The sequence below is a fragment of the Peromyscus eremicus genome, chromosome 23 (genome assembly GCF_949786415.1).
Source record: "Peromyscus eremicus chromosome 23, PerEre_H2_v1, whole genome shotgun sequence".
Taxonomy (NCBI): Eukaryota; Metazoa; Chordata; class Mammalia; order Rodentia; family Cricetidae; genus Peromyscus; species Peromyscus eremicus.
Window position 1 is genome coordinate 3466604 of NC_081438.1, and position 71364 is coordinate 3537967.

Here is a 71364-nt window from a genome sequence, read left to right on the forward strand (position 1 = left end):
GACCTGCCGGTGTCTTTGTTGTCAACTTGGCTGGATGTGGAATCTCCTGAGAGATTCTGGGTATGTCTGTGAAGGAGTTTCCAGGGAAAACTCACCCTGGACATAGAGGTGCATGCCCTTAATCCCAGCACTGAGGAGGCAGAGGCAGGCAGATCTCTGAGTTCCAGCCCAGCCTGGCCTACAGAGCAAGTTCCAGGACAGCCAGGGATACACAGAGAAACCCTGTCTCCAAAGAACAGAAGATCTACTGATAGTCTTCGTCTGCTTCTTAAGTTCACATGAGTGTGTGATGGTTAATCTTTGGTTGTCAGCTTGACAGGGTCTAGAATCAGCTTGCAGACAAAGCCCCAGGCTTCATAAAAAGGAGAGATGGAGCTGGGCTGAGCACCATTGCTTCTTGACTAGAAAGCAGTGTGACTCGATGCTGTGGTGACTCACACTCTGGGCCTCAGAACCTTCCTTCCTTGACAGGGATTTGCTCACACATCTATCGCAGCCAAATACAAGGACAAGGCTGAGACGTTGAAAGAAGATAAGCCGGTGTGGCTCATCTCAGTACTGATGAGTTGTAGGGCCAATTAAGTATAGAGAATGTAGGCAGGGCGGGGCAGGGCTGGACCACACTGACCATAAAAGCTTCCACGTAGTTGACATTGGTTGTAGAACAAACTGTTCGAAGAGATGTTTATACCCAGGAAGAGTCTAGGGAAGTAACGTGAGATTTATAACAAGGTTGCTGGTGGGAAAGAAACCAGTGATGTTTTCCATTCTGTGTGTATGAATGGTTTTGCTCACATGTGCGTCTGTGCACCCCGTGTGCCTGGTGCCTGTGGAAGTCAAAAGAGGGAAGCAGGGCCATTCTTTACCAACAGAGCGGGCCCTAAATGGAGCTAGCCAGGAGATGAGACCATAAAGTTTGGGATCAAGAAGTTTCACAGAAGCTGATGGTTCATGCAAGCAAGTTTATTTAAGAAGTACAGCACCTCATATACTATTTCCAGGGGAGAAAGGGGACAGAGTCATCAGAAACTGTCACACAATGGGACGAAGTCAGCAGGGAGCTAATCCAGCAATATTGCACAAGGAGAACACGATATCTCAAGATCATTATAGACCGAGCACACAGCAGCCTTGGGACTGATACCGTAGCCCCATATGGCAGGAAGAGTTGAATTCTCAGGGTCTGAAGCCACAGCCCCTGCAAGGCTCTAGCCCCAGGCCATTGCCAATTCTGCCAAGCATATTCCTGGTTCCTTCTCCACACATGAGGGCCTTGTGGGAAAGCCTTAGATTTGCCCAACCCTCAACAAGAACTACATGGACAGTTGTGACCCACTACCAAGATGCCTGGAATTGAACCTGGGTCCTCTGCAAGAACAAATGCTCTTAACCACTGAGCCATCTCTCCAGCCCGTAGAAACATTTGATTCCAATGGGCTGGGAAGCTGGTGGTCCCTACGGTGAGAGTGACCAGGGAGTTCACACTTGTTTTCTTTCAGGTTCTGCCTCTATCAGCCATTCACAGGGCTTGAGAAGGGAAGGGCTGATGGGTCAGATCCCTTCCTACTCAGAGGTTCAGGGCTAGAGGGGAGTTGCTGGCAGGTGTGTATTCGATTCCAGAATCAGTCTCCACTCCACTCCCATTTAAGAATTGATTCTCTCCAACTCAACACCAAGCCTTTCTCCCCAGTCGGCCTTAATTCCTTGGGATCTGACTTACTTCACAGGAAGCAGAATGTGTAGCGACAGGGGAAAGTCAGAGCTCCCCGCGAACACCAGCTTGGATTCCAGCTCCGCTACAGCCGGCACCCGGTATGACTGACTCATCAAACTAGGAATGTGCTGAGTCCCCAGAGCCTAGCAAGTACTCAACGCTAACCAACGGATGGGAGTCTGTGTGGATCTGACTGTCACCTCCCTCATCCCTAAAGCAGAGGCTCCTAAAGACGGTGACCTAGGGTGGATGCTGTGCCGTTGTCTCCAGCCTCTTCTCATCCTACCAGAAAGCCCAACTGGAGCCAGTCCTTCCCAGTGAGGCGTCAGGGATGGCCAGAGCCTTATATTGTAAACACCTGCTGCTGACTGAGAGCCATCCATGCTTACATCCAAACACTTAGGCCCTGGGTACCCCTTTCCTGCCTCCTTCAACATCTGGAGTCAAATCAGAAAGTCATTCAGCTATCCAGATGCTTGCCGTAGGATGCCGAACATCTGTGCAGTGGAAACTGGGACACAGAGAAGCCTATGCCTGTCTCTCCCAGTGCATCTGGGCTGCAGAGCCTAGGGCGTCAGGGGACCCCATTCGTGGCCAGCACAGACTCGATGCCCAACATATTCTTTCACGATTTCCAAGCAGAAGGATAAACACAGGAAGTCTGTGGTCACAGCCATGCCTGCCAAGCCTTTAAGAGAATGCTGGTCTGGAGGAGATGGAAAACAATGGAGAGGGTGTGGAGCTGGGGTGGAAGTATCTGTTTTTTTCCCAAGCTGCAATAAATCAGCCAGGAAAGAAGGCCTGGGAGAAGCAGAAACCATTGATGAAAACCTCCTCTGCCCCCGATGGTTCCCGACGGCCTCAGGAAGAGCCACAGCTCCTCCATTTCGTGCAGGGATCTGGTCCATCCTCTCCAGGTGTCACACCTTGGGGGCGTTGTAAGAGTACAACATCAGGGGACCCAGGGGGAGGGACCACATCCTAGGACTATTCAGTGACGGCAACACGCAAACAGGTCTTCCAAACTGAGCTCTGCTGTGGAAGCACAGGGCGAGTGGGACCCACGGGTCCCTGCCCCGATGGAGCTCCTCTCCCAACAGGGAACAGACAGGGGACAACTAAATACCTAAACAAATAAAGTGATTTTGATGACCATGCCACAGAAAAGTGAGATCTCATCTGTGACCCTGAGCAGGGTCAGGTCTCATCAGACCGTCTCAGGGGAGGCGACGTCTCTGCTGTGACTTGATGATTTGGTTTGGGCTTTTCTTTTTTGAGGGTAAGGTCTCACTCTGTAGTTGAGCGCGCTTCAAATTTGCAATCCTCCTGCCTCAGCTTTTGGATATCTGGATTACAAGTGGGCCTGCCATGCCCAGCAGAAGGTGACATTTGAGGGGATGGAGAAGTACATAGGTAAAACCAGCACCAGAGGCAGGGTCACCCCAAAAAGAACAGCCTGGGGATTGGTGATGGCGGCTACCTGTTTGCTGTGGTTTGGTTTTGAGGGCCAGTGAGGCTGTACACAGGGCTGGTGGGATTCCAGCCCACGCAGGCTGAGTAAGGAGCCCCTCTTCCAAGTCAGCGCCACCAGAGGCTTTAAGCCTGGTTGTCTGTGAGGGCTCAGTCCCTGGGTGGAGTCTGCCGGGACCATTCCCCGATGTCTACAAAGCTCCATGCTTGCTTCTCCACCCCCGCCCCCCCCCCCCCCCCCCCGCCATCTGCAGGGGTATGAAGGGAAGGTCACTCCTGAGGACACCCTGGATTACTTCTAAAAGATTTCTCATTTTTTTTCAGAACACATTCACCTCAGATGTACAGACTGGGGTTTTATTATATGGAGGTGCCCCTGCCATTACCTCCCAAGTCCAGAGACACTCTCAGTCACATCCAGGGCAATAGTGAAGATATCTTGTTGTCTTGTTTCTGCTCCAAAGCAGGTTTTGCTGAGACCTGACTCTGCTTCAGGCAGGATTCTGCTCAACCCTGGGCAGATGGTCACCAAAGCTGGTACTCAAAGCTTAGCTATGAAGAGGGCAGCTGGATGAACCCCCAGGTATCCAAGCTGACATTTTAAAAATGACTCTCAGGAGCATGTGCACACCATTCTCATTGAGGTGGGGGTGAGGGAGTGGGGTCCCCAAACTATTTGTATCCTGTTCAGTTTCATGATCTGGGAACCAGGGGGCTGAGAAAGGATGGACTTCAAGTAGTGTCTCTTCCGAACTCCTAAACCCAGAGGCCGAGAGGAACCGACAAAACATCATGGCCTCCCCTCTGAGGGACAAGGCAGTCAGTCCCTCAGACTCACCACCGCCCCACCTCAAAAGTTAATGGGGGCAGGGGCAGAGACTGACCAAGTAACTTCTGGGGATAGCAAGAGCTTTCCAGACAGACAGACGGACGACAGACAGGTCTTGGCTCTCAGCTCTCACTAACTGTGCAGCCTTGCACACTTCACCTCCCCTGTCTGAATCTCTCAACTTCTTCACCCATCTATGGACATGGCACTAGGTCTTAGCACAAGATCTTCACGGTCTTTCCATAAAGATTCAGTGAGATCGTGAGACAGAAGTGTTTGCCCCAAACTGGAACACACCCAAAGTAATCACACCGTCACTACAGCTACTGAGGAGCCTCTCAGCCCAGGTGGGTATGCTCGAGATGGGTGGCATGCCTAGGGTTGTGCCCATCCTCTGGGAGAGACAGATCTGGTTGTCCAAGGCTAACCTCCAGCCCAAGCGCTCAGAGTAATTCCCACAGCGGCGTTAGCTTGCCGCTGTGCACCGGGGCTAATGTATGTATTATTTACAGAGTTTCCCGATGTACTCAAAGAACTCCCCTGAGAAGTATAATTGTGCACTGGGAGGTACATTTGAATAATATTTACAATTAATTTCCATCAACAGACGAATGCAGCAGGACCTCTGTGCTGCACCGATGGGCCCAGGGTTGGCTTCCCGCTAACCACTCCCCAGAGAAAGCTCAGAGCTTTTAAATACCTCCCAAGCCCTCCACTCTCTCCAGCTTCCCCAGTCCAGAGACCTCTGGGGCTCCTGCTGAGACTGAGCTTCCTGGCTTCCTCTCCCCAGTGCTTTCCAGAGCAGGGAAGGGGAGTGATTCCACAGGAGGGTCTGAGCAGGTCAGTCCTCACCTGTGCCTCCCCAGCCCTGGTCCTCTGTCCACCTCCTGCTCACTGTACTGTGGTCTGTCCCTCAGACCCCTGCATTGCTCTCCCTCCTCAGCACTGATGTTCCCACAGTTCCACCTACAGCAATCAGGCACCTCCCACCATCTCAACACCGACCTGCTCTCCCCAGGGCCACACAAGTCTCTTCCCAAGGACGTGTCCCTAGCCCCTCTGTGACAAGCATCATACTTCACAGTGGCTCTCTCCACAAGAATAGACAGCTCCGTCTGAACCCCAGAACCACAGACCTCTCAAGTCCCTCTCTGAACAGGGAACCCCAGGGGATGAGCTAGAGGCGTGTTCCAAGAGAGCCTGCCTAGTGCGAAGGAGGGGGCTCAGCGGAAGTGGAGGTTCTGGGGTTGAGGTAGCATTACTCCATTTTCCTTTCCCCTCCTTTCTCGTTCCTCCTCTTCTCTCTCTCTCTTCCCCTTCCTTCCTTCCCATCTTACTTCCATGGGCTGATAAAGGTGAGGTCTTAGGCAGCAGAGTTGGTTCCAAGCGCCGCCCGCCTCCATGCACGCCCCACATCACTACTACCTAGCTGTGTGGCCCTGACGTCACTTTCTGCATGACCCCAAGGGACACAGTGTCCTCTGTCCCCAGGTCCAGGCACAGATTGGAATGCTCATTGGCATCTGGATGCTCAGAAGCATGGGGCCCTCTCCTCCCCAGCATGCTCTGCTCCCCTCCCCCACACCCCAAAGGTCTTCCCTTCTTGTTCTGCCACATCTTGTCTTGTTCCCATGTTCCCTCAGCCCGTCACCCACCCAGGAGGCATCAATGATGCACTTTGCTGGGTCCCAGCACCAGAGAAGGTGCTGCCCCTGTCCGTCTGGACGCAGGGGGCCATCACAGTTTGCCAGCTACAAGGATTACACACAGGTCCTGGGGGGGGCGGGTGCTGTGAGAAGCCTCAAGGACAAGACTGAAGGTTTCACTTAGTGTTTGCATGAGCAGTGTTTGCATGTTATGACAGCCAGGAGGAAGAGGGTGGACTCTGATGAGTGTCAGCTTTTCCAGTGGCAACAAGATTTCCTGGGCCCTTGCCTGACCTGGCCAACCCTGATGTCCCGGAAGTGTACTGTCCAGGGGGCCATGAGGCCCCAGTCACGGACAAGGGCCTCTGTGACATGATGAATCCCATACCATGGCATCCCATACCAGGGCACATCCGTGGCCCTGGGAGGACAGTGGGAACACAAGTCTATTTTTGAACCTCCCTCTCTGCTCACAATCCCTGTAAGTTCAGTCCCTCTGAAGCAATCTGAGGCTCCAGCTTGGATCAGTTCAGAACTGCCTCATCTCAAGACCCAACCAGGGAGGAACAGCCTGTCCTCTGATGAAGTGTGAGTCCAAGCAGCCTAAAGTTCAGGAACTGGCCAGGGCAGAGGACATGCATCTGTATATTACACCCTGGTGGAGAAGTGGCTTGGAGGAGAACTAGCTGAAGTAGACACTGGGCCCAGAAGGGCTTCCACTGCCAGGCTCCTCCCTACGCTTGCCCAGCAGACTTCAGGGCGTGTGTGACGGGAGCCAGGGGGAGGTGGAGACTGGAAATCAAGCGCATTTTCTTTGCCTGTTGGGTTACTCGGAAACCAACATGCAAAGCTTCAGAAAGACTGTCAAGATGACCACACAGATCCACTGAAGAACCAGGATTTATGGCTAAAACCCCAAACCCACTAACACTACATCCTCTTCTGAGCCAAGGAAACTGAGGTTCAAATCCAGTCTGCCAGCATCTAACTGGATCCCCTTGGGCCGGTTACTCCACCTCTCTAAGCCTCTGATTCCTCATATGTATAAGGACCTAACTCGGGGATTTCTGTGAAGAATACATGAGAAGATGCATGTGAAACACTTCACATGCATGGGAAATGTCCAGTCAAGCAGGCTATCAAATCCTCAGAGAAGAAATGGAGTCAGCCAGGCAGAGCCGGGCTCAGGTCTTTGTCCCTGACTAGGAGTGTGTGGTGTGGGGTGAGAGTCATTTTCCTTCCTCACACCTTGGCTTCCCTGCCAGGAGAAAGTGTCTGATTTGGGGAGGAAAGCCTGCCCATAGGCTGCCCACAGGGCAGAGATGCCTCACCTGGGAAGTGTGATTCAAGGGGGAATCAGATTAGCTCTGAGCCCCCAGAGACAGCCTTCGGGAGATGCTCCGAGGCTGGAGTCTCAAAATTCCGTTCTAGACTAGGAAAACTTAAAGGGGATGGATGGGGAAGACGACCCCTCCACCCTCCACCCTCCACCCTCCACCCTCCACCCTCCACCCTCCATCCTCTACCCTCCATCCAGGATGTGTATTCTAAGACCTTCCAGCCAGAGTTGGGAGGACTAGGGAAGGAGAGAAGAGCCCCCGGGATGGAATGAACAACTTCTGTGAAGAAGTCCCCACCCCAGCCTCAGGTTACAATGCCAGGTGTGTATAGGCGCTAAAGCAAAGGGCTACCACCACCTGAACCCCAGGCATCCACAACCTAGAGCACCATCTTCCTGTGGCACGCTGCTGAGATGTTCTACGCCCATATCCTCTGGGGTTTCTGCTCCCCTCCATTTCTTTACCACCACCACCCACAGCCTGCCCGCCTTGCCCTTGCAGGGTTCCATGCAGCCCCTCAGGTCCTGGTCTTCCAAGCTCATCTAAAATCCAAAGTCAAGGTCTTGGAGGATGCCGGGGTGGGGGTGGGGGGTTGGCTTGCTGGATTGACTGACTGTCATGTGGCTGTAGCAGGTGTGCAATGGGTTTGCTCTGACTTCCTCACCCACCCCAGAGGGAAATCTTGTACCTAAATGTTGATCACAGTTCAGGCCTTGGCTTTGGAGAACCCTGCCCTCTTCTGAGTCAGTCAAGGCCGGTCCCCTACTCTCGCTCCAGAGGTTCGGATTGATCTGCCTTCCACTTCGCTGGAAGAGTGTCCACACTCTGGAATCCCACTCAAAACATGAGTCACCTTGTACAAAATGTACTGGGCATCGGAGCATACCAGAAAGGCTCGCACCACGTCTCCCACTTCAGGAGACAAGTCCCTGGGTGTCCCTGGGCTGCCGCACCCATGGGGGCATTCCCAAGTGAGGCTCAGAGTGCACTGGTCTCCTTCTCATTCACTGAGGGCTTCTCATTCAGTGATGACATCTTGGTGAAGCTCCTGTGACTAGGGTAAGAGGTGGGTCCTGTGTCCTCACTCAGGGCATTGACCAAGCGGGAGAAGAGAGTCACTTTGAATTTCTTGAAGTCATGCCCCATGAAGACATAGAGAATGGGATTCATGCAGCTGTTGGCGATGGCGATGGCAGTGGCCAGGGGCAGTCCCAGGCTGAAGACAGAGACCGGCACCGCTGTGTGGTGGAGCTCCAGCAGGTAGAGGGTGTGGTAGGGGCACCAGCACAGGAAGAAGGTGACGATGATGGTGATGATGATCTTGAAGGGCTTCTTGGTCTTGGCGAGGCGGTTGCGCTGCAGCTTGAAGACGATGGTGAGATAACAAGCCGTGATGATGCAGACGGGGATCAGGAAGCCACAAAGGAAGCGGGTGATGGTGACCACCATGTGTCTACTGTACCCTACAGGATCCATTCGGGAGTGAGTGGAGTGTGGGAACGACTCAGGGGCAGACAAGCTGAAGTTGTTGAAGCAAGTTGTTTTCCCATGCACATGGTTCGTGTCCCGGAAGATAAGAGATGGGGAACTCAAGAAGAAAGCCAGGACCCAGACGGCCACACAGGTCATGTAGGCCAGCCGGACACTTCGGTGGTTCTGGGACCAGACAGGAAGCAGCACAGAGATGCAGCGGTCAAAGCTAATGACCGTGAGCAGGAAGACGCTAGTGTACATGTTGTGGCTGAGCAAAAAGCTGCTGATCTTGCACATGGCCTTCCCGAACACCCAGTGGTAGTCCATGGCAGTGTAGGTGATGTGGATCGGCAGGAAGATGTTGAACAGGAAGTCAGCCACTGCCAGGTTGACGAACCACACGGTGTTCACTGTCTTCTTCATCTTGAGCGTGGCAATGACAATCACCAGGCCGTTGCCTAGGATCCCAAGGAAGCACACCACGCTGTAGATCACCACCAGGAAGACGCGGGCCACCACCTTGGTCTCCAGCGGGTTCACCTCCTCCAAATCCATAATGGTGTCAAAGCCGTCAGAGTACTCATCATCGTAACTGCTGGAATCATTGTAAGCGCCGTAGTACTCCATCTCTGCAAGGGAAGACAGGGTCGCAGCCTAAAGACCTTGATGGACAGGTGCTGAGGCGTTGCCTGGCAACAGCGAGACCCTCCGCTTCCTCCTCAGCCATCTCCTCTTTGTCCTTTCATGCCCTTGTATTCGTTTGCCTGTCACATGTGCATGTACCTGTGTTCGTGTGTGGGTAGGTGCATGTGGAGGGCAGGGGGCAATGTCAGAGGAGACCGTCTCTCACTGAATGTGAAGTTCATTAGTTCATTTAGTACTGACAACCATCTCCCCAGCCTCACTTCTCCTCCTCCTCATCCCTCCTCCCCCTCCTCCTTCCCCTTCCTCCTCCCTCCTTCTCTTCCCCCTCTTCCTCCTCCCCCTTCCTCCTCCCTCCTTCCCATTCTCCTCCCTCCTTCCCATCTTCCTCCTCTTCCTCTTCCCTCCTTCCCCTCCTCCTCCCCCTCCTCCTTCCACTCCTCCCCCACTCCTCCCCCATTCCTCTTCCTCTTCCTCCCCTGTTATGCCCCTTCCTCCCCCTCCTCCTACTTCTCCTCTTCTTCCTCCTCTTCCTGCTCCTCCTCTTTCTCCTCCTACTTCTCCCCCACCTTCTTCTTCTGAGACAGGATCTTACTAGCCCTGATTGACCTGGAACTCACTCTGTAGACCAGGCGGGCCTTGAACTCACAGAGATCCACCTGTCTCTGCCCCCCTAGGTACTGGAATTAAAGGTGTGGGCCACCATGCCTGGCCTACTTCATTTCTTTTACAAATATCTCTAGCCATCCTGCGAGCCCAGCACTATTATAAGGGTTAGCATATAGATAGAGGCAATAACAGCTGGACCCCACATGTCCAAGTGGGAATGAATGTGAGGCCAGATGGAGACCCAGCCCCAAACAAGCTGAAGCTGTAGAGGTGGAGTGGGTTAGGAACCCTGTGGTGTTTTGAATAAGAATGGCCCCCATAGGCTTATACTCTGTCCCCATTTGGTGGAACTGTTTGGGAAGGATTGGGAGGAGGTGTATCACTGGGGTCAGGTTGCTCTCTCTGTCTCCTGCTCGTGAGATGTGAACACTCAGCTACCTTGTAGCCATGCCTTTACCTTTCCATTATAGATCCTCTGAAACAGTGAGCCCAATTAAATGCTTTTTTTTTATAAGTCGCCTTGGTCGTGGTGTTTTATCACAGCAATATAAAAGTAACTAATACAAATCTCAATGAGGACCCCCACCACCAGAAAAGACGGGGTTCCTAAACCAAGTCTCACTGGCCTCCTAAGGACCCTTCCTTCCTCTATAGTCTGAGGCAATTAGTCATTCAATTCATACCCTAGGGTATGGACTATCACACCAGCTCCACGTGCTGTGTGTGAAGAAGGGAGCCTGTTGCAGTGACCATGGTTCCACTCACACATCCAAAACCCTGGGGACAGCCATCCTCGCACCCTCCCCCGATCCCACCCTGCTGATGGCCACTAGTCCCCTTTGGAGACCCGAGTCCCTACCTTTGGAGACCTTCACGGTTCACTGTTGCAGAACAGAACTCCAGTGTGAGTCCCCAGCCAGCTGGTCACTACGCACAGCTGGAAACACCTGCAGGGAGGGAAGAAGAGGCAGCGGGTAGACCCAGAGCCCAATAAGGAGGACATGGCAACTCAGAGAGGTGAGAGCCACTCAGCCAAGGTCTCCCTGCTGGGAAGGGCGGAGCCCTTGAACCTAGAACCAACGGGCTCTGCCCAGAACAACGGTCACACTGTCAGCACCAGCCGAAGGGGCTAGACACAGTGTGTGCAATGAAATGCCACACAGACCATGGGGGTGGCTCCCCGGACACTCAGCAACAGAGAAGAGCCCAGAAAACGTCAACCCACAAGGCAGTGAGTGGGGGCACAGAAGATGGAAGAACTGCTCCAGAACCTTCCGGACACCGAAGACACACCCCTTCCTATGATCTAGTCTTCCCAGCATGCATTGCTGTTGTTGCTTTACAAAGTATGGAAACTAACCCAGTGAGATGGCTCAGCAGGTAAAGACACCTTCTGACCAAGTCTGACAACCTGAGTTCAGTCCTGAGGACCCATATGGTGGAAGTGAGTCCCCACAGTTGTCCTTTGACCTCCATACATGAACATGGATACATTCATGCCCCCCCACGCCAAATAAATAAGTAAATGATTTTTAAAATTAGAAACGTGGAAAACGAAATGGCTCATGTTTATAATGCAGATGCTTGGGGAGGCTGAAGCAGGAGGATCATGGGTTTGAGGCTAGCCTGGGCTACATGGTAAGACTGCCTCCAAGAAGCATGAAAACAGAGGTTCAGAAAGCCTTCTCTGGGCCTGGTGGTCACCATGAATTGGATACAGACCTTCGCGGCCTGGTCACCTTGGGTGGGGATAGTGACCCACGCAGCCTGTGAGCATTGCCAGGGTAGAGGCCGCCAGCTGGTCCTGCATTAGCCCCATAGCGACCCAGTTGGGTTTCTGTGCAGCGTCCTGAGAGTTTGTGAACTCGGAGGTGCCAGAGGCAGTGGTTAGACGCAGAGTTCAAATCTGACTTTTGTTACCTCCCAGCTGTGCACTTCTGGCATATGACTTCTGTCTGAGCTTCAAGGATCCCCATCAACAAAACAGGGACACTCAGATCACAGAACGTGCTAACACGTTAGAGAGCAATGGACATCAGGATACAGGGCAATTAGCTTGGCAAGGGTACACAGAAAGCCCTCAGTACTTAGAGGTGAAACATCACTGCCCCGCGGTGCACAGGATTTGAACTGAAGGCTCTGACCAGCACTGCCAGAGCCCTCTGGTCTTGACAAATAAACTCTAACCCCGGTAAGACTGCCAATCAAAGCCCCCCTTTTTACCAACCAGCCAGCTCCCTTGTGTTCAGGTTCAGGGCCGCTCCTCTGGGGCTTGAGTTCACCTCTCATTACAGAAAAAATGCTTTTGTTAAATAAAAGTCACTTGAAAAATTTTGCTGGGGCTCTGAGCCCAAGGGAGCCAGATATGAGCCAGACGTGAGCTTGGGAGCCACCACGCTTTGTAGACTGGAGCCTATCTATCCAAGGGATGAGGAGGTTAGAATGAACACGGGGCAGGGATGCAATACGGTGGGCGAACACTCACTCACCCAGCACCTGTGGGCTCATCATCCCTAGTGCTGGAGGGGGAGGGGGAGCAGGAGGAAGAGGGAGGGAGGGAGGGAGGGAGGGAAAGAGAGAGGCTATTGTTGGGGAAGACAGTGTCAATGACAAGATGAGGTGCCACTTTCAACTCCTATGTGTTGAGAGACTGAACACTCAGTGGTTCCACTCTGTGTGTGTGTGTGTGTGTGTGTGTGTGTGTGTGTGTGTGTGTAAGCACGCTTGTAGAGGACACAGGTAAATATCAAGTGTCATCCTCAATCACTCTCCACCTTTTTTGGGGGGAGGGGCAGAGTCAGGGTCTCTCACTGAATCTGGAGTTCACAGATTCTACTGATTTGGCCAGCTAGCAAGGCCCTTGCATCCTTTTGTCCCTGCCTCCTCCGTAAAGATATTTCAGATTGGTACCGCTACACCGTTGTAAGTCCCTGTGATGCAAGGCAAGCTCTTCACTGAGTGAGCGGTCTCCCCCAGCGATGGTCCTGCTTTAACCCTGGAGAAGCTACCGTGGGACCTGGGGTGCAGATGGGTGAGAAAGCTGTCTGAAGCCTGCAGAACCCAGGGCTTAACTACCACGCCACATCGACCACTGCTGCCACATGTGTGTCCACTCTCCCTGTGCTGGGCCTCCCAGGCACCGGGGATGGGAAACAACTTCCTTCGAGTCTCTTCCCATGGTGGACTCACAGGTATGACAGAGAGGTAGCACTGAGCCAGGGCAACCCCTAAATGCCCCAAGAAGTAAGAGGGGCTGGCGTTCAGCCTGGGAGCTGTAGGCTTTCTGGGACCAGGGGCCTCTGAGTGGGAGCAAAGAGCGCGCACAAATGAGGATGGGAAGGCTGAGAGAAGGAGGAGAGAGCTCCGCCCAGCAGCCTCGGTCACCCGGCACAAGGGACTCAGAGACGCCGCTGGCCATAGGAAGATGACCCAGATGATGTCATGTCTGGGTCTTAGGCTGGGCTGGGAGCAGCTGGGGTCAAAGGCTGTGTCATTTTATCTCTGAGCCAGGGCGATCAGGGATGGCTCCGGAGGCATATATGTCCCTCTGCCAGGTCTGTCATGGTTCATCCTATTAGATGTCGTCCGTTGGTGTAGCCGTCACCTCCTTGCCCCCAACCCTCCTAAGTGGGAGAGGTGGAGGAAGGCCCTCAGCCTCTGTCCCCCCACCAATATTTCTAGACCCCATAACCTGAGCTGCATGGACTTCTTGGGGACCTGAAGGGAGTCTAGGATCTCAGCACCTCAGATGCCTTGTCTGCAAAGTAGATGTGAAGGAAATAGGGTGACGGGTCCTACGCTATTGGAGGTCCCAAGGACTAACTCCAATGCGAACTAGAGCCGGCTCCCCCAGGCCTCTTGGATACTCAAATCCTCACATCCATTTCTATATTAGCATATTTGTATATAAAACCACATGCATTCTGCCAAATGCCCTGGGGAAATATCTAACGTCACAGACATGCTGTGCAGAGCCTTTGGACCACAGCATTCTCTGACAAGAAATGGGAAGAAAAGGCCACACATGCTCAGAACACACCCAATTTCAACCTAAATGGTTTCCTTTCTGTCTTTCTTTTTTTTCTTTCTTTCTTTTCCTTTTTCTATTTTGCTTCTCTCCCCCCACCCCCTTCTTGGTTTTGCTTATGATATTTTGTTTTTGTTTTTGAGAGAGAGAGAATCTTGTTATGTAGGCTAGTCTTCAAACTGGTAAATCCTCCTGCTCTGAGTCTTGAAATTATGTGTGTATGCTACCACATCCGGCTTTCCAAAATACCTTTCATCTACGGCTGGTCAAATCCAGGGATAGAAAACCCATTAAAAAGGAGGGCTGGCTATGCTGAGAACTGGCCTGGCACACGGTGTTATTGCCCCTTTGTGCCCCTTCTGGTGGCCTTTGTCAAGGCAGATGGGAAAAGGCCAGCCAGAGAGGCCGGAGGAATGGCATGTTCCAGTCCATCTGTCTTTCCTGCTCAGGTTCAGGGCCAGGACATGGGCACAGGGCTGGCCACCCCTGGTTCCTGAGAGCCGCCACAGAGCACCTCCCTCCCACTTCCGGGAACACTGTGTGAAAAGACAATGGGTATTCGGCCTCTGCCAGCTGCAAAGAGAGCTACAGCATCCCTGTCACTCACATTCCTTACGCCGCCCACTACCGGGAAGCTCACAGAATAAAGAGGTGTAATCCCTATATGCATCCCATGTCTATATAAGTAGCTAACACAGACCAGAGCATCGGCGGTGTGCACACACCTCTGCCATGTTCAGATGGCCCCCCAGGGAAAATTTCACTTTGTGAATGAGGAAACAGATTCAGAGAGGTGAAGCCTCTTGCCTGTGGCCACACAGCTGGGAAGTGTGAGCAGAGCCTGACTCCCAGGATTCGAAGGAAAACGCTCCACTCACCTCTACTCCTGGGAAGAGTGGGCAGCCCCCAGTCCCACCTGCTCCTAGCCTCCAAGCTTTAGCCTTGAGTCTTGAGAGCTCAGCTCCTCCCCCTGACCTTTCCGCCTTCTCTAAGCCTCCTCCCCTCCTTCCTTGTCCCCTTAAGGTCCCTGCAAGCAACAATCTTGCAAAAATGATCCCGAAAAGCTGTATGATTCCTGTCCAGTGATACTGCTCTCCTCAGGCGCCCACTGAGAAATACCCTCGAGGAGAATAACATGGCTTTCCTTGAAGAAGTGTTACTTCCTCTGTCTTGATAACCCGTGATCTGTAATGATCCCATCTCCCCTTTTTCATACGGCCACAAGGAAGCTGGAGGTCATGTCCGCAGATTCCCGCAGTAACTCTGTTAACTCTGTGGGTCTGCAGCTGTCCTCATTTGCCTCAGCCGGCCCTCGTGCATCATCTAACCCTACTCTGTACCAGTTCAGTTCCTTGAGATGAACAACAGCTGAGTGGACACAGTCACCCAGACACTGGGCTAAGCACCTACAACTTCATGGCTGGAAGGCCTCCGCCATCCCCAGGGGCACTGCCACTGTCACCCCACTATGAAGGTGAGGGAGTGCAAGCTAACATCGTGCTCAGCCCAGACTGCTTCATGCCCATCACTCAATCTCCACCCTGGCTTCTAGAACACAGGACACATTATTTTGAGTCTGCCCACACCCTTCCTGATGCCCCAGGGTGCCCTCCCCTCTAACAAGACACCCTCCCTCTAGTGGTTTGAATAAAAATGGCCCCCATAGGCTCATGTTTGATTGTTTAGTCACCAAGGAGTGGCACTTCTTGGAAAAATTAAAAGGATTAGGAGGTGTGGTCTTGTTGTTGCCATGGGGGAGGAGGGGCTTTGGGGTTCCAAATGCCCATGCCAAGCCCAGAGTCTCTCTGCCTATGGATCAGGATGGGGCTCTCAGCTACGGCTCCATCGTCTGCCCTCATGCTGCCATGCTCACTGCCGCGATATTAATGGACTAAACCTCTGAAACTGTAAGCAAGTGTCCAATTAAATGTCTATTTTTATAAGAGTTGCCGTGTGGCCGGGCGGTGGTGGCGCACGCCTTTAATCCCAGCACTCGGGAGGCAGAGGCAGGTGGATCTTTGTGAGTTCAAGGCCAGCCTGGACTACCAAGTGAGTTCCAGGAAAGGCGCAAAGCTACACAGAGAAACCCTGCCTCGAAAAACCAAAAAAAAAAAAAAAAAAAAAAAAGAGTTGCCGTGGTCATGGAGTCTCACGGCAGCGATAGAACAGTGACTAAGACATTTCCTCTTGTCCCACTTTTCTAAGCCCTGAACCTCCTAGCCAAGGAGCTCACCCTCCCCGATTTCCAGAACCATCTGGCCGAGGTCAGGAACACACAGGGTCACAGATGAAGCCAGCATGTCGGCCTGCCTCTCCTGTCCTCAGCTCCCCCCAGAGCCCAGGGACAGGAGGATTATCCTGCCTGCTCCAGGCTGCCTGAGACTCTGAGCTCTTACACATTTGACACAGGAGCCTAGAGCAGCCTGGTCCACAAAGCCTGTCTTGTCCCTTCCCTGGGACAATCCTGTGGATCCCTAGGAAGAGACGTAGACACAAGGAGGAGGTGCCAGCAGAGGCCTCTGAAATCAGTTCCCTCCCTGGGCCTTAGGGATACTGTCTGGGAGATGGCAAGATGGCAACACCTACCCCTGCTGGATGGAACTTATCAGGACCTGAACCCTCTAAGGCTAAAGGGCTGCTACAGCGGGGATAGAGCAGCAGTCTGTGGACATCTCTGGGGCCCCAGATGCCCTGCATGCATCTGACCAAGGTCCCCCTAACTCATCCCAGTCCCAGCCAGTTTAACAGAGGAAACCCAGAAAAGCCCAGTCGAGGCCCCAGGAGGCCAGCTCTGGACCAGTGCCAGTGCAGGCAGAAGGCCCCAGGATGCAAAATGACATTTCCCTCTCTAAGTTCAAAGTCATCCTTGAAAACCAGGTGCAAGCGTTCTTACAGGGGGAGCTTCCCTTGGTGGCCTCTACCCCAGCAGGGGCTGGAATGATTCCCACTCTATTGGAGAGGTGTGACCACTGGAGTCTGTGAGTGTGGAGCTACTTGGGGGAGAAAGGTGTTTGTAAAAGTAACTGTAGTAAAGACTGTCCTGCTTTACTGTAGTAAAGACTGTCCTAAATGAAGTGACCGGGGTGGGGGGGTATGGTGGCATAGGCCTGTGATTCTCACACTCAAAAAGGAGGCAGGAGCATTGTGAATTCCAAACCAGCCAGAGCTACAGAGAGAGAGGTTTTCAGAAAGAGAGACAGACAGAGGAAGACAGAGAGAGTGGAAGAGGAAGACAGAGAGAGAAGGAGAGAGAAGAGAGAGAGGAAGACACAGAGAGAGATATGAAGGCAGGGAGAGAGGAAATGACAGAGAAATTTTGACATTAGAAAATGAGGTCACATGACAATGAAGCCAAGATGGCCACCTGGAGCCACCAGAGGAACTGGAGGAACTTCCCTGGGTGAGCCTACCTGACCCCTTGGATCCAGGCTTCTGCCCGCCACCCCCGCACAGCTGCAAAGAAACAATTTTCTACTGTTTTCTCAGCCTTAGGAGATAAGCACCAGGACTCCACGTCAGCTCCCACAGTAGCCGGCTCACACGGGCAGGGCCCGTGGTCCAGTGGAAGAAGACTATGGCTGCCTGACAGAAACGTGCGGGTGGCTGGTTCCCCGGGGACAGTGGGGTCTGGTTCTGCTTTGCCCCCTCAGGTCAGGGAGAGCAAACTGGGACACCAACCGTTGCTCCTTCTGCTCTGTTCTCTTTTGCCTTCCTAACGAGATCAAGCAAAACATGTCGAGGATGCACAGGAGCGTCCGCTCAGAGTAGTGAGCTCGGCGCTGTGGACTCTACACCACAGCCCTGGGTTCTGGGACCGAGCATGTCCTAGCACCACGTCTTCCTTTCCCCCTTTACATATGCCTGTTTAAGACAGTTACAGGCTCACAGTCCAAAGACACCCCATGCAGCTCTCTCGTTTCCCCCAGGGTGCCTCACACACAGCGCTGGTGTAGGAACCACAGCATCATCTCGTGAATGCATGGCCAAGTGGACAGTCTGGTGAATGAACACACGCCTTCGAGGCTCTTGAGGTTGATCTGGACGATGGAAATGTAGTAATAACAGATTGATACCACAGTCTAGCATGATGCTGGCCTCGCAACCACCGGCCACGGAACTCTCATGTCCTACTGCTCAATCCTGTTAATGCCTGCTGCCGATCTGAGGTTCAGCCTGGGGGTGAGGGGGGCTGGTGTGAGGGCTGGTGTGAAGTCCTACTTAGGCTTGGACTGTAACTTTGACACAACCTTGCAACATAGCCACCTGAGAAGGGAGTCTCACGAGGGAGATTGCCCAGGTCAGACAGATCGAGGACACATCTGGAGGGATGGGGGGGGGGGTTGCCTTAATAGTTAATTGATGCAGGAAGGTCCAGCCCACCATGGGTAGCACCATTCCCTTGGCAGGCGGTCCTGGGCCATATAAGAAAGCCAGCCAGCTGAGAACGAGACTGTGAACGAGCAAATGAGTAGTGTCCTCCATGGTTTCTTCTTTTAAGAGCCCACTGGAGTCCCTGCCCTGATGTCTGTCAATGATGGACTGGGGCCTGTTTAATCAAAAAAGCCCTTGTAAATGAAACTACAATGACTAACGAATGGTGTCCATTGGCCCAGGGCCTGCCCAGCTTAAGAAAAGCTCAGAGTAATGCTGCACACAGCACTTTGCAGCCCTCCCAGTCCTGAGGCCCCCAGCACAATTGCACCGTCCCCAGTTTCAGACAGAGGTGCTGGAGGGCTTCATGGACCATTCCAATCACTCTGCAGTGTGAAGCCCTTTGCTCTTGTTGATGGAGGGTTGCTCTTACCACAGTGAGGATCCCCAGGTTTCCTACCTCCTTATCTCTTCCATGTCACTGTCTCCAATCCCCAGGCCTTTCCTATTGCTGACCATCTCCCATTACTGCTCACCCTGGGGCCCCCACTCAACATAAGTCCACTGCCTCTCAGCCCTGTTCTGGCCAGGCACACAGTGGGTACTTAGTAAATGTGCCCCATCCTTTTATGGCACCAGAATCTGTTGCACGCTTTCTACATGCATGTCCAGCCCGTTAGCTGTACCACTCCATCCCCATGCTGCTCTGCAGTGAATATGGTACCCACCGCCCATTTTAAAGACGAGCAAACTGAGGCTTTAGAGATGCCAGCAGCTGGCGCCCATGTGGCTGCCCTCCCGTGGCCTGACGCGTGATGCTTTCGCAACTCTGTACAAGATTGCAGAAGCAGCATGGTCCAGTAGCAACCAGGCTTCCAGTTTTGAGTTTGGGTCCTTTCCCAGGTCACATGTCAAGAACTAAGGTGTTCCATGGGTCCGGGTTCTGCCTCAAGCCTCTACTGCCTCCGACGGAGCCCAGGACGCCATGCCTTCCCTGCCGACAAGGACTATATCCCCTCAAACCATAAACTGAATTGGGCCTTTCATTGCTTAAGTTGCTTCTAGGGATGGGAAATTCCCAGTGATGAGACATGACTACGGAAGGACCCCACACACCCCCCTGCATGATCAGAAAAACCCTACCTCCAAAGAGGAATGGCTATCTAGAATGACCAAGGAATCCCGGGACGGGCAACCCCGACAGGAAAACAGCCAAGGACTGGGAACAGGTGAAATTCAGACAAGGAGGTCCTTAAGTCACACACTGAAGCGCCAGGGAAAGGACATGACATGTTGTGGTAAGCCCTGGAGAGCTGGAGATACCTCAAGCGTCCAGGAGCTGAGGTGGCCAGTGACAGCTTCTGAGTGAACACCCAGCCAGTCCTCCACAGCCTGGCACACAGAGTCCACTGGCTCCGCAAGGAGGTGTGTCTTCCTCCACAAACGCTTGAGTGAGGATTCCTATGCAGAGGGGATGTCTGCCAAGCAGTCCAGGAAAATTGGGATGGAGAGTGGGGCAGAGGGCTGGGAGCCAGAGGAGGCCAGGTATGGCATCGTACAAAGGGTTCCCCGGGCTCATCCACACCCACACAGTGTGAACCACCATATTGTGGGAATGGTGCAGGCCACGCTCCATGCTCCAGAAGGTTGCCTATGTCCACCCTTCCCACCACCGGCATCCCAGGTGCTCCCCACCTGTCAGTCCTCCAAGAAAGCCCCAGGTCCTAGGTGCTGGGAGTAAGAGTCCACCGGAGACCAGTGCTTGAAAACAGTCAAGGCTCTGGGGACGTGGGGGGGGACCCAGGTGCCTCTGCCAAAGGCTGGGTGCTGGAGGTCCTGGATGCCCATCATGGGAGAGGGGGCGGGAGAAAGGGGGGCCTAGTGTCCACCCTGGGATATTGAGCCACTGTACGGAGCTGTGATCCACTGAACCCCACGGAGCAGGGAAGTCCACAGAAAACTCATGCAAAGAAGCAGCACACAGCAGGGACCCTGTGACCCACAGACCCACCCTGGACCAGCTGCATGGGAGGAGCACTCAGGGAGAAGCACTCAGGGAGGAGCACTTAGAAGTGGAGGACTCTGGGAGGAGCACTAGGGGGAACACGTGGGGAGGAGCACTTGGTGGAGGAGCACTCAGGGAGAAGCACTCAGGGAGGAGCACTTGGAAGGGGAGGATTCTGGGAGGAGCACTAGGGGGAACACGTGGGGAGGAGCACTTGGTGGAGGAGCACTCAGGGAGGAGCACTCAGGGAGGAGCACTCAGAGGGGAGCACTTGCGTAGGATCACTCAGGAGGGAGAATTCAGGGAGAGCACTCAGGGGGAGCAGTCATGGGAAGCCAGGCCCAGAGGCCTGAAGGACACTGTGACAGAACAGAGGCCGCAGGCAGTAGGCTTGGGCGTGAAGGCAGAGGATTTCACCTTCCTCATCTTTCTTGAGGGCCGGAAAAACCTCCTAAGAACAAACACCCCAAACCCTTGTCTGGGGTTCTGGGTGACGCCCCCGTCACTGATTCCACAACCAAGCTGTGCTAGCAGGCAGAAAGCTAAACAAGCCTTCCCCAGGGCCAGACCCATCAGCCTTCTCTGCCGGGCTGGGGTGACCCAAGGGAAGTAGCAGGGACAGTTTAGTGGGAGGCAGCTGATGGGTGTCCCCACATCAGAATGTCCTCAGCAAGCCAAGGCTTGCAGGACCAGGAAGGCCCCCAGGCAGATGGCTGTTCCTGCCCACATCCACATCTGGTTTTACCAGCCACAGAGAACAAAGCCCTAGGGCGGATGTCATCGCCTTCTTCCTCGTTACACTAACATATGCACAGTTCTTGCTACATTCTGGCCGCCATCACACACAGGAGCAGGAAAAGGCAACTGAGGCACAAGAAATCTAAGTCATGTGCCCAAACTCAATCAAGAAAGGCGCATCCAATTAACCACTTGGCTTGGGAGGAAATGAAGAGGTGGGTGGGAGCTTCAACCCACGGCCAGCAAAATATCCGTTTCTCCTCCCCAAGATACACCAGGACCCTTTGTCTTTGGCCTTAGAAGAACCTCCTAGAACCCCCACCGGATGGATGCCACGGGTCCTGTGATTCCCTCCGGTGGCTCTGCCTCTAAAGCCGCCATGTGAGGGATGCCTCTGGCCACACATTGCAGACATGCCCTTTAGAGGGGGCTCACTGTCCCCCATCTTTCAAGGATGCACACGGGGTTCAGCTTCCTGGAACCGGGGTAGACGCTGGGACAGGACTAGTCACAGCAGACAGGAACATGTCTCTTCCATCCTCGGCCCACTTAGTGGTCCCCACCTCACCTGAGGCACCTGAGGCTGGGGCCGGGGGCCAGCAGCTTACACACACACACACACACACACACACACACACACACACGCACGCACGCACGCGCACACACACACACACACACACACACACACACACACACACACACCATACCTGGTGAGTGGCAGGTGGCAGTACAGGTCTGTGCTGCCTAGGAAGCCAGAGCTCCACATCTGCTGTCCCTCGCTGGCCTGTGCCCTCCCACCCCCATGAGAGGAGGATGGTAGGGCCAAGAGACATCTGGGCAGCAGATGTCTGTCTGTCTTCCACTCTGCTTCTGTCCCTTCTTGTACCCCTGACCCACATCCGACTCTCTGCCTGTCCCTCCTCTGCTCGCTCTCGCTCTCTCTCTCTCTCTCTCTCTCTCTCTCTCTCTCTCTCTCTCTCTCTCTCTCTCTCTGCCTCTTTTTGTCTCCCCCTCCCTGTCCCAAACACCCTCCCCACTCCCTCCCTGGCCCTTGTCCCAGCCAACCCAAGGCCCTTCACCTACATCTCTCACCTCTGCGTGCACCTGGCCCTTTCTTCAGACAGCTGTTTCTCTCTCTCTTAGTTTCTGTGTTTCTATCCATCTCTCTCCCTCTCTTCTCCTTCCCTCCCTCTCCCCCTCTACCTCTGAGTAGATGCTGACCTCTCTAGCAGCAGCCCTCGGACAAACACAAGGGCCTTATCAGGGCAGTGGGTGTGGGCGTGGGAGCCCAGGAGGAAACTGGACACCCTTCCCCATCTCCAAATGGCCTGTGTGTTTGGTCTGGCTCCTGTCCCCATCTCCCACTGCCCCAGCTGACAGTCCAGCTGGGTGATGGCTCAGCCACATCTCTAGTGCTCTCAGCCTCCAAAGGGCTGTTAGGAACTGAGAAGTCCCTCAGAGGTTGTTCCGGGCTGGGAACTGAGGTCCAGGGAGGGCGACTGACTCTCTCTAAGCCGTGAGAGTTGGGCTATCATGTGCACCATGTACCCAGAGCCTGGGACCTAGAACCTCTTACATCTTATGCTTTAGTGGGAAGCCCTACCCTTATGTCACAGATTTGCCCACACAGGTTCAGAGAGGCCACGTGACCAGCACAGGCTCACACACCATTTCCTTCCCAGGCTCCCCAGCCTGAACAACTCCAGACTGGATTGTCTTTGATGGTTAGTCCCATTTACTCAGAGCAGAGAAGGGGGCCTCTCAGCTCTTGTGCATGATTCTAGAATCACTTAAGGGCTACGGTGCATGGGGCCCCAGGTATCTGGAAATCACACAGATGTTCTAGCCACAGGCCTGGCTCCCAGCCCTGGCCAGAATTAGTTCTGTTAGAGAGAGTTTCCTCTCTGGTCCCACACCCCCGCACTAGGTCTCTCTGAGTCACCACACCAAAGCCTGGAGACAGGCGTCTCTACTTGGGGGGGCGGGGGAGACTATGCCTGAGCTCAGGACTCTGTGAGGATTGGCAGAAGAAGCCCACACGCTCAGAGGGCCAGCAGACCCCAGACCGCCTCTTGTGTCTGGTGGACACAGAAGAAGGGAGATTCCCCCAAACACCACACCACTGCCTGGCTTTCCACCAGATTATCTGTGACTCACTCTACGAGCCCCAGAGCCTGTCTTCAAGCGCTGGGTCTTTGGCCCATTGCCCTCCTGCATTTACCCCCAAGGGTGTCCTGGAGAATCCCCATAGAGGCATGGAAGTGCACAGCTGTAATCCCAGTTCAAGAGGCAGAGAGGTAGGAGGATCACCACATGTTCAAGGCCCAGCCCAGGCTGTATAGTGAGTTCTAGACTAGCCAAGGACCCCCATCTAAACAAAAGCCTCCCTGAGTGGGGCACACAGTGTGACTGCAAAGCATCATGCACAGGGTACTCATGGTGGGGGCTGCTCAGTCTGGGCTGGGGGCAGAATTCCCTGATACCAGCAGGAAGTTCCCACAACCCTCCAGCAGGAGACAGGAGAGTGAGCCCCCCGCCCCCCCCCCCCCCCCCCGCAGACTGGGCCCTTCCAGGGTTCCAAGGTTTAACCCCATGCTTTCCTGTCCTATCTATCATACAAATGAGGACACCTTATCAAGCCCCTTAGCCCTGCTCAGAGCCTACTCCCCCCACCCCTTCCCGCCACCCCAGGCCACTCATTGGAGCCCAGAAAGTCAGGATTCAATATGAATACCAGTCAACCTACTAGGTGCATCTTATTGCATGCCTACTATGTGCTGGAATGCCGAGAGGCACCGTCTAAGAGTCTAGCCCAGGCTGTGGGACAGTGGTCATGTTTGCAGCCACTTTACATTTGCAGTTAATGCTTTCTCTTCTCTATCCTTGGCCTTACTTAGTAAATGTCCTTAGAAATAGCTTAGCTGGGTGTGGTAGAGTATGGGCTGCTTAACAAGACCCTGGCTCAAAAAAAAAAAAAACCCAAAAATAAACAAACCCACAAATATGCCTGACTCCTTGGAGTCACAATGATTTCATAGGCTCTTGTCCAGCTTGATACTATATTTGGGCCAAGTGTCTATCCCCAGTAAATTGCTATAAAGTGCTATGGCTCCTTAAAAGAGCCTATGGCTCCCTCCCGGCTGTGTGGTCCTAGGCAAGTTACTTTGCCTCTCAGAAATGTTAGTCCATCATTCATGAGATAAATAATAATAAAATGTTTGCAAGCAGTGAGGGGGTGCAGAGGAAAGGATTGGGGGGGGGAATCCCCTGAGATGACAATGGTTTTAGGCCAGTGAAGTTCAAAATTAATTTGCCAAGTACAGGACTTGGCTCCAGATAACTAGAATGTGCATTCCTAGCTGCAGGAGTGGCCAGGAGTCTGCGGCTGGGAGCCAGCCACACCAGGTAGGTCAGAGGTCACCTGGAGCTCTCGGTGTGGACCGGCCACCTCTGCTCTCTGAGCTGACTCTATAAACGACCCCCCATCCCTCTGAGGGTGCCCGTGAGTACGGCAGGAAAGAGTGGGCAGTAGATGCTCAGCACACAGAACGCAGACTGGGCTGCCAGTCTGCCCTCCATAGTGATAAGGGGAGGCTGACCAGGCTACCCATCCTGAACCTGTGACTCGGCTTCCCCTTTCGGACATACAGATCAGTTAGGGAAAATAGCCAGGTAGTGGCTCAGCAAAGCAGGCCACCTCTGTGGGTCTCCATCAACATCACTAGCCCTTTATCCCCACTTCACAGTTGAAAAACAAAGATTCACACAGAATGAGCTTCCGTGAGTTGTCCAGCAATGGGTGAACAGGCAGAATGGGGGTTCCCACCCTGTGGTTGACTCCTCCCCCGAGTTTCCTTTTCAGATGGGCTGTGTGACAGTGTGGCAGGTTGCTTCACCTCTCTGGGCCTCGGGCTCTTCATCTCTATTGCTCATCTCAACAGGCCGTGGACAATGAGACAAGGACAGCCGTGTCCCAGCCCCGTGTAGCTTTGACAGCAAAGGGTGGTCACCCATGCGGCCGCTGCCACATACTTCCTACCAGCTCCTTGGGAGCTCACTGCTTTAGGGGCCCCACCCCACCCAGTCCTCTCCAGCTGCCTGAGCAGTCTGAGCTTGGGGCCCTGGTTGGCTGCACAATGGTGGCCACTGTGTTCCAGGGACGCCTGGCTCTTGCATGGCAGGCAGTGGGCTGGGTAGGACCCCAGGTGGTGGCAGTAAAGGACAATGCTCCATTCGGCACCTCCGCCAGGGAGGGGTCAGGAGACAGAGTTCCTCCTGGGGGCCAGAGTGAGCCTCACCCGGACAAGCTCAAGCCTCCAAAACTTCCAAAGCGATGTCATTGACCTTGGGCTGGGCTCTGAGGACCTTCTGCACCTCTTGCTCCCTCCAGAAAACACTCACTTCACCAAGCACCTGTTGTGCACCAGGCTGGACCAGGGTGCTGGGGCACAGCAGAGAACAGAATAGAACATGGCTACCCTTGGGTATGAGTGACAGACACTAGAGGTAATACATGACAGGGCAAACGCCTCAGAGGCACACTGCGTGGGGTTGAGTCCCAGTTCTGCTGTGTCACCTGGGCCAGCCCCACACCTCTCAGAGCCTCAGTTTCTGCACCTGAAGACCAAGAGAGAGGGAAGCTCCTGCCCCGTGGGGCGTCCTGCAAGAGGAAGTTGCACTGACCCCTGGAAGCGTCTCACAGATGCTGCATATTTAAATAAGAATAATCATACTTGAAGTGCTGTGAACAGACTGAGAGAGGAACCCAGGGTCTAATGCTGGCTCAGACAGCGCCTTCAAGGAAGCCTCTCTGAGGAGCTGACATTGAAGTGGAGACATGAGCTCAGGGATGGGGAGCCATGTGGTAGAAGAGCATTCTGGGAAGTGCTAAGGCCCGGAGGCAGGAACGGGTCCAGGAACCCATGGAGAAGCTGCAAGTGAGCACCTGGTCACCACCCTGCTGGATGCTTTGGGGTGGGATGACCAAGTCTCTACCCTCAGAGACAAATGGTCAGGGTCACAAGATGCTGTCCCAAGTCCAGACCTCCAGCCAACTGCCATCTCTGGCCTCTACTGTTGGGGTGGAGCTGGCCGCAGTCTCCATTTCTTCCCATTGTTCCTCAACTCAGGGGCACTAAGAAAGCTTCGATTTATGACGCCATGTGCTCTGCATCTCCACCACGGTGGAAGGAAGAGCAAGGGAGGGTAAGAGAGAAGAACCAAGTCCTGCCCGCCTGCCTCTGTCCTAAGCAGGTGTGGGGCTCCGTAGGAGGGAAAAATGTCTACACACTGGTTCTCCACGACTCCTGTCTGAACCCACTGGCCACCATGTTTGTCAGTCCTGGCTCTGCACAAAGCAAGGAGCAGGAGCCTCTGGAGGGTGTTAATCACTCGCCAGACTGGATGGAGAAGATACCCCAGTGGAGGGTGCGGTATACAGGTCACAGAGGCCTGGTAATGCGGTCAGAGTGAGGGAGATGGCAGAGACTCACATTACAGTGCCCCACAGGACCTCCCACTGTATCACATGGGCAGTAGGGAGCCATGGATACTCGCAAATAGAGGGTGTCTACCTTTCTAAAAATGCATGCCTGGGTGGATGGTGGGATCCGCACTAGAAGAAAGGAGGATGGAGGGGAAACTGAGGCACCAAGCAGAAATGGCTCTGGCCCAAGACCACAGAGCCGGGAAGGGCCAGCAGTGGGATTTGAATGGGGGCAGCCTGACTCTGAAGACCCTACAAAATCAGCGACAACAGTCCATTAGCCCTGCTCTGTGGCTCGTCTGTCGGGTGCTGCCCTGTTCCCAGGCTGGCCTTGCTCTATCTGCCATCTCAGTATGCCTCCAACACCTCAAGAACCTCCAGTGACCCCAGCTTACCCATCTCTTCATAGGGCTGTCTTCAAACAGGCTCCAAGGCCAGTAGAGGGCTGCAGAAGCCTCTACAGCCCAATGGAACACTAGAGAAACCAGGGCTCTGACCTGCCCCAGGCACCTCAGCTACAGTCCAGCTCATGAGAATTCCCTGGCCTTGGCCCAGGCAGTGACAAATGGGCTGTCACTGCTGCCAGGGTGGTGGAGTGTGAGGTCCCACCCTGTTCCCAGGCTCTGGGGAGGAGGGACAGGGGCAGTCTGCCACCCCCCTCCCATCACCACTCCGTTACCTCTTCCAAGGCAAAGCCCACACATTGACCTGGGAAGGCTCTGGCTAGGGAAACGGCCCCCTCACCCTGCCCTGACACCATCAGAGAACAAAATGCTGGCTGTGGACCAAAGGGAATTCAAGACTCCCAAGAGCCATTGTCAAAGAGCGTTGGGGTGAAAGCCTGCCACCTTTATGTTGGAGAAGGGGGTCACCAGGCTCAGTGTCATGAGCTCTAGCCTCATTTGATGGCAGCAAACCTGACCCAGGGTTGGGGGTGTAGTTCAGATGGTAGAGTGCTTGCCAACCATGCATGAATCCCCAGACCTCACCTCTAGCATCTCATAAGCCATGCATGGTCATCCAAGCCTTCTAAAGAGGGATCATATCTCCAAAAAGAGTAATAAAAACAAAACACACACACACACACACACACACACACACACACACACACACACACACACACACAAACCCTTATCTAGAGGCAACCTGGCCTTCAGTCGCCATGATTCTGCGTCATAGAACCAACCCCCACATCTATTTAGGACTTCGTGCATCCTCACATACAGAGAGTATGGTATGACCTGTCCCTTCCTTGCAAGGACTGAAGGGTATCTCAGGACGCCATCTTTGGAATGGGTCAGTTTAATACACAACCTTTGGCTGGTAGCTTGCAGAGAGGTGATTTGGGGGGTCAGTTAGCAGTTTGAGTCCCAACCAGAAGGACCTGTAGTAAGACTCCTGAGTCATTGAAAACTCTTCTCTGTTTACTCTGAACTTGAGTGGCCTGGTTCAAGTCCCTGGAGACACCCAGAACACACCCGTCACCTCCCCATCCTGGCACTGACCACTTCCTCTCTTTGACCTTAGCTAGCACTTCCTCGGCACCCTTCTTAACTCCTACCCCCAGCCCTGGCCAGCGGGCCCACCCCGAGCCCTCCGGAGGCAGGGTGAGGGCGGGGCGCACAGCGGGGTTGGGACGGTAGGCTCCCGTGGGTCAGTTTGCTTGGGTGCTGGCTCAGTTCAGAAGAGGGTGAGCGTTCAAAAGAGAAGTTTGTATGGGAGGAACATAAATTAAAAGTAAGAGTGAAAGAAGGAAGAGGACCTGGATGGAACAGACCATGAGCCAGGTCTGAGAAGGAAACAGACCAGACGGCAATACCGAAACTCACAAGGGCCTTGCCTCCACCTCCGAGGCTCCTAGCCAGGGAAGAAATGCCAGCTTCCAGGTCACATGGTCCTGGCCCTGAACAGTCCAAACCACAGTGAGGCGGATTCCTGCCATTAAGATCAGAACATTTTTGCCCGGGCTGTGGGACAGGGCTCTTGGGGACCTAACCACACCCAGCCTGGGGTATCTCAGGAGAGACTGACCATACGGAGTTAGGTGACAAGGTTCCAAACATCAGTTCAACAAAGCCATTTCTCCTGGATGTACCAGGGAAATGTTCAGTCCAGCCGGGATATGTGTGGCTGGCTTAAAACTGAAACTTCTAGAATATTCCCAAGAGTGTCAGAACAGCATCCCTCTGCTTCTCGGTGCTGATGTCCTGATGATGTCAGCATCCATGAGTGGCACACTATTGACAGCCTGCGCTGGTGGGGGACAGCCTGGGCCAACCCTGTGGTCTCCACTCTCCTTGGTGATTAATATGGTTCACCGTATAAACTTAAGAAGGTTTGTGGCTTCCCTGAAGAACACCCGCTTGCCACGGACAGTCCCAACTTACATCTGTTGTTCCCGCAGCCACACTGTGGTACTTCATTCCCTCTCATGGCACCCAGGCTTGGTCTCTCTAGCCTCATTTTCCAGCCAAGCTCTCATCCTGAGTCATTAATGTTCCAGCAATAATTCAAGAGGCAGGCACTGTGATCCACACCGGACAGATAGGGAAACCGAGACTCGGAGAGCTCCTCACCAAGGCAGCCACGTGCTGGGCACCTGGTGAGGAGACACCCAGGCCCCTCGTGGTAGTTGACTCTGCACAGAAAGAGCTCCCTCCTCCTTGCCTCTGTGTTCTAGTGGTAAAGACCAGACTCTGGCTCACAGGAAGGCAGATGACCTTGCGGGCTCCTATGACCACTCAAGCAGGTGCTGCCGAATCCCCCGCCCTTCAGAATCGGCTTTATTCCACCTGGGTCCACAAGCTGTGGGCCCTTGGGCAAATGACTCGGCCTCTCTGGTCTACACTTATTTCATCTGTGTCACTGGAAGAGTCCAGTTAGCCCCCTGCTGTGAGGTGACCGAGAGGCTGCCCAGTCTGGCTCCTCATCTGTCTCAAGGGGAGTCGACTTCCACGAAGAAAGTCACAACCTCCGCACCGCCCACTGAGTAACTGACGGGCCCACTGCAACATAAAAACGCAGCCCTAAGGCATCACGGTATGCAGGACAGACTGTTGCAGAACCTCAGGTGTGCCCCGACCTGGTGCCCGCACTGGCCACTGTCCTCAAGGTTCTCCTGCCCTTGGCTCCAGGGAAGTGGAGAACCAGTCCTCCCTGCTTCAGACTCGTGCAGGGCAGGGGCCTGGTGGAACTGGAGACCACAGTCAGGAGCAGGCACCAAGGAGCTAAAAGAATTGAGCAAGGGGGTGGCCAGTGACACCGCTATAGGGACAGAAAGACGAAGGGGGAAAGAAGTGATGGAGAAAAATTAGGGGTAAGAGACAAGACACCAAGACAAGAAAAACGAAGGCAGAGAGGCACCAGAGGGAGAGGGACTAAGGGGCAGGCCGTGAGATCAGAGAAGAGAGCCAGGACCCGGGCAGGAGTGGCCTGGGCTCTGGCCTGGGGGGACAGAGCCACTGGTAACAGGGTAGCCCCTGTGCTGGGCAGAGGAGGAGCCCTTGGGAACTCATCTAGGGTTTTGGATGATGTCACAGAAAAGCTGTGGTTTGTTTGTTATTCATTCACTTACGCAACGCTGGAGATGGACCCCGGGGCCCTTTGCACATAAGGCCGTGGCTTTGCCCTGACCTGCAGCCTCTTTCAGAAGAGGTATTACTCAACGCAAGCCGTGTGGTGACAGAGTGGGGGGACAGTGTTTGGGAAAGTCTTGGCAGAGACAAAGAGGGTTAAGACACACCAGGCCTTTCCAGACTGAGCTTGGGGGTCACCGACTTCTCTAGAAGCCTCCACCGCCCGCCCGTTGGAAGTGAGCACTGAGGAGGGCCAGGAGGACACATCGTTCTCCTGAAAGCACTTACCAAGGGCTTGGGTCTCAAGATTGCCGTGGGAAGGAGGCAGCAGATCTGTGCTGAGACGTCAGCTTGGCCCACAGGAGGCCACCAGATGCCCATCGCAGCTACCAGGAGGATGGGGAACTAGACGAAGGAGTGATTCCTACATAAGCCCACAAGGACCCTTCCCCTGTGACACCAAAGAGAGCTGGGACCGAGTAGAGGTACTTCGAAATCCCAGGCTTGTCCCGACAGGTAGCAGAGACCACGGGTCTGGGAGTTTGCTATACACATTCAAAGCGAAACATTTGCTACTGATGTTCCCTGAGAGGGTCTCCATTCACAACTCAAGCTCGACCTCAAACTCGACCCAATTAGAGATGCTCAAACCATGTAAAACTGTAAAGAGTTAGGACAAAAGGTCCTACCTCTTCACAACACCGTCCATCTGATCCCAGAGCACCCAGCTCCCGGACTAGGTTACTGGGTATCGTTCTGAAGCCTCGGAGTAATTACAAAGGTTTTTCCTGATACCACCACCACCACCACCACCACCCACACACTTTGTATAAAAGAGAAGATACACGCACCTTCCTTACCCAACAGTAGATTTGGGAGATAGTAAAACACAGGCCCTCCTTCTAGATAGTGGCATAGCATTTCACTGTTAGCTTTACCGGCTTCTCAATAACCAGTGCCCTGGGGATGGGTTCTTGGGACGTGACCCTGGATGGGCAGTTGATCTAGTCTCTTAGTGTCACTGTGTTGTAAGCAATCTTGTCGTGTGTGTTACAATGTTACAATTGAATCCTTAGCCCTCCACTCCGTCTAACCAGAGTTTGTTTGTTACTTTAAGCTTTCTTTTTATGTTACCCTTTTTTTTCTTTTTCATTTTTGTTGATATATGGTGGCTGAGATGGAACTCAGGGCCTTGGCCCTGCTAGGTAAGCACTCTGACACTGAGCTCTCCTCCCCATCCCTGAGGAACTTTTATCATGAGGAAACAGGGCTGGCCCTCCTTGGTAGAGCCATGTTGTTTTAAACCATGCGAAGAGCATCCTCCAGTGCCAAGTGGTCCTCACCCAGCCCGGCCACACCTAGAGCACCAGTCACGGAAATACCTGTTCTCTCTCTGGTTGTGAGAGCTAGTCCACTCCTGGCCCTCGGTCTCCACAGTTTTCCACTGCGTCTTGAGCTGCCACAGAGAACAAGAGAGCTGCAGTGCCCGGATGGATGGATCCCTGGGCCCTAGGCAACCCTAGGGAGACAGCTGGATGGTGGGGGTTCACAGAGTATCGTGGGGGCTAGAGAGGCAGCCTCTGCAGAGGGCAGGTGACCAGTGCCGTTCCTGAGCCTGAGGCTGGAGCCTGAGTACACAGAGAGGGATGGTGGTCCAGAGGTGACCTGCTGTACCAAGGACTCCCTGGCAGCTGCCAACTTCAAGTTGCATTCCACTTTTATTTGGTTCTAAAGCAAAACAGTGATAGCCCTGGGTGTGGGGTGGAGGGAGGAAGGAGCCACTTCCCAAGCCCTTCAAGAAGAGTCCAGAGGAATCTTCCAGCCTGGCCCAGGAGCGGTCCCTGGCAGGCCACACTGCCAGCCCGCCTCTGGGCAGGAGTCTTGTTCTTTGGAACACTCACAGTTCTTCCATCAGGCCTCCCCACAGGCCCCGAGTGGCTGACAGAGAAACCTTTGTCCCTCTCTCTGCTCCCTTGTCCCCCTGCCAAAAGTCCTGGCTGTGACTTCTCTGTTGGTTCAGGTTTCCAAGGCCTCTCGGGTCTGGAGCCAGACATGAAAACCCTTGAAACATTGGGACCCTCACTGCTGGACCCTCACGCTCCTCCCCACCCCTCACTCGTCCTCAGCCTCCCAAAAGCCCTAATGACCCCCTCAGGAGAGAAAACTGAAGCCCAGGAGGGCCAAACAAGCTGCCCAACAGCACACAGCTAAAAGATGGAGAAGGCAGGAATGGAGTCGCAAAGCCAGACTCAGAGCATGGTGATACCAGATGGCATCAGGGCCCGTTCTGCCGCATAGCCCCCGGGAGAGCTTGGATTCTGTGCCAGTGTCCCCAAGTGAAGCAGTGACAGCACATCCTTCACAGGGTGGGTGTTAGGAGCTCTCGCACTGTGTGGTGTGCAACCCTGCACATGCGTGTGAGAAAGCCTGAGCGGGACCCCAAGTTTCTTCTTCTATCACCTTCCACTTTATTTCCTTGCGAGAAGGGTCTCTCACCAAATTAGAGGGTTACTGGTTTGTACAGGCAGGGCCAGCCGGTGCACTCTCGGGACCCACCTGTCTCTGCCCCCCAGTGTTGGAGTTACAGGCACAGCAACCATGCCCAGCTTCCTACATGGGTGCTGGGTATATGAACTCAGATTCTCATGTTTGCAGAGGAAGCATTCTTACCCACCCAGCCACCTCCCAGACCTATCACTGTTACTGTTGAACAGGGTTAGGGATCTCACTGTTCTCTGCCTTGGCTGAGGGTGAGCCCCTAAAATCTCCTCTCCTGCCACTCACCAGACCTCAGTAAGGAGTAATCAGCAACAGAAAATGCCCTAAGACATCCACTCACACACCAAGCTGGGTGAGTGAGATGCTAGCCTGGAGTGCAAATTTAGGAGAGAGGGGTGGCCCCCAAACTCAGGAGTGCCCCCAAACTCCCTAATCAAACAATGATTTCCCACGACGGCTTTAAATTTAAAAGAAAAAATTCACAATGGAAAAGGGGTCCACTTTTAAATAAAAATTAGCTCATCCTGACCAGGACCTTGACTGAGACACCCCCTCAACACATAGAGGCCACCCAAATCCCATCTCAGTCTTTACCTCTGGGAACATCCAAGATGGGTGTCTTAGCCACGGTCCTCAGTAGAACTTCTAAGAATGTTCTTTTACTTGTTTCTGTCCCTTATCAGGCTCCCAGCTCTTGAAGGAAGAATTCTTCGCTGTCCAGGAAACTGATCTCATCTGCCTTGCCACAGATGTGAGGTGACAGATACAAGTAGAACCTGCCAAAGTGACACCTTTGTGAGCCCTGTGGTTAAGGCTGCTTTGAACCCTGACTCAGGCCATTCACTCCCTGTGTGTCTTGAGCAAATCACCTAGCCTCTCTCTGTCCCTATTTCCGCAGGGGAGGCAAGAGGAAGAAGGCTTATTACCTGCCGGGGACTCCTTCAGACCACAGGGTAACTCTCCTTCAAGTTTCCCATCAATCACGTGACAGGAGGCCAGCCTGAGTCTCCACCCCCACCCCCACCCCCACCCCCCAGAGCTGGCCCAAAGGCTTATGGAGGCCTCAAGATATTTTCCTTTTTTTCTGTACCTTTTTTGGAGGTAGACTTTTACCGTGGAGCTCAGGTGACCTCAAATAAACTCCCCATCCTCCTGCCTCAGCCTCCTAAGTGCTGGGATGACATGAATGTACCATATCATGTGCAGCCTAAAAGCCACACTGATGTTTAAAACACATGGACTTGTTCTGAAGAATGCAGAATTCTCAAGTTGTTCAATGCATGCCTGCACAAACACATACACACACACACACACACACACACACACACACACACACACACACACCCTTAAAATAATGTTATGTGTTTTCAAAATAAAACACCACATGCCCTCACAATAATTGTGGCTAAGGTTTGTTCTTCCCTGAGGGAGAGGGAAGGCTTCAGTGATGCCCCAGATCCTATTCCCCAAGTGTACCTCTACTGTCAGGCTTGCTGGCTCGCTCAGCCACCCAGTGTCTACTGAGCACCAGGATGTGGTGGATACAAGGTGGGGCTGCTGGGCCTGTGCACTAGGCAGGAGACACACTCCCTCCCACAGCCTGGTAGTGGGGTCTCACCACAGCCAGCTGCTAAGGGGAGGGACCACCCAGACCCCTTCCTCTGAGGGCAGACATGTGCCTGAGGGGAGGAAGTGGGGCAGAGGGAGAGTAAAAAGGGATAGGTAGCTGTGGAGTCGCCAAGATGGGCGATGCACACACTCCATGCCTCTGCATCCTGCTCTGGAGAAGTCGCCCAGAACCCTAGCCTTAAGGAGTCCAAGATCTAGAGGGGCCCCCGGTTTTTTCACACCAGGGAGAACAAGCAGGCCCTCCCCTCCCCAGGGGCAAGCCAGATGCCCATACAGGTGCTTCCAGAAGCATCTTAGAGGGCCAGCCACCTGCTGCCTTACCGGGGCCCTCCAAACACCTAAGAACACAGAGCCACTGCCTCAGCTTCTAGAGAATTCTCCTTTTGAAAGGGGGTTCAGTTTGCCTACCGCATCCTGCCTACCCAAACCCATGTGGCTAAGGACCAGCCAGTAACAAAGATACCAACAGCGAGGCTGAGCCAACGAATAACCAAAGCAAAGACCTCAGGGGACAGCAGCCTGCTTCCCTACTGATGTGATTGGCTGAATTCCACCTGCCCAGTTCCAACCTCTTTGAATGGACTATAGAAAATAAAATTAATTAATTCGTTATTTTTAAAAGATGATTTTTTTTCTCCACAAATCTTCCCAAGCCATTGTCACAACTGTCTCTCAGATGGGGAAACAGAGGCACCCTCAACGGATGCTGACGATCTCATCCATCTTGTCACACACTCCAGGATAGGGTAAAGTTCACATCTCCCATGCCAGCCCAGCTAACACCTTCCCCTCCCAGCACCCACTGTCACTCCTGCTGAAGAAGAGAGGGTGCTGAGGAAGAACCACCACAATCCCCAGGCTCTGTCTGAGAGGCCAGTGGTGGCTTGCGGTGTAGACATGAGGATGCCCTGTGTTTCAATCATCAAGATGTTGTAAGTTAGGGGGCAGAGGAAAGAATAAGCACACATCTTACGTGGGCCTCAGTTTCCCTGGCTGTAAAGCAGGACCATGTGCTGCTTCCTCCCTCTCTCATGAGTGTGTCTTAAAGACACTGTAGGAACAGTCCCAAGGCATGACCTTGGTGGAAGGAAGTGGGATTGGGTAGGGATTGGGCCATGAGGCAGCTGTCCCTTCAGACAATCCTGGAAAGACTGACTCCCTTTTCTCCATGACCCAGATCCTGGGAGTCTGGGGATGTCATGAAAGAGACTGAATGTACCCATGTTCCCTAGAGAGTGGCTCCTCTTTCCCTTCCACAGGACCCTGTGATGCCAGCCAGGCCTGTGTGGCCACAGCATGTGTGGCAGAGCATGTGTCTGCCAGGTGGGAATCACCGAACATGACAGGCAGATCAGGGCTCATACCCTAACCTCCTCTCTAACACCATCCCAGCACCTCCCTCCTCTGTGCCTGTGTCCCCACACATACATCCTGCAGCTCTACCCCCTACCCACCCCCAGTAAGAGTTGGCCACCCAGTTTATGGCAGAACAACCCAGGACATAAAGCCCCAGACTTCAAATTTTAAACTCAATTAGTTCTGGTTGTCTGGAATCTTCCATTTTCACAACTTCAAATTTAAGCACCGAGTTTGAAAAGGGTGGGTACACTATGCTGGTAAAATGGAGCATGTCAGGCTACCCAGGAAAGTGAGTGGGGCCCTCAAGGCCCCGCAGAGCCTGCAGACTCCCCCTGCTCCCTGACCACTTTACCACACGCCTTCCACTCCTCATCTGTGCTCTCTGCTCTGCTTCGAGTCTCCCGTTCCTGCCAACTTTCCTTCGGGCAACTTGAGGCCAGCTCATGCTTTGAACCCAGCTCAAAGGCAGGCTTCCTGTCTAGGGACTTATTTCCTGCTGTTCCCATAAAAGCTATCTCCTCTTTGCTCCTACAGCCCTTGGCCACCAAGTGTCTCTGGCAGACATCAGTGTGAATGCAGTTAACAATTTGTTCTTGGTCAAAAAAGCACACACTTGCTTTGCCAAACGGGTGGATGGTGCATCCTCAGAGCCAATCATAAGGAAGAGAAATGGCCCAGACCTCTCAACGTTTGGGTTGCCCTCAGGGTGGCCTGCAATGATAGATAGTCCCTCAAAGAGGTCCACATCCTGGCCCCCAGAATCGACACACCTGTTCTCATAGCAAAAAGTCAATTGACAATTGTGATTAATGGGGAAATTACAAGAATATGGGGGGAGGGTGTTATGGAACAATCTTTTTGTAGACTGTGAAGATGTGTCTTTGCCAAGTTGCCTTCTGATTGGTTTAATAAAAGAACTGACTGGCCAGTAGCTAGGCAGGAGGTATAGGTGAGACAACAAGACACAGAGGATGCTGGGAGGAAGAAGGGTAAAGTCTCAGGAGTCTCCAGAGATGCAGAAAGAAGAAGGTGAATATGCCATGTTGAGAGAAGATACCGCTACATGGCAGAGGGTAGATGAGTAATGAGGGTTAATTTAAAATGTAGGAGTTAGCTAGTAATAAGCCTGAGCTATTGGCCGAGCACTTACAATTAATAGTAAGTCTCTGAATGGTTACTTGGGAGCGGCTGACACAGAGAAACTCCACCTACAGGGTGGGGATGTGATCCCGAAGCTGATCCACTTGCTACCAGCTGGTTAGTGTAACTGTTAACTTGACACAACCTAGACTCACTTAGGAAGAAAGTTTGGGGTATTTTGTTTGTTTTAAAATTTTAATTACATGTGCATGTGCAGCACCTCCCAAGGCCAGAGGTACTGGATGCCAAAGGGGCTGGAGTTACAGGTGGTTGAGAGCCATCTGGTGTGAGGGCTGGGAACCACATGAGGTCCTCTGAGAAAGTGGGATGCGCTCTGAACTGCTGAGCCATCTCTTCAGCCCTGAGAAGAAAATCTTCATGAGGAATTACCTAGGCCAGGCTAGCCTGTGAGCGCCTCTGTGGGCCGTTGTCCTGATAGTTAATTGACCCCTGACTGTTAATTAACCCAGCCCATTGTGAGAGAATGCAGGCAGCAAGGACGGCTTTAGTCTTTGCTCCTGACTATGGCTGTGATGTGACTGGCTGCTTGAGTTCCTGCCTTGACTTCCCCTCCGTGATGGACTGTGACCTGGAATTGGGAGCTGAATAAACCCTTTCTTCTCCTTACGTTGCTTTTGGTCAGGGTGTTTGTCACAGTAACGGAAAGGCAACCAGGACTCATCCCTCTCTCACAAAGGGCCTCAGACTCTGTAAACTGTTCAGACAAGTTCACGCAACAGGGATGAGCATCTGTCTTTCACTGCGACCCTGGGCCACTCACTGAGAGCAGGGCAGCCTAAACAACTCTGACAGGAAGAGACGGAGCCAGCATACAGGCCTGCAGCTTCAGAGCCTGCTCCCACCAGTGCTCAGCAGCCTCTCCCCACGCACTCACTACCCCCTGTCATCCTTGAGCCCCAGGGGGACGCTAGGTGTGTCCGCCGTTCTCTGCATCCGTCTCCCTGACCACCCACCACCTTGCACAAGAACTGTCCCATCACCAGCCGGGGCTGAGATCTCAGAACCTGTACCCCGAGAAAGCAGAAGTGATCCTGAGCCCTGCTGACTCAGCTATGGGTACTTCCAGCATTTCCACAGCATGAGTACAGAGGACATCCAGGCACCCCCACCAGAGCCCAGACACAGGGCCCAGACTGGAGCCAAAGGCTGCTCAGATCTGCCCAAGAGCATTTCAAAGCCCATGCTTCCTCAGAGAGGCACATGCTGTGCTCTGCCCTCCGTGCGTATTAGGTCCCACAGCCGGAATGAGGAGGCCAAGGGGTAAGGCTGGGAGCTGACTTCTGAAGCAGGTGACACTGGGGTTACTGGCCACTGCCAACTGCTGACTTCTTTCTTTGACAGCACCATAGAAACCCATGGCATCTCAGTCCCATCGAGTAGCACCACCCTTTTCCAGTCTCACTTGTGACCCTTGTTGCAAAAACGCTGAGACTCTAAGAGAAATAAATCGTCTGGTGTCCCACTGTTGCCTGAAACCAGAAATAACAAGCAGCACCAAGTGGCTGTCACAAACAGGCCCTTTCCCTGCATCCCAGGGCTGGCTTAGTGCCTCCCTCTTAGAGGTAGCATAGAAAGATCCTCCTGTGGGAAACAAGAACCCAAATCCTAACCCCATCAGGAGCCCCTGGAATGCCAATCAGCACCACACTTTAATGGGAGCAATGTAACTACCTCATAGAGGTTCCTAGGAGGAAGACTTGCCTTGTTCATTTCAATGGGAACAATGTAACTACCTTTGCTCACTTCAATGGGAACAATGTAACTACCTTTGTTTACCTCAATGAGAACAATGTAACTACCTTTGCTCACTTCAATGGGAACAATGTAACTACCTCACGACGGTTCCTACTTCAATGGGAACAATGTAACTACCTTTGCTCACTTCAATGGGAACAATGTAACTACCTTTGCTTACCTCAATGGGAACCATGTAACTACCTTTGCTCACTTCAATGGGAACAATGTAACTAACTCACGAAAGTTCCTACTTCAATAGGAACAATGTAACTACCTTTGTTCACTTCAATGGTAACAATGTAACTACCTCACGCAGGTTCCTAGGAGGAAAGAGTCTTGCTTTGCTCCATCTGACACAGAGTTGGTACTAGTAAACGTTTGTTGAGTGAATGAACAAAAGTCTGTTTCAAGTTGCCCCGCTCCAGGGACCGAAGGACAGGAACTCACACCTGACTCACTCTGGCTTCTCACTCTGCCAGGGTTTCCTCACTTCACCCACAGCAGCACCATGAGCCCAGTCCAGTTACAGCCTCAGCCATGACACTTCCATGCACTGTCCCTTCTCTGCGTGGCCTGTGTCTGGGACAGTTGTTCTGGGATTTGCCATCCGGGGCACTCGGACAATGATCCTGAACTAACACTTCTTTATGCTGAGCCCCAAGGAAGCCCAGCCAAGAAAATTCCCACCCTAACCACACTCACACAGTTACAGGCATGTATGCACTCGCACCTATGACTGCTCCGACGTGCAATGGGATCCTCAGGCACGATCAAGGCTTTCTGAGTTCCAACTGCAGTTCTTATGAGCTGTGTGGCCTTGAGTGAGTCCCTTCCCCTCTCTGAACTTCTCTTCCCCATCTACAAGGTGTCGTCCGAACCTGAGGCCTTTTGTCACAGGGTGTGGGAGGAAGCAATGAGAGAATGGGTGTGAAAATGGTCCACTCTTAAATGCAGTACAGAGTCAGTTTACGTTCCAAAGGGGAGCGAGAACGGCCATTGCCTACATTCCAGAGGGATCCATGTTTAGAAGTTGAGAACCTGGGAGTTGCTGTGAGCGTAGTGGTCTGACATCCCTGTGAGAACAAATAAAGATGGGAAGAGAGCCGAGGGGGCCACCATGTTCATGTCAAGGACAGTAAGCTGTCCATAAAGGCCCCTTCTCCTGACCCGGACATAGCAGTGGCTGGGCAAGAACAGCCCTTACCAAAATGCCAAATCCCAGCATCCTTTGCAACACGCCAGACTACAAATCTCAGCATCCTTTGCAACGCACCTGGCTGGAAACAATGTGCCAGAAGCAATGCACAGTGCTTCCCAGCCAAGACCATCAAACACCTTCACACTTTCCCATCTTCCACTGGGCCCACAGAAATGCCACCAGAGTGGACAGTGGAGCTGCAAGCTGGGTCACTGATTCACTAGGGCAGGGGGCCCTCCACTCAGAAATACCTTCTTTAAGCCAGGCATTGTGCTGTTCACCTGCCATCTCAAGCACTTGGGTGGCCGAGACAGGAGAATTACTTGAGCCCAGGAGTTTAGAGCCAGCCTGGGAAATATGATAAGACTTATGGAAAAAAAAAAAAAGGTGTGTATGTGTGTGTGTGTGTGTGTGTGTGTGTGTGTGTGAGAGAGAGAGAGAGAGAGAGAGAGAGAGAGAGAGAGAGAGAGAGAACCAGAAGATAAAAAGAACTGCCTGCTTGTGTTGTCTTTTTGGATTTGGGACAGTAAGTGTGTTTGGGTCTATTTGTTCCTGAAGCTCACACAAACTTACACAGTGCGTGTCTCCTCCTGCAGGGAAAACAGTGATAACTGGACAATGGGAATGCCTCTCCTGTGACCACACCAGTCCAGCAAACATCTACAACATGTATCTCTTGATCCTTGGGAATAGGTCTGCCATTTGCAGACCACCCTGCAGAGCCACGGGGCTTCTCTGGTAGGCCGTCCTTCTGTTTGAGGGAGGAATGGTGTTTTTTTTTATTGGTTTTTAGGTTGCATCTTTCTGTCTACTTGTTAAAGGGACTCTCTATAGCTTAAAGTAACTGCGAAGCCCCCACCCTGGGGGAACCGGTGTGATCAGACATGCTGTGTCCCATAAGACAGAGTTTCACTTCTCCACGCAGCCTCCTGGCCTCAGCTGCTGACACAGACCATGTGGCTTCACAGAGGTCTGTGGATATTTGCTTAGGAAGGAAAAGGAAACTCAAACACACAGCAAAGCATCAGAAACCTGGGCAGAGGGTGAAACAGAAAAACACTGGAGTGCTCCGGTCAGCCATTCTGAAGTATGAAGAGCACCGAAGCCTCTGAGGCATCCGTTTGGCACACAGATGCCCTGGGCTCCCCCTCAGACAGCCTGATTCATAGACAAAGACGCTCTAAGAAATAACCATGAGGGCTGGGGAGGTGGCTAGGAGGGTGAGAAAGCTTGCTCTACAAGCTTAGGGACCCAAGTTCAAATCCCAGGAACCCACCTTAAAAGCTAGGCATGACTGTGTGTGCCTGTAACCCCAGAATTGGGGGGCAAAGATGAGTATTCTGGGAGCTTGACAGCCAGCCTGTCTAGCCAAAACAGTGAGCTGCTAGTTCAGTCAGAAACCCTGTCTCACAGTGATACAGTGGACAGTGGCAGAGGAAGGTATCCAGTATCCTGCTCTGGTCTCTCTCTCTCTCTCTCTCTCTCTCTCTCTCTCTCTCTCTCTCTCTTTCTCTCTCTCTCTCACACACACACACACACACACACACACACACACGAAGAGAGAGAGAGAGAGAGAGAGAGAGAGAGAGAGAGAGAGAAGAGGAGGGGAGGGGAGGAGGAGGAGGAGGAGGAAGAAGAAGAAGAAGAAGAAGAAGAAGAAGAAGAAGAAGAAGTCTCCACCATTATTCCAATCCAAGCTCAGGACCTACCCAGAACCTTGTAGTCACAATGGTCACAATGGCACGGGTATCTGAGACTCAGGGAAGAGGACCTAGATGTTATTTGCCTTCACACTAATGTGACCTGGGCATTAATAATCTGTGAGGAAATCCATGTTAGAGTCTAGGAAGATGGCTCAGTAGGCAAAGCACTTGCCAACTCAGCATAAGGACCTGAGTTTGAACCCCAGCAGCACCCATGTGAAAGCCAGATGTGGCAGTGTGCACTTGTAACCCCAGTGCTGGCGAGGCGGAGACAGAAGGGTCCCTGGGGCTCGGTGGCCACTGGTCTAGTCTACTCACCAAGCTCCAGGTTGCAATAAGAGTAAGGTGGATGATTCCTGGAGAATGACACATGAGGTCAATCCCTGGCTTCCACATACACACACACACACACACACACACACACACACACACACACACACACCATATTGGCCTCTATGCGGCTCAGATGGATGGATGACACAGGCAGAGGCTGAGTGCCGTGGACATATAAAGTGGCATTCAGAGCCTAGAGGATCATCGTCTGCTAAACATTTCGGGTCTTATGACATTTCACCTTTGTGAAAATCCTACAGGGTAGCTCCTATTCAGAACCCCATCTTACAGATGTGGAAACTGAAGCATAAACCCACCTCTGTGGTTGTGGAAACCTATGGAATCTATGGCAGTCTATCCTTGGAATCCTTGGACCTCAGATTTCTAATCGGCAAACTGGGGGTGTGACTAGAACCCTCATCACGTGGCCATGGTAGAGTCCAAAAAACCATCTCAAGCCATCGTTCATAATCAAACATCTAAGAGACAGGACGACAGTTCATTCTCCCAGCCCATTCTGCAGATGGTAAAACTGTGGCCCAGCTTCTCTGTGGACACAGTGGACACTATCTTGCACATAAGCTCTTATGCAGGGCATGGAGGACCCAGGGGATATAACACTGAGCTGTGGCCTAGGGAGTCCCAGGTTGCTAGGAGACAGACAAAATGATTGATAGTTACAAGACAGTATGGGAGGAGTTGTGAAGGGGCGGGGTGCAGAGACTTCTCCACCAGAAGGGTTGAGCTAGAAAGGGGCCAGTGTGGGGTTCATCTACTCCTCAAAGAGTTGGGGGAGTCCAGAGTCACCACCCCTGGCTCTCGGAGATAACGCCTCGACCTCCCACATGATTGACACTTCAGAAGTTTAAGCCAAACCTTTCAGAAGAGAATGCTGAGTCAGCCTTTTCCACAGCCTGAACCCTGCAGGCCACAGCAGCGAGGCACAGGGACGATCAAGCCTTTCTCTTGACAGAAGCAAGAACCACAGATCCCCTTGGAAAGGGGAAGGAGGGGGAGGCAAAGGGGAATCGGGGCTTTCTTAAGACACAGGGCAAACACAAGAGATCCTCCACCACTTCCTCACTGTGTGGCCTCAGACCCGAGACCTGCCCTTTCTCAGCCACTTGCGCAGGACATCAAACTCTCACGTGCCTCCCCTGTGTCTGCACCAGGGCCCCCGTGCTGTAAGTGCCCTAGGTTGGAAACAGAAGGATGTGATGCTTTCAAGGCAGAGCTTGGCCCAAGGGCTCCTGTCTTCCACACGCAAAGAACTTTTAGCTATCAATAGGAAAACATGAACATGGGGGTGGGTCGGGGGAGAGCAGATTTACACAAGAGAGTCTGAGAGATAACAAGTGAGTCACAGACCCACTCACTCTACAAAACCAGAGGCCAGGGGATGGCTCCGTGGCTGAGAGACAGACGGCCTGCTCTGTCAGCATGAGAACTTTGAGTTCAAATACCCAGAATTCACATAGTTAAACGTGGTGATACATATGTGTAATCCCAGTGCTGAGGAGACAGAGGCAGGAGGATCCACAGGGCTCCCTGGCCAGTCAGTCTAGCCTAATCAGTGAGCCCAGGGTTCCAGCGAGAGACCCTGCATCAAAAAATAAAGAGGTGTAAGTGGAAGTGTCTCAGGTAGGGGCAGATAGCCATGGGGAGGGGGGGGCTTCGTGGTACGGCACCCCTATGTCATGCCGTAGGGGGTGTCAGCAGGCAGAAACTGCCACAGCAGACAGCTCATACCTCTTAAAATGGTTAGTGAGGGGCTAGAGAGATGGCTTGGATGGTACCAGCTGTTCTTCCAGAAAACCCAAGTTCAATTCCCCATACCCACATGGCAGTTCACAACCATCTGCGACTCCAGCTCCAGGGGAAGTTGACGCCCCTTGTCTCCTCAGGCACCTGCACTCCTATGCACAAGCCCACATAGAGATTGACACATGTATACATAATGAAAAATAAAATAAACCTTTTTTTTTTTGAGACAGTGTCTCACTATGTAGCCCTGGCTATCCTATAATTCACTATGTAAACCAGGCTGGCCTTTAACTCGCAGAGATCTGCCTGCCTCTGCCTCCTGAATGCTGGGTGTAAGTGTGTACGCCACCACTACCCAGTGTAAACCTATTATTTTAAAGTAGCTAGTGAAGGCATAGGGAGATGGCTCCTTGGGTAAGAGCATTTGCTGTGCAAGCATGAGACCTGAGTTCGAATCCCCACCACCCACGTAAAAAGCTGGAAATGGCCACAGGTGCCTGTAACCCCAGCACTGGGGGACAGAGACAAGTAGATGCCTGGAGCTCCCTAGTGACCAGGCTGCCTAAAATGGCCAGTTTCTGGGTCTATAAGGGACCTTGTCTCAAGGACCCCACATTCTACTCCCTCTGTATTCACATCTGGACAATACACACACACACACACACACACACACACACACACACACACACTCACGAGGCCTCTCCACCTATGGAAATATATCCACAGGACCAATACACAGAGCACAACTATTCCAATAAAGCGTCCACGGCAGAACCGCTTGCTCACAATAATAAAAACAAAATCAGAAGTAGACCCGACAGCAGTTACATCTGTCCCAGGACAACCTTTGCCGGCAGCCACCAAACTGTCCATGCTGGAGAGAACCCGGAGACCCTGAAGTAGATAGCCTGTGGCACAAGTTGCCTTCAAGCTGGTTTCGGGGAAGGATGGACCTGCGACAGCCACGCTGGTTTTCACAAGCACCAGGATCGCTCTTCGGGTCTGATTCAACCCTAGAAACTTGGATACACACCACCTTAGGAGAAGAGCTGCGGTCCCCGCCGGTGCGCCCCTTCCCGGCCCCTGCAGGACTCCAAGCCAAGCGCAGTACCTTCTCCTGGGTCTCCCCCTCGGGGGGTCCTGTTGCTTCAGGCCGCTCGCGCACTGGCCTCTTTCTCCGGGTCACACAGCTGTGCTGGTAGGGGCTGTTTGCTTGGAAGCATTTCATCCATTCATGCAAGATTTCCTCTGAGCCCCGCGGAGCACAGCACCCCCAGCAACCTCCTAACAGCCTCACTCTGTCCAGAGTTCTGTGTGGGACAGGGACAGAACTCAGACAGAGAAACAGCTGGAGCTAGGAGAGGAAGGAGGAGCAGGAAACCGCGTGCGGAGGGCGGGGGCGCCAGCTGTGTGGAGTGGGGGCGCTAGAGGAGGCTGCGCCTGCCAGCCAGGCTGCGCTCCCGGTGGTAGCAGCCTACTAGGGATGACCCGCCCCTTGGCCAGGAGCACAGTGAGAACCGCAAATGGAACCTTGAAACCAGGCTGCTGAGGGGTAAGTGCTGACCAACCTGAAGACCTGCAGCTGGTTATCTCTGCCCCCTCTAGGGGCTGTCTCAAACTCCACGCCCTCGCGTCTGCTGTTCCTTATCACTGAATGCTATTCCTGCCCCTCTTGTGTCCAGATGACTTCCAGCTCCTTCTTCGTGGCTGATTCCTCACCCAAGGAAGCCTCCCCAGGCTAGAAACAGACTGTTCCCACATCACAGCAGGCTCTGACTGGTATCATGCCGTTCCGCCTGCTGAGTGTCTCTCCTTTAGACCGGGAACTCCCAGAGCAGCTTTCTTTTCTAGTCTGTCCCCAGCACCTCATACAGTGCCTAGTTTGTTGGCTACATCATCACCAACAGCAGCTGAATTATTGAAGTAGCCAAGGACCAGGCAGGGTACTGGGCACTCCATGCATAATCTCCACAGTGCTAGGCACTCTGTACTTCACAGCAGACAGGTATTGTATTATCTTTGTTTATTGGTAAGGAAATTGGGGCACAGAAAGGTGGAGTCTCTTGCCCGACACCACCCAGCTGGTGGATGGCAGAGCTGGAGTCCAACCAAGGCTGGCCCCCAGTCCTTGGTCTCCAGATAACATAGCAGTCCTTGGTGGGTGTGTGTGTGTGTGTGTGTGTGTGTGTGTGTGTGTGTGTGTGTCCCAGTCAGTGCTTCCATTGAGAATGTGGTGGCTGGAAGAACAGCTCACCCGTGGTGACAGATGAGGATGCTAAGGCCATCGGCAGGAAGTTGTGCCCAGGCAGCCAGCGTGCGGCGGACAGCTGAGACAGAGCTGAAGTTTGTCGGGGTCTGAAGTCATGCTGCCTAAAACTACGGAGAGATGAGGAGAGAGGAGAGGAAGGAAAGGGGAAGAAAACAGGGAAAGGTAATGGAGAGGAGGAGGGGAGGAGAGAGAACAATGGAGGGGAGGAGGAGGAAGGAGGGGCGGGGAACCCAGCCTCACAGTCTTGGACAATTGGATGTATCTCTCATCACCTGTCTGTCGGCACAGCTATAGCGGGACACTCATAAGCAGGAGAAGCTCATGTGTCTCTGGGTTCTGGAGGCGGGAAGAGGACCGGAAGCTGGTGTCTGGCGGGCTTCCTGCTGCCCATGGTGGGAAACAGGAGGTGAGGCCACAGGAGCTGAGAGGGGGCTGAGCTCGGCCTGTCAGCGGCAATGGATGGCGGCGTTAGTTTGCAGGAACACTTCAGGCAGAATTATTTCTTAAAGGCCCCACCCTTCCTCACTCTAACAGTGGGACCCAGCGCCTCCACAACTCCACAACGGGGACACGGGCAAACCACAACCACGGCACAGCCTGACACCTCAGAAGACCACTTGCCATTCTCAATTGCCAAGCCAGTGACATTCGTATGCCAAAGGCAGCTGTCCTAACCTTCCCGTTTCACAGATAACTTCCTGAACCAGAGTGGTCAAGTTATTTCCCCAAGGTCACACAGTACAGGACCAGCCTGTCTGACGGCACACCTCTCTCCTCCCCTCTGCTAGGCCTCAGTCCAAACCCTTCCTCTACAGAGAGTAACTGGACCCAGAGACGGCAAAGGACTGGCCATTCTCATTCAAACAGCACACCCCACTCCCTGGTCCCACAGGCTTGTAGCCATACCTTTATGCAAAACACATTCATTCCAACCTCAAAAGTCCCCATAGTCTTTCAGTCTTTTTGTTGTTGTTGTTTTGTTTTCTGTTTGTTTGTTTTTGTTTTTTTCAAGATAGGGTTTCTCTGTATAGTTTTGGTGCCTGTCCTGAATCTCGCTCTGTAGACCAGGCTGGCCTCAAATTCACAGAGATCTGCCTGGCTCTGCCTCCTGAGTGCTGGGATTAAAGGCGTGCACCACCACTGCCCTGCCTTTCAGTCTTAATATTGTCTAAAAGTCCAGCACTCAGGAGGCAAAGCCAGACAGATCTCTGTGAGTTCGAGGTCAGCTGATCTACAAAGCAAGTTCCAGGACAGCTAGGGCTACACAGAGAAACCCTGTCTCAAAAAAAAGTCCAAAGTGTCTTCGGGAACTCAAGGCAATCTCTTAACTATAAATTCAAAAAGCAGACTACATACTGCCAATGTATACAATTGTATACAATGGCACAGAATATGATATGTCCATTCCAAAAGAGAGGAAAGAGGGCACAGTGAGGAAATACTGAACCAAAGCGAGACCGAAACCCAAACTCCAAATGTCAAAGAGCTTAGATGGCTCCACCCTTCGTGCTTTGTTGACTACAACCCACTTCTTTCCCTTACGTTGGCCCGACTCCCTGCTAGCAGCTCTCCTCAGCAGGTGTCCTATGGCTCTGGCATCTCCAGCATCTTGGGGGTCTTCAAGGCTTCACCTTCACAGCTTCAAACAATGGTCCCTCTGAGCCTCCACGCAGGAACAGCCCTGACACATGCCCTTTACACAAGGCCTTCTTTACGCCTATATTCTCACGACTCTAACGTCAGAACCGTGTGCCTGACGCTGCTGAGTTCTGAGGCACGCTTGGGGTGGAGCCTGGGCCCCTCCTGGAATTACATTTCATAAACTTTGATTTGTGATACTTTCCTTTGTTGAATCCGTGTCCCTTGGCTTTAGGAGCCTAAGATTCCTTGGGAATTACCGGTTTACACGTTGGAAGCTTGGCTGGGCGGGGTCTTGCCCTGAGGTCACCTCTCCCTTTATACCATTTAGCACCCGGCCTGTCTTTAAACCTTGAGCACAGGACGTCGCTCCAATATTACACTCTCCGCTGTTGTTGTTGGTTTTGTTTTTCTCATCAAACTGCACATTTTGTATTTCTTTTTGCCCTGCTTGATCCTTTTCATTGTATGTAGCTCTGCCTAAGAGTGACCCCTAAAAATCACATAACACAGTCAAAACACTAGGCTGTTTTAAAAACCTCCTCTGCCAAGAAAATTACTCCAGAACTCTTCAGTTTAGCCTCAGACAGATTCTTAGGATAAGAGAAAAACAAACAAACAAAAAAAACCAGCCACATGTTCACTGCCAAAATATCACAAGGACGACCTCTAAGCCAGTGGCTGATGTTGCTTTCCCTCTGAAACCTCCGGGGCTGTGAGCTTCCACATCACTCTCAACGCTGTGATCGTCCGTGTTCTGACAGGATGATCTGCTGAGCTCCGCTGCCAGCTCCCGACCGCTTTCTGAGTCCACAGTCTCAGTTGTGTCCACATTCCTCCGTGAACGCACATCGTCGGGCAATAGTTCATCCCCTGGTATCACCTTGTGTCTCAGCTACTTTTCTATCGCCGTGAAGTGACACCGTGACCAAGGCAAGTTACAAAAGAAAGCATTTAATTTGGGACTCGTGGTTCCAAAGGGTCAGAGTCCATGACCATCAGGGTGGGGAACATGGCAGAAGGCTCTGGCGAGGCGCTGAGCAGTAGCTGGGAGCTCGCATTTTGGGACAATAACCATGAGGAGAGAGAGAGAGAGAGAGAGAGAGAGAGAGAGAGAGAGAGAGAGAGAGAAGAAGGAAGGGTGAGTGACCAGGAATAGTGTGGACTTTTGAGACCTCAAAGCCTACCCCCAATGATACCTCCTCCAACAAGGCCACACCTCCTAATCCTTCCCAAGCAGTTCCACCAACTGGGGAACAAGTATTCAAACATGTGAGTCTAGGGGGACATTCTCATTAAAATCACCATGGATGTTTTTGGAGTTTGGTTTTTGCTCTCATTTTAAGTGGGATTTTGGAGTCTAAGGCCTGTTAGATGGGAAAAGCCAGCAACCCGCTGAGGCCAGCAGGGCAGAGACAGGGCCTGGACACAGTCTGGGAGTGGAATTTGGGACCTAGGACGGAGTCTGGAATGATCTGGGTGTGGCCTCAGGTGCTTTCTAGGCCTTCAGTTTTCCCACATGCAAAACAGGAATTGGTTTGGGAAAAATCTGCAGAGGTGGGTGGAGGAGGTGAGCGCAGTCGGGATGGCCCAGTGAGGACCAATGGGGAGGTGAAAGTCCCCTGAAGCTATAGGGAGGTGTGTCCTACCATGCCCAAGGGGGCAGTGGCACTTGTAAGTGACAACAGGGCCCTTTGGGCTGTGTTCCAAGGAGCCCAAGAGGGTACCAGAGGGGCGGCCCCATTCCGTGTCCTTTATCACGCCAGTCTGCCCTCATGGCCCCTATGCCCAGGTATTCATTTACTGTCTTTATTCTTCAAATAAAGACAAGAGCACAATATGGAGAGCCTGAGGCTAATGAGTGGTCTGAGACCTTTGCAGAGTCCTCACCCTGAGAGCCTGGGAGCCTGGCTGTAGCTGGTAGAGGTTGTGAGGAGTTGGAGCCACTGAGACAGGCGGAGTTGTACCTGGTGTTGCTATTTGGCGTCCATTTGGCCATTTCTAGAAGCTCAGAGAGGTGGAGTCAGTTCCCTAGTGGCACACAGCCGAGCTGCCTCTGCTTTTCCTGCATGAATGATCCCGCAAAGGCCGAGACCACCCTAAGCCCCGCTCCGGGGAGCCCAGAATACAGTCCACAGGCTAGATCCGGACCCTACAAAGCTACTTAAAAACAGAAATCATGATCGAACTGAGGTCAGAATGCAAGAGGAAATGGCAAGACCAGGTTAATCGAGGTCCGATTGGGTGTCGACTTATGAGTCAACATCGATCGACTCATGTCCTCAGAAACAGAATGGCGTGAAATCACAGGGACGCGCGGATAATTCAGGTCTCATCAGAGCACAGGGCCACGGATGCTTTTAAAGCCCTTTCCCATACTTGCCTAGGAACGCATCTTTGCAGCAGACGTATGAGACGTTTGGAGGTTTTGCAACCACATTTGTGCCGTGACGTGCTGTGTGGTTCCCGAGCGCCAGGCACTCCAGAGTCTTCAAAAGCTACAGACCAGTTAGTTGTCCTAGCCCCTAGCCCTCTGGTCCAGGATTTTCCATGTGTTTTTACAAGGAGACTGTGTGTGCCTTTTATGTGAGTCATTAAAAACATTTTTTTTTTAAACTTTGAAAACACCAAGTGTCTTCATAGCAACAGGCTGCTGTTCCTGTTTTTGAATCCTGAGTAGCCTACTCCTTCCCTTGGTTCAGAGCTTATTTTCTTACCTTGGGCAGACGCAGAGCTCAGGAGAGATGGGGCTGTCAGCACACTGGCCCCAGCCCGGGAGAGCATGCCCCGGGACCCTGACCGTCATCACTCCCACAAACCTGAGGCCCTAGCATTGCTGGTCACCCCCAAACTTCTGATGTTCATCCTCACCCACCCCACCCAGGTGGCCTCAGCATAAAGTCCTGCCTAAGGGCTGCTGGGAGAAATGAGAAGATGGTCTAGCCATTGAGAAAACTCACTCCCTGCACCCCTTCCCTTTGGTGGAAACCTGGGAACCATAGGGGCAAAGCTGGGAGCCGGAAATACAGGATCCTAACTCAGAGCTGTATTCTAATCTGTCAAGGCCCAGGGCTGTCTCTGCAGCCTCAAGATGGCAGTTGGGGGCAGTTTGGGGAGGTACTGGGTACAGCATGGGTTCAAATCCTGCCCCACCACTTTGCTAGCTGTGTGACTTAGGCAAATGACTTTACGTCTCTGGGCTTGAGTGCCTTTGTGAAGGGAATAACAGAAGCAAGTGAGCTGTGGGCTGTATTGACCAATATGATGTTGAGTCATGAGCTGAAGGATTTACACACTGTATACTTCTCTTGTCACAGCCCTGGAGGCCAAGAGGCCCCAGACCAAGTGCTGGCACATGCTGCGTCCTTTGAGGACCGTCTTCCCATTGATATCTAGTTTCTCTCTGTGGCTTCATGTGACTTAGTGTTAAAGGAACTCTGGTGAGGAGGGGGGGGTGCTCTTTTAAACATCACTAATCCCAGTTTTCAGGACTCCAGCCTTATGACCTACTCGTCCCCAAAAATTCCCCTTATGTGCACCACTAATTTAGACTTGCCTCATAAGGAGCCCACCCAGCCATGGTTGGGCTGTGTGGCCTTCTCCAAATTGCTTATAGAGGAGCCATAGGGAGCTCCCATTGGCTTCCCTGGGACCAGGGGGAGAGCCAGAACACTAAGAACTCGGACAGGTGAGGAGCCAGCTCCTGTCTAAATTAACACATTCACTGGGGGATGGTGGCACGTGCCTGTAACCCCAGCACTCTGGAAGCCAAGTCAGAAGGATCAGGAGTTCATGGGTTAGCCTGGGCTACCTGGTGAGGCTCTGTCTTAGTGCGATCAACCGTACCCTCGAATTTCCCAGGCACACTTGTTTCCAGACAGACCCACTCAAAGAATCTAGGTTCCTAGCTAAGACTGCCCTTCTTCTGTCTCTGCCTCTCAGCTCTGGGGTCCCACATGCCTGCTGCTGTGTCCAGCCTTTTACATAGGTCCTGGAGATCTGAACCCAGGCCACCAAGCGCTTCACCCGCTGAACCATCTCCCCAGCCCTACACCTTTTCCACTTACTGGAATAACAATGATTCCGAACATGCTAATCTATTAATGACCCACTGGAAAAGCTATGGCTGGTCTTAAAGGGAGTCATAAACACACAAAATTGTGTGTGTGCTTGTGGGGACACAAGACTTTCTAGAAAGGAGATCCTACAGTTCCAGCAGATTTCCAAAGGGCTCCAGAGTTTCAAATGACTTCAAGTATGAAACCATGAATCTGATTCATATCCGAGCCCCTGATCCGTAGTAGTACAGCTGGCACATGATATATGCTTGTGGGATCTTTGCTGTATGTAGGCATAGTTGGTTGATTGGTTGGTTTTTGTTGTTGCTGTTGTTGATTGGTTTGATGGTTGGATGTTTGGGTAGATGGGTGGATGGAAGGGTGGGTGGGTAGATGAATGGATGAGTGGCTCCATGGGTAGGTGGGTGGATGGATGAATGGATGGTTGGATGGATAGATAGGTGGGAGGGTGGACGAATGGGTAGATGAATGAATGGGTAAGTGTGCTGGCTAGTTTTATGTCAGCTTGATGTAAGTTGGAGTCATCTGAGAGGAGAGAATCTCAATAGAGAAAATGCCTCCATAAGATTGGGCTGTAGACAAACCTGCAGGGCATTTTCTTAATTAATGATCAATATATGAGGGCTCAGCCCATTGTGGGTAGGGCCATCCCTGGGCTGGTGACAGGGGTTCTATAAGAAAGCAGGTTGAGCAAGGCATGAGGAGCAAGCAAGTAAGCAACACCCCTCCAGTGCCTCTGCAGGCCATTCCTCCAGGATCCTGCTCTATTTGAGTTCCTGACCCATCTTTGATGAACTATGATAAGTGAAATAAACCCTTTTCTCCATAGGTTGATTTTGGCCATGGTCTTTATTGCAGTAATAGAAACCCTATGACAGCGGATGTATACAGATAGATGGGTGGGTGAGTAGATGAAAGATGGGTGGGTAGATGGGTGAGTGTATGTATGTAAGGGTAGATAGGTAGATGGATAGAGAGATGGGTGCGTGGATAGATAGGTGGATAAATGAGTGGGTGCTGGGATGGTTGGTTGGGTAGAGGGTGAGTAGATGATGGATGGATGGATGGATGGATGGATGGATGGATGGATGGATGGATGGATGGGTGGATGGAGTGAATGAAAAGGTAATGGATGGGTAGATGAACGAGTAAATCAGAAAGTGGCTGCATCAATGACAGCATGAGACATAGCCTGTGTGGTGATCAGGACATTTCCTGTATAGTCAGCCCTCACTGATCTAGCGTTTGGGGGTAAGCTTTTGTCAAAGCACTTCTTGTGGATGTGAATGGAAAAAATAGACAACTGCTGCAAACCAGAATGAGTGACACCCCGTTCTGAAGGGGGCCACTGTCAGCAGGAGCAAGCATGCAGCATCGGCGCCGTGACCCAGGGGATGAGCAGGCTCCCTGCGCATGCGCAACGTGACACTGCTCACGCCCAGGGATTGCTATCTGAACAGAAAAGGATAAAACTGTTCTCTCTCAAAACCAATTCTGGACTTTAACTTGGCCAGCTCCTCTGCCTTGATTAGCCTACTTTTTCTCCTCCGCTCCATACTGTAGCACAGCTGAGCCTAACCCAGGCAGAAAATATAAAAATCCAAGCTCTGAAGGAAGAATCATCGAAGGTGAAGTTTTCTTCTGTAAACAGTAGTACCAAAGGTGGCAGCCACGGGTCCCTACTGCAGTCGAGGTGGGCGATGGAGGAGGCTCTGAGGCTGGGAGTCTTCCAAGCACTAGCACTTCCAGGACTTTATTCTGAGGAACCCACCAGATTTGTTTGCAGAGGGCTGGAGTGTTGTTTATTAACCGAGTGCTCGCCCAGCGTGCGCAGACCCTGGGCTTGATCCCCACTGTGTCCTCCACCCAACCCTAAAAGGTTGGTTCATGGAGATGTATTTATAATGGAATTCTGTTATCATAGTAGAAAAGGTTACTGCTCTATTATCCAATATACTAATAATAGCAAAGATGCCAGAAACAATTTGGTAAATGACAGATGTTAGGGCAGATGTTAGTAAAACCACCGCTGCGTCCTTATCTGTGTCCCAACTGCATTCCTATGGGAAATGTAAAATCAGATCTCAAAACCATGGCCTGAAAATACTCTGTAGAATTCACAAAAAAAAAAAAAACAGAAAGGACAACCCATAGACTTGAAGGACGTATTTGCAGTTTGTGTGTCTGTTAAGGGGCTTGTGTGGAGACTATACGAAGGCCTTTTATAGCTCAGCAGGGGGGAAAGCAAGTAAGCCAATAGCTCAGTTTTTGAGTGAGCAAAGAATCTAAACAGAGGCTGCAGGGAACAGTTAGCAAGGATTCACATCTCGTTAGCATATGGCATTGCCATCGCAGATCACCAGGGAAACCCCAATCAGCATCAGAGTGAGGTACCACCTTAACCTCACCAAGATGCTGCAGGAACTCCCACACACTGTCAATGGGACTGGAAAACGGTGTGGCCCCTCCGGCGGGTAAAAATAAAAACAAAACAACAATGACTCTGCAACTGCACTCTTTAATGAAACTGTGTGTTCAGGCAAAAACTTGTACACAAATGTTCCCAGGTGAATTATTTACGGTAGCCCAAAGGGAGGAATGACGCAGATGTCCATCAATAGATGAATAGATGACATATCTATACAGTAGAGTATTATTTGGGCTTAAAAGGAAACAGAGTACAGATGCATTCTGTAACGTGAATAAACCAACGGGCCATGCAGTGTGTAGTTCTATTTATGCAAAGAGTCAAGGGCAGGTGAATTAGATAAAATTATGAGTTTCTAGAGAAAGAAAGTAGGTTAATGGCTGCCTGGGACTGGGGAAGGACTGCTTATCTATATACAAGGTTTCTCTCTGAGACAATGAAAATGTTGTCAAATTGATTGCAGGGTTGGTTGTACAATTTTGAGAACTTGATAAAAACAATTGAATTGTGTACTTTTCCTTGGGCAAATTGTGTGGCACATCAATCATATCACAGTAAAGCTATTACCCGATGTATAAAGTATTTACCCATTAGAAAGCACACAGGCAGGGGCTGAAGAGATGGCTTGGCAGTTAAGAGCACTGGCTGCTCTTCCAAAGGACCTGAGTTCCATTCCCAGCACCCACACGGCAGGTCACAACCAACTGTAACTCCAGGGAATCAGATGCCCTCTTCTGGCCTCCACAGGCACTACACCCATGTGCTTGTACACACAATTCGAAATAAAATAGATCTTTAATAAACATGCAGGTGGACTTTTCTCCTGTGCCCATCACCTAGTGAGCATTATAAAGGGAGACACCCTGTGGTAGAAGGAGATTTTCTCTCAGATTTGGGGTCTGAGGTGCAGCCCACACCACTGGTACATTTTTCTTTGAAGCCTTGTAGCTCATTTACATAATCCAGGTACATTGACCTTCTGTTTCAAAGTGTGGCCATGTTCATCTTAATATAAAAAATGCATCAGGTTAAGGTTGTGACTCAGTAATTAGCATGTTTGCATGACACACAGGGACCATGGGCTCAGTCCCCAGCACCTGAAAATTGATTATTTTTTTTTCCTCCAAACCTATGAATAAAATTGATGCTCTAGCGAAAAAAGAGGAAATATTTAGTGAAGCGAGTAAGTAATCGCCACCATGTGATGACAAATGGAGAAGCCAAGCATAAAGCCTGTGAACAGAATGCAAGTTGACCAGGGGGTGAGAGAGGGAGATAGATGAGCTCTTAATGTAGACATCAGGAGCACATATACTCAGAGAAAAGAGTCTGAAAGGAACTGTGGTAAGAAAAATGCAGTTGCTGACTCGGGTCCCAGGTTTTCTCTAGCTGAGGTTTCCCTCTGCCAAAACCCTCACGAACATTGCGTAACATTTAAAAAAAAAAAAAAATTAAAAAATAAACATGGCTTTCTGCAGCTGGAAACCTAGAGGGAGAATCAGGCCCTCCCTGTCTTTGGGGAGATGGCTTGGCACAGTCCTCTGGTCTCATGCCACCCCCTACTCCACCCCTGGGGAGCCTTCTGGCTCTCCTGCTTCCGGCAGGTGCTCAGGGAGACGAAGCCAGAGCCTTCGCGAAGTTCAGGGAAGGAAACCATACAGATGCTCCGTGACTGAGCACAGCTGTAAGAGGCAAAGAGCCCAGTGTGAGGGAAGAGGTAGAACTGGGGAACAGGGCCCAGAAGTGCTGGTTTGCAAGCCTCTGCTCTGCTTCAAGCTGGTGGGACGGACTCAGTCAGGTCAACTGACTCTCCAGGCCTCAGTTTCCCCTACACAGAGGCCCTGCCATTCCCTTGCTGTAATGTCTGTGATCCTCTGGATTAAACCTGCTGCTTCAGCACGCTCCACAGAGAAGCCTGAAGCCCTTGGTACTGACTGCTGGAACATCCTTCCTACTTTCAGTGGCCATACTGCCCCTAAGGCAATCTCCACAGTGACAAGACGCTAATCCCCTCGAAGGACAGGAGAAGATTTCTCAAGAAGGCAGCATGAGCCAGGCATGGCCATGCACACCTGCGACCCCTACCCTCAGGAGGCTGAAATGGGAGGGTGAAAAGTTCGAAGTCAACCTGGACTGGGCAGTGAGATGGTCTACAAACACAACAGCTAGACCACATACAGCAAGGCAGTATGGGCAGCAGCTCCCCATCCACTCCCACCCCTGAGCACCTTGGCAAGAACCTACTGAGCCTCAGCCAGGCGCCTGGGACTATGGGAAATGGGAATGAAGCAGCTTCCTGTCCTCGGAGGGAGGCCCGACCTGTGTACCCCACCCCCCTAGAAGCAGAGCCGAAACACACACAGCCCTTTCCTAAGCCTCAAGCCCACCCTGCGAGGTGGACACTCGCTCATAGTCTGTCTTAGATGTTGGTTTCGTGGTGAGAACTATAATGCACAGGGACAAAAAATCAAACAAAGGGGTCAAACCAGACTCGCCCAGCTCCGGCCAGGCTCCCCACAGAGACAGCTGGGGTTGTCTCTGGCTCTTTGTGTGGTTTTGTTTCTTGATTTGTTTGTTTTACAGAACAAGACACTGAATCCAAAGCCTCACACAGGCTAGCTCTGCCCCGGACCACATACATCATTCAGTCATTCATTCGCTGTCTTATTTCCAGGCAGGCTCTCGCTGAGCTTCCCAGGCTAGGACTGGGACAGGCCTGAAGTCTTTCCAGGCTCTGCCTCATCCTTACAGGTACCTCTTACGCTCACAATTAGGCCGCAGTAAGACAGCCGAAGACACCCATCTCCGTCCTTTGGATTGGACGGTTAGAAATAAATAATAAACTCTGGAGAGAAAACTGCAGAAAGCCCAGTGCCTGAGCCTCACGCTTGCCGCTGCTCACACTTGGGTCTGTGTGACCAAACAGCACTCTGCCCCAAGGACAAGACGGTAAACAAGTATGACATCACCGCAGGCAGAAGCCATTCTTTCCGACTCTCGTTCAGTCTTCTGACTCCTGATTTGCTGCATCGGGACAGAATGCAACATGCTTTGTACCTACGGTGGATGTGCAACTTGAGTAGGTGAACACACCTGTGGAGGCCAGAGGTGGACATCAGGTGTCCTGCTGTACCACACTCCACCTGATTTCCTTGAGATGAGGTCTGTTGCTGAATCTGGAGCTAGGCTGGCAGCCAGCAAACTCCAGTGACACCCCATGACACCCCGTCTCCACCCCACACAGAGCTAGGGTTCGTGGGATGTGGGCAGCCACACCTGACTTTTTACATGGGTGCTGGGGTCCAAGCTCACACCTGCTGCACCCTAGCCCACTGAGCGTGCCCCAGCCATTTGATAGATTGTTCTAAGCCCATTGTTTGGTGGGTGTTCCATGTCTACTTTTTGTTCAAGGGATACCTGGTTCTTTAAAGACTTGATTTTTTTTTTTAGTCATGTTTATATGTGTGAGCATGTGCATGTGGGTGCAGGGGCCAATGGAGACCAGAGGTGTTGGATCTCCTGGAGCCGGAGTTTCGGGTGGTTGGGAGCCAGGAACCGAGCACAGGTCCTCTGGAAGAACACAGTCATCTTTCCATGTCGATTCTCTGTTTTGTGTAATTGTATACATTGACCTTGGGAGCTACCCTGACTTTTTAAAATGTATTTTTACTATCATTTTAGATGAGTGGGTTTTAAGGGAAATATTAAATTTGTGACATCACAGAAGGGAGATCTTTGCAGGACGAGAATCCCAAGGTGGTACGGGGAATACAGAGGCCTGAACCACGCTGCCCCGTGAAATTAAAAATAACCCAGCCGTGGAATTACATTGTCCTCAATGCAGCTAGTGAGTCAGCTAGAGAGGGAGCTTTCTTGCAGGCCCGCACTATTGAGGAGGATTTCTGAGGGCTTACGTAGGCTGTTAATTTGGCAGCAGGGGTAACACTGAACCACGTGGCAGCCGCCAGATATATGTGCAAGAATGTCTAATTTTTGGAAAAATCATAGACCTGAGAAACACGGCTATGCTTCACTGAAGGTTACCCAAAACCCTCACGATGAGTCAATAAACCACATCTGTGTAGAGGACTCAGGAAAGAGGCATCCACCCTGAGGTGGAGAACCCTCAAGGACCTCCAGGATCCAGCCCTTCAGCTATTCACTGAAATTTTCGACAATTTATATGTTAAACGTTACTTAGTTGTTTGTATATGTGTGTTATATCTACATGAGTGTGTGTGTGTTTGCACTTGTATGTGTGCATGTATGCACATGCCCTTCTCTGTATGAGAGAGAGAGTATTGTGCACTTGTGGGGAGGTATGAGGGTGTGGGCATGCACTTGTGGGGGGGGATGTGAGTGGGTGTGTGCACTTGAGTGTGAAGGTACATGCATGGAGGCCCAAAGAAGGTACTGAGTATCCTTGTCTACCACCCTCCCCCTATTCCTTTGAGTCAGGGTCTCTCTCTGAACCTTGGGCTCACATTTTCTTGGCTAGGCTGGAAGCCAGCTGGCCCCAGCCACCCTCCTGTCTCCACCCACTCCACCCCCACCTCAGAGCACGGAGGTCTGGCTTGTTATGTACTGAGGTCTGAAATCGGAGCTCCAATCCTCATGCCGCAAAGCAAACACTCTTAACCACTCAGCCTCTCCCTGGCCTCACGTTGCAGTTTTTTAAAGATATTATGTTCTGTGTGTGTGTGTGTGTGTGTGTGTGTGTGTGTGTGTTCCTGTGTGTGTGCACGTGTGACACATATGTGCTGATACCCTGGAGCTGGAGTTACAGGCTGTGCAAGTAGCCTGACACGGACGCTGAGAACCAAACTGAGGTCCTCTGGAAGAACAGCAGGTACTCTTGACCACTGAGCCATCCCTCCATCCCTCACTCACTGCACACTTTATTGAGTCCCTGTTACAGATACTGGAACACAATTGAGGGCCACACAGGCCTGACAGCTCTGACTTCCCCGACCACCACCACCATGGAGGTTTCCAGTCTAGGAGTTCCTGGCTTCAAGCATAGCCTCCCATCTATTTATGGAGCCCTGTTCTGTAAACACATGTAACAAAAGAGCCTGGCCACCCTGGGGACAGTCAGAGGTTTTCTGAAGGAAGTGACCATCAAGTTGAGACCTAGACAACGAACAGAAGGGGCTGGGAAGATGGCTCAGTGGGTAGGGACACTTGTGCACACATGAGTTCAAATCCCCAGCATCCATATAAAAAAGCCAGGGGTAGCTGGATGTGCCTCTGTAACCCCAGTATCGGAGCATGGAGACAGGTGGATCCTGGGAGTTTGCTGGCCGGCCAACCTAGCGGAAACAGCAAACTTCCAATTTGGTATGAGACGCTGTCTGGAGGGGGTTAGATGGACAGCCGTAGAGAAAGCACTGGATGTCCTGCTTTAGCCTATACATGTGCCCATGGATGTGGGCACCCACACACACACATATGCACACACACTGATACACCACACACACCACACAAACACAATTAATTAATTAGGATTGATTAATTTAGAAAAACATATGGTTTGCCAGGCATTAGTGGTGCATGCCCTTAGCTAAACCCTATATTTTTTTGTTTTGGTGTCTTCAAAGCAAGGTCTTACCATGTATTTCTGATAGGCAACCAAGGGAAATGACAGGAGTATGTATTGTTTGGGTGGCCTCTGGGGCCTCCTTGGCCAATGAGTCATAAGGGTATATCCCATACTGGCAATGGGAATTTTGCTTAATGACCCACAGCTTCTGGGAGCAGCTTTTCAGGGTATCTCTTGTCATACTCTCTCTTTAGTAGATAGATAGATAGATAGATAGATAGATAGATAGATGATAGATACGTACATACATACATAATAGAGTCATGATAGATGGATGGATGGATGGACAGATAACAGATGGATAGATAGGTAGATAAATGATAAGATAGATAGATAGATAGATAGATAGATAGATAGATAGATAGATGATAGATAGATAGATAGATAGATAGAAAATATATAATAGAGATAGATGATAGAAGATAGATAATAGACAGATGATATATAAATATATGATAGATAGATAGATAGATAGATAGATAGATAGATAGATAGACAAATAATAGATGAACAGATAATAGATGGACAGATAGGTAGATAAATGATAGATGATAGATAGGTAGATAGACAGATAAATGATAGACAGATACATGATAGAGAGATAAATGATAGAGAGATAGAAGATAGATACACAGATGATAGACAGACAGATGATAGACAGACGGGCAGACAGATGTTAGACAGACAGGCAGACAGAGATAGAGCTATGTCTTTAACTCGGTTACAAGGTGGTAGGTTTCCATATGACTTCTTCACATTTCTTTCTCTTTGGCTAACCCTCACTTCCTGCCTCCACCCCGCTCTGCTTCAACCCGTCCACCCCCAACGTTCACCCTCTCTGCTGTCATATTCCCTGCATCCTGGCGTCCTCCCTCCCAGCAGTACCCCCACCCTGTGGCCTCTTTATAGTTTTCTGGCTTCTGTGGTTCTCTAGATTGAGCTCATACAAAGAGACACAACGCCCAGAACCCTCCTGAGAGGGAGAACATGTGGCCTTTATCTCTCTGGGCAACTCAATTTGATTTTTTCCAGTTCTATTTATTTACCTGTGAATTTCGTGATTTTACTTTTCTTTATAACTAAATAAAAACCCATTGCGTAAGTATACCTCATTTCCATCATCCATTCATCAGCTGGTGGTCATCTGGGTGGCTTCCCTTGTCTTGCTACTGTGAATGGAGCAGTAGTCAACGTGGATGAGCAATAGCTGCTGACGTCACATCCTTGGGGTGTGTGCCCAGGAGTGGAATCGCTAGGTCACATAGCAGCACTGTTTGTGGCTTTCTGAGAATTCTCCACACTGATTTCCACAGTGGCTGCACCAGCCTGCAATCCCACCAACAGTGACTGGGTTTCATTTCCCCACATCCTCTCCATCAGTTGTCATTTGATTTCTTGATTGTAGACATTCTTATTGGGGAAATTATTAAGGCCACTCCACATAGTTAAAAGGGAGATTTATTTAGTGGGTAACTTACAAATGAAGGGATAGGTAGGTGGCGGGTTCTGGGAAAGACGCAGCACAGTCCGGTGGTGTTCTTTGGAGAACTCTCCTCCATCTACCTCTAGCGTGCAGGTCCAGGAAAACAAGACCAATCTCGGGTCTTCAGGGTCCTCTCTCCGCCCCGCCTTGTAGGCGTGATAGTTACAGAAGCCTCAGCGGGGGTTGGAACTTCCAGACCAAAGCTGGAATGGCTACCCACTACACATTCTGACTGGGGTGACATGGTAGCTCAATGTAAGTTAAGATTTCCATTTCTCTGATGGCGAATGTTGAACATTTCAAAAAATGTTAATTAGCCATTTGTATTTCTTCTTTTGAGAACTTTTGGTTGAAACCATTTTTTTTTTAATTAGACTGTTTTCTTGCTTTTTTTTTTTTTTTTACTTTGTGTATTCTAGATATTAATCCCTACTTAGAGAAGATTCTCTCCCACTCTCTGGGCTGCCTCTTCACTCTGTTGACTGTTCTCTCTGCTGTACATGAGCTGTTTAGTCTCTTAAGGTCCTGTTTGTAAGTTGTTGACCTTATTTCTTGGACAGGTGGAGTCCTGTTGTAGAATATCTTAACAATGCCTGTGTGGGAGCACTCCCCACATCCTCCAGTGGTTTCAGAGTTTCCAGTTTAATGGTGAGGTCTTCGATGCTTTGTGGTTTGATTTGTGTGTGAGGGTAAAAGATAAAGATCTGGGTTTGTTCTTGCATGTGTAGAAATCTAGTTTTTGATGTCATTGACTGAAGGAGCTATTTCTTCTCTGGCATGTATTTTTGGTGTCTGTAAAAAGTCTAGGTGCCCGGAATGGCATGGAGTTAAAGTTGGATCTTCTATTTTATTCCATGAGCTACATGTCTCCTTGGGTGTCAGTACCATGCTGCTTTGTTACTGTGCTCTGAAGTATGACTTGAGACTGGATATGGTGATACCCCAGGGTTACTCTGTAAGGAGAGCCGCACGGCTGCACGCTGAGCATCCCTACCATTAGGATTTGTTTTAATCCAGTCTGGCCTTCAGTTTGTCAACGGGTAAATCAGGGCTGCCTGATGCCAAAGAATTCATCTTCTAGCCCTCTCCAATCCAACTCTCCTATCCAACCATCATTTCCTAAATGTTTGTTTTACCTACATATGTGTATATGCGCACACACACAAGCATGCCACGGCATGCATGTCGAGGTCCAAGGTCAGCTTTCGAGAAACAGCTCTCTCTTTCTACCCTGTGAAATAGGACGTGGATCTCGGGTGATCAGGTATGGCAGCAAGCACCTTTACCCACTAAGCCATCGCGACAACCCCAATCCCTCGATCTTCCTAGCATGGGGACACTCTTAGCATTCCCCTTCTTGGAGCAGGGTTCCTCTCCAGGTTACTGTAGGAACTCACACAGTAACAGTCACAAGAGCCCAACATGGGGACTTGCTGCCTGCCAGGTGAGTGTGAATGTGTTCTGAGACCTGCTCCCGCCCCCCCCCGCCCCCACCCCGGAAATCCTCTCCCAGGATCTGCTGAAGCACTGAATTTATCTCCCCATCACATTCCTAATCTCTGAAAATGTAATAGCACAACCGTCAGCTGCCTGAAGAACATGGCTGACCCATCGCCAATAAATCAAGAACTCCCAGAGACACTTGGAATAAATGATGGCTGCTCACATCAGTGGGCAGGCTGGCTGTGAGATGTTTAATGTACCCTGGGAGAGAGTGAAACCCACTCCTGCTGGGGGTGGAAACAGGGAACTGAGAGGCAGAGGGAGGCCCAGAGATTGGGACAGAATCAGACCCATGCTCCCTTGGGGCAGGGGTGGGAGCACGTCCATGTCAAGTCCACAGAGCTAGAAAACAAATAAATATTGATTCGAAGACCTCAATTATAAGCCCGACATCTTTAACAGTTCCCCCTTTGGGCCCCTTTTCTCCATTTGTAAAGTGGAGATTCAAAGGGGTTTCCTGCTGGAAGCCTCCCGCGTACCAATAGAGACCACCCCACCGGCAGCTCCACCTCCAAGGGGGAACGGAGGCTCCCAGAGAGGTTAAGACCAGCAGTGCAGGACACCAGCACCGCCTTCCCTCCGCCAAGGTGACCCCTGTGTCCTGTTGGCTACGCAACCACCACGCAGAGGAACTGCGGAGGAAGTCCCGGGTGTGCGCCCGCCCGCCCCGCCCCGCCCCGCCCCGCCCCGCCCAGGCCTTCTGTGGGCTGAGCGGCAGCGAATGTGTGAGTCACACAATCTTCCTGTGTGTGCCCAGGTTCTGTTTCTGTCCTGAGATTCCAGGAACAGGCAGTTAGGCGGGCCCAGCTGGATGATCCCTCACGGGCAGTGCCTGGTGGGTGCCGTGTCCAAGTACGTCCAAAGACCTGCCAAGGGCCGGTTGGAGGCTCCAGCCGGGCCTGCCTCCAAGGAGCAAGCTGGAAGCTCTGCCTGGGAGCCAGCAATGAAATACAACTGAGCTTGCCTTTCTTGAGACATCCCAGACACAGCAGTCCCCAGGGCCTCTGAGAGCAAGTGTTCCCACACCCCACCTCAGGACACGGTCCCCCACCCCCACCCCACCCCGCGTCCCAGCCAGACATAAACATCCCTGCTGAGCGCTGGCTCTCATTACTTTATGCTCCCCAGAAACTCCAGGTCCTACACATGTCCCATCCCCCGCCCCCACCCCCACCCCCACCCCCACCCCCACAGGGAGAGCCGTGGCCACCACAGCCAGGAGGGAAGCTGATCCGTTATCTTCTGGTCACTCTGACCACACGTCTGACAGACACAACTAATAAGAGGGAATGTTCATTTCAGCCAGTCGTGGTGGCAGGTCAGCCGGAAGGACTCAGTCCAAGATGATCTGAGCACCGGGTTGGTTGGTTCATCAGACAAAGAAAGACAAGGACTCAAACAGAAATCCCCTTCAGTGCCCACCCCAAGGACCAACTTCCACCCACCAGGCAGCAGCTCCTAAAAGTCCCACAGCCTCCCAAACAGTGTCACCAGCCAGGGACCAAGTGTCCAAACACATGAACCCACAGACATTTTCCATCCAAACCATCACAGAGGCCTACCTTAATGAGCATCGTTGTGTTTTACTTTTGTGTTTTCATGTAACCCAGACTGGCCCCTCTGTTAGAATCCCTAGCCACTCCCCCACGACCACGCATGTGCTGGCAAGATGCTTAGTTATCCCAGGGCCTTACATCCTACGTAATCCGTGCCCTGTGTGATCACATAATCTATACACATGCGTGGCGTAGCTACGTAAACCCATATGCGCATGTGCGGGGGGGGGGATCTATAAAAGCGGGTCCCACGCATCCCTCCTCCTCTTCCTGCACGATCTTTCCATAGGCCTAAACACATCCCTTCTGTTCCCTTCCCTTAATAAACTCTTATAGTGGGTTTTTTGTTGTACCTCATGGCTTTTCTCGCACAGTAAACAGCACCGCTTAATGAATAACACCTTGAACTTGAACTCCATCCATAGCTGATGGTGACCTTGAACTCCAAATGCTGGGATTCCAGATGTGCACCATCACATCTGGTTATACAGAACCAGAGCTCCATCCATGCTGGGCAAACACTATATTCACTGAGCTGCACCTCCAGCTTAACCTCAATGGTTCTTAAAGGCATCAAAATCATTCCCCAACCAAATCTCTCTCAAAATCCCAACATGCAATACAGAGGAAAGAAACAGAGTGAAAACCCCAGCCTGTGCTCACTGTCCTCACCTCCCAAAGCACCCCCAGAACCGCCAAAGAATCCACTTTATAAACCACTGCCTCAGCCGGGCGGTGGTGGCATACTCCTTTAATCCCAGCACTCGGGAAGCAGAGGCAGGCAGATCTCTGTGAGTTTGAGGCCAGCCTGGTCTACAGAGTGAGTTCCAGGACAGGCTCCAAAGCTACACAGAGAAACCCTGTCTGGAAAAGCCAAAAAAAAAGAAAGAAGGAAGGAAGGAGAGAGAGAGAGAGAGAGAGAGAGAGAGAGAGAGAGAGAGAGAGAGAGAGAAAGGAAGGAAGGAAGGAAGGAAGGAAGGAAGGAAGGAAGGAAGGAAGGAAGGAAGGAAGGAAGGAAGGAAGGAAATAGAGAGTGGGGAGTAAATGGACAGGTGAGCAAGTGGATGAATTAGTGCAGGGGCAGGTGAACGGTCAGAGGTGGGTGAGTAGGGTCATGGGCAGATGGGTGAGTGAGAAGGTGAATCAGTTTTATGAGGGAGTGAATGGGCAGATGGGTGTGAGGTTGCCTGGGTGGGCTCTGGAGAAGACTCTGAGACTTGGACCCACGATGGAAAAGGCACTGAGCAGACAGACAGCATGGATGAGGGTCCGTGGCTGTTACCAGGTCATCAGAGCCTTCCACCAGCTTCCGGAATAGGACTGGCAGGTGAACCAATGACCGGGAGCCTTCTATACACCGCGCCGTCCGGGACCCCACGGGGGTCCTCCCCTCCCCCACCCAGGAGTCCAGCAACTCATTTTTTTCCTCTTCCACCCAAACAGTCCTGCTCTCCCACACTTTGTCACAGAGTGCACCAGGCAGCAACTAGGGGTGTGTGTGTGTACGGGGGGTGCACACGTGTGCCTTGGTGAGCAGACGTGTGTGCCTTAGCATGCACACAACATCCTATAGATAGAACCCAGCTTCTAGGAGAGAGTCCCTGTAGGACCCAGTCTTCACGCTCCCCTGCCCAGCACATCCTGCCCAGCACATCTTAACCACCCCAGGGACCTCAGCTCTGAGCATTGACTCAACCTCCATGTCAAAGGCGAGGACTTCTGATTCAAAGAGGGCAGGCCTCCGTTCTGGTGGGGGGGGGGGGGGCGGGGGACACGACAGTGACTCCAGCCTCCAACCCAAAGCCTGAGCACTGCATCCTTTCTCAGCCTGGACCACTAGGTGTTCAGGCCACTCTAGGGCCTCCCCAGCCTTCCTTCTCCAGCCCCACAGCCTCAGTTCCCTCCCCCTTGGTGTCCCAGATGCCAACAGGGAGCCAGCTGCAGGAGCCTCGTGAGCCCAGACAGAACCTCAGATTCCAGCCCTGTCCCTGGAGCTTTGACCAGTTCTGAGTATTTGTTTGCAAGATTAATGACTGGTACAAAATTGCTTCTTCGCCTTGGGACCAGAAAATCTGGAGGGTCCCATGCAACAGCCCAATAAATATTCCTTAAGGCCACACCAGCCATCCGCCGCACCCTCTGTCAGCGGCTTGTAGGAGCCTCGTGTTTCCCGCATAGCCTTGCAAAGACTGGGAGACAGAGTGGGAGATGGGCCTGGTTTTGAGGTGGAGGGGAACTTGAGTCCCTCCTCCCTGCAGGGCTTCACTATTCACGCTTCTCGGGTCAGGGGGAAAGATGACACTTCAGGGCGCTACAAGCAGCTTCCTTCCTGCTAACTCCTTCAACAGTTAGGGGCTACAGAAAGGGCTGCATAGGTAAAGGCTTGCTGTGGAAGCGTGGGGATTCCCAGATCCCACATAAAAAGACGGGTAGCAGCGGTGTCTGTAACCCCGTACCGGCTAGGGCAGAGACAAGGAAAAACAAACAACCCTGAGGTGGGACACTGAAGAGACGGCCCGGTGGTGAAGACCACTTGCGCCTCTTGCATAGGACCTGCATTCTGTTCCTAGCACCCGCTTGGTGGTTCGCCACTGTATCTTCAGTTACGAAGGATACAGTGCCCTGCTCTGGCCCCTGTGGACACCAGACATATGCATGCGTCACATCATACGAGCACACAGGCAAATGCTCACACATACGAAAATAAATCTTTCAAAATACATTTAATAAAGTGAAGGTGCTTGAGAGAGACTCGGCGGTTAAAAGCGCCAGCTGATCTTCAGAGGACCCAGCCCCCACATGGCAGCTCACAACCACCTAAACTCCAGTTCTGGGGCGGCGAGGGGGGTAGGGGGGCATTGGTGCCCTCTTCAGGCCTCTGTAGATATTGCACATACACATACATATGAAATAAAATTAAATCTTTCAAAAACGTTAAATAAAGTGAGCCAGGTGTGGTAGTGCACACTTTTCACCCCACCAGTCAGGAGGCAGAGGCAGCCTGTGAGCTCAAGGCCAGTCTGGTCTACATAGAGAGTTCCAGCACAGAGAGAGCTACACAGTGAAGCCTTGTCTCAAAAGCGGACGATGGCAGAGGGAGACGCTAATGTCAGCCTCTGGGCTCCACACATGTGGTTAAGTACACACACACACACACACACACACACACACACACACACACACACACACACGCTGCACCGGTTCTCCTGTTCTGACATCAACCCCCAAGCTCAGTTCTCCCTCCACTGTGCAAAAGAGACAATGGGGGGGGCGGGGCCGGAGGGGGCGGAGCCACTCACAACCGACTGGAGGAGTCCGGCTTGGGAAGCTGGAGCACTTTCACACCAGCGCGTGCCATACAGACTACAAATTTTTGGCCGGGCAGTGGTGGCGCACGCCTTTAATCCCAGGCGGATCTCTGTGAGTTCGAGGCCGGCCTGGGCTACCAAGTGAGTTCCAGGAAAGGCGCAAAGCTACACAGAGAAACCCTGTCTTGAAAAAAAAAAAAAACAAAAAAAAAAACAAACAAAAAAAAAAACAGACTACAAATTTACACCCCCTCCCCTGAGCGGGGGTCGCACGGTGACCCCTGGACAGAGCAAAGAGAAAGAATCTGGCTCTAGGGAACCTCCCGGGATGAACTCTATAAACGTCCAGTCTAGGGACTCCCCACTTCTGTTTGAGCCCCCAGATCTGCCCCCTAGGGGCTGAACGTTCAAGTCCTCTGTTCTGGCCTTGGCCTCTCCAACTCTCAGCGCTGAAGTCTAGAGCCTTCTGAGCCTCATCATCCCTGCCAAACCGTCCTGCGTTTATTTTTATGTTCTACTAAATAAAAACTGCTCACAATTTAAAACCCCCACCGGCAGCAGTGGCACACACCTTTAATCCCAGCACTCTGGAGGCAGAGACAGGCGGATCTCTGTGAGTTCGAGGCCAGCCTGGGCTACAGAGCTAGTTCCAACAGGCTCCAAAGCTACACAAAGAAACCCTGTCTTGGAAAAAAAAAAAAAAAAAAAAGAAAAGAAAGAAAGAAAAAAGAAAAGGGAAGAAAAGAAAAACCTCCCACAGACATGGTACTGCAGGCCTGTAACCCCAGCCCCTCAGGAGGCTAAGGCAAGAGGATCACAGTCCAAGGGCAGCCTGGGTTACAGAGTGAGCTGAAGTTCAGAGGTCAGCCTGGGCAAGACAAGATCTCAAAATAAGAAGTTAAGAAAGCTGGTGCAGTGGTTCAGTGGTTTCCTCGGAGAGTAAAACCTTCCATCTTGGAGGGAAGCACCTTCAGACATGGCACGGCCTGCAGGGAGGTAAGACAGTCCATTGTGGTGATAGTGTTCCCCAAAACATTGTGCACCCTAATAAACTTATCTGGGGTCAGAGAACAGAACAGCCACTAGATACAGAGGCCAGAAAATGGTGGCACACATGCCTTTAATCCTATCACTTGGGAGGCAAAGATCCATCTGGATCTCTGTGAGTTTAAAGCCACACTGGAAACAGCCAGGCATGGTGACACATACCTTTAATCCCAGGAAGCGACAGCAGGAAGCAGAAAGGTATATAAGGCGTGAGGACCAGGAACTAGAGCTGGTTAAGCTTTTAGGCTTTTAGCAGCAGTTCAGCTGAGATCCATTCTGGATGAGGACTCAGAGGCTTTCAATCTGAGAAAACAGGATCAGCTGAGGAACTGGCGAGGTGAGGTGGCTGTGGCTTGTTTTGCTTCTCTGATCTTCCAGCGTTCATCCCAATACCTGGCTTCAGGTTCATTCTTAATAATAAGACCTTTTAAGATTCGTGCTACAGTCCATCCTTCAGCTAAGTTCAGGAGGTTAAGAAGTTCCCAGAACTAACCAGGTTTGCTAGGCCTCTCCCTCCCCAAGCACACCTAAGCTGTAAGGTCTGCCAAGAGAGCCCTTCAGACCAGCAAGCTGCCTGGAAAGGGCGTTCCCGGCCTGGTACACTACCTGCAGGCTGTGTGCTGTGTGCTCCAAGTTCCCAGCTTTGTGAGCTGTCACCCACTCTGGGGTGACCTTTGGTGACACAGAGTCATTTCTGCTCCTGAAAGTAACCCCTCACCCATATTCCTGTAAGTAACCCCAATAAAACTCAGTGGTTCACCAAGTTAGACTTTGATGGTATCTACACTTTGGTCTATCGTGGGCTCCCTCTCTGGGGTAAACAGTCATTTGTTCTTGTCTCCTCAGGAAGAGGACCTCACAATAGCTGACGATAAAGCTCAGTGGTAGATCACTCCCTTAGCAAGGCCCTAGGTTCAATTCTCACCACCATTTTCTTCTTTTTTTTTTCTTTTTTTTTTTTTTGGTTTTTTGAGACAGGGTTTCTCTGTGTAGTTTTGGTGCCTGTCCTGGATCTCTCTCTGTAGACCAGGCTGGCCTCAAACTCACAGAGATCCGCCTGCCTCTGCCTCTTGAATGCTGGGATTAAAGGCATGCACCACCAACACCCAGCTCCATCACTTTCTAAAAAGGCAAATGTCCCTCTGTGTTAGCCTTCTGTTACTGCAACCAAACGCCTAAGGTAAGCAACGTTAAAAGGAAAAAATGTTGGTTTGGGCTTGGTGCAGGCTCAGTCCATGGTTAGTTGATTCTGTTGCTTTGGGTCTGTGACTAGAAAGCACTGTGGCAGGAACACAGAGGAGGCCTGTTCTCCTCCAGTCAGTGAGAGAGCCAAAAGAGAAGAAAGGAACGAGCCACAGTCCCATGTCCCCTTCAAGGGCAGGACCCCTGGACCTCCTTCCTCACACTTGGCTCCATCTCTCCTAAACCTTCCAATAGCAAATATCCCCTAAAATGGCATCCACATATCAGAGGCCAAGGACATGCCCAGTGGGAAAGAGCACTTGCCAGGCAAGCAGAGGACCCGAGTTCAGATCCCAACACCCAGGTAGGAAGCCAAGCCCGGCTGTGTGAGCCCACAACCCCAGTCCTGTGTGGGGTGAAGACAAAAGGACTGTTGGAGCTGCTGGCCAGCCAGCCAATAAATGCCAAGGTAGGCTCAGTGAGACCCTGTCTCAAGAGAGTAAGGCAGAGATGGACAGAGGCAGAACACCATCCTCCTCTGACCTCTCTGCACACGCTTAAAGAGGGGGGGGAGAGAGAGAGAGAGAGAGAGAGAGAGAGAGAGAGAGAGAGATTAGAGAGGTCCACACTGTATCCCTTCCCCGTCCTGTGTCTCCTCTTCAATGGGAACATGATTACAGCTTTCTCATGCACTTCTCTCTGGCAGCCTGCTGTGGAACTTTGTGTGATGGCACAGAGACAGAACATTTGTGCTCTCCAAAACACTGCCCGGGGGTACTTGACATGGGGATGGTGTGAGGCGCTCAGCTTTCAACTGATCCTCTTTTAAATGCCATATTTATAGTGTGTGTGTGTGTGTGTGTGTGTGTGTGTGTGTGTGTACACGCTCATCCATGCTCATATGGAGGTCAGAGGACAAGCTGCGGGAGTCAGTTCTCTCCTTCCACCACTCAGGCTTGGTGGCAGGTACCTTTACCACCGAGCCATCTTACCAACCCCGTTTCACCGACAATGAATACAATTTTCATAGCGACGTGAGGGCAGAAGCACAAGTCGGAAACAAACAATATCTAGATAATAATCCCCACTAGACAATATCCAGTGGGCAATGCCTGTGTGGCTGACCTGACTCTAGACCTTTCCCGGGTACCGATTCCAAGTTCCCACAAGAAACCCCGGGGGTGGGGCCCAACTGCCCTGCCCTTCCTCTGAGGACAATGGAGGGTACCGAGGTGAAAGTCTGTCAAGGTCTCTCAGTCAGGAGGAGTTCTGGTCCAAGTTCTGGTTGTCTGCGTCCAGAACCTGGGCTCTTAGCCACAGTAACCCTAAGGTCATTGTGATCTGGGAGCAGTCCAATAAGAATGTGTTATGTTATGACTTCACCATTGTGCCAGCGTGGGAGCGGCACTCCGTCTCCCACCCACCCCACCCTTTTAACCAGCTCTGTCCCCTTCCTGCTCCCTGCTCAAGCCCTCAGGTCCCACCATCAAGTTTGCCCTGCATAGGTCACACCCAGTCCCTCCATTCAGCCAAACCCCTCCCACCTCTCTGTAGTTTGGGTATGGGGACCATCCACCAGAGGCCCACAGGTACAAGCTTGCTCTCCAGGGTGATGGGGCCAGGGTATGGTAGACCCTGACTGGTGGAGCCTTATGCCAGGCCCTTCAGTCACTGAGATCCAGGTCCGAAGGAGCCTCTGGGGCTCTGACGGTCTCGTCTTTCTGCTTCCTGGCTCATGATGTGACCACTCATCTGAGACGTGCTCCCTGCCGTCACATCAGCCACCGTCTCCAGAGCAGAGCCCCAGACAAACACCACACTCTTGAGCTTCCAAAACCATGAGCCAAATGAACTTTTTTTCTACGTAAATCAGCTGCTTGGGTATTGGACTACAGAGTCGCAACGCTGACTAGCGTCTCCAGCGAGAGGGAAATGGCTCTGGTGGGTGGGAGGGCTGAGTTG

The 71364-nt window shown here is 51.9% G+C and overlaps 1 protein-coding gene across 2 annotated transcripts; it reads right to left on the reverse strand.

The window, feature by feature from the left end:
• Positions 1–7197: 7197 nt before the first annotated feature.
• Cmklr1 (chemerin chemokine-like receptor 1) lies at positions 7198–44706 on the reverse strand. 2 transcript variants are annotated; one of them, XM_059249379.1, is made up of 3 exons: positions 44419–44706; positions 10583–10670; positions 7198–9101 (listed from the first exon to the last, which is right to left on the reverse strand). In XM_059249379.1, exon 3 carries the CDS (start codon positions 9097–9099, stop codon positions 7978–7980), a length of 1122 nt encoding a protein of 373 aa, XP_059105362.1. In that variant the 5' UTR covers positions 9100–9101; positions 10583–10670; positions 44419–44706; the 3' UTR covers positions 7198–7977. The 2 variants fall into 2 exon arrangements, with proteins under 2 accessions (XP_059105362.1, XP_059105361.1); XM_059249378.1 differs by lacking the exon at positions 44419–44706 and adding an exon at positions 33018–33187.
• Positions 44707–71364: the final 26658 nt, after the last annotated feature.

Coding starts and splice junctions, on each gene's coding strand:
- Cmklr1 (XM_059249379.1), bottom strand. CDS start 9,099: ATGGAGTACTACGGCGCTTACAATGATTCCAGCAGTTACGATGATGAG.